The sequence below is a fragment of the Carcharodon carcharias genome (assembly GCF_017639515.1).
Source record: "Carcharodon carcharias isolate sCarCar2 chromosome 19 unlocalized genomic scaffold, sCarCar2.pri SUPER_19_unloc_7, whole genome shotgun sequence".
Classification (NCBI taxonomy): domain Eukaryota; kingdom Metazoa; phylum Chordata; class Chondrichthyes; order Lamniformes; family Lamnidae; genus Carcharodon; species Carcharodon carcharias.
The window spans coordinates 98319-163494 of record NW_024470571.1 but is presented as its reverse complement, the minus strand read 5'-3'; the positions used below and the strand labels follow the sequence as shown (position 1 = coordinate 163494).

The following is a 65176-nucleotide window of genomic DNA, read 5'->3' as shown; positions in this document are numbered from 1 at the left end:
CCACCCTTTCCCCTCCCCCTCCCCCTCCCCCTCCCCTCCCCTCCCCTCCCCTCCCCTCCCCTTCCCCTCTCCTCCCCCCCTCCCCGTCCGCCTCTCCTCCACCCTCCCCTTCCCCTTCCCCTCCCCCTCACCCTTCCCCCCCTTCCCGTTTCCCCGTTCCCCTCCCCCTCCCCCTCCCCCTCCCCCACCCCCTCCCCCTCCCCCACCCCCTTCCCCTCCCCTCCCCCTTCCCCTCCCCCTCCCCCTTCCCCTCCCCCTCCCCCTCCCCCACCCCCTTCCCCTCCCCTCCTCCTCCCCTCCCCCTTCGCCTCCCACTCCCCTTCCACTTCCCTTCCCCCTCCACCCTCCCACATCCCCCTCCCCTCTCCCCTCCCCCTCCTCCCCACTTCCCCCTCCCCACTCCACCTACCCTCCGCCTTCCCCTGTCCCCCTCCCCCTTCCCTTCCCCTTCCACTCTCCCTTCCCCCTCTGCCTTCCCCTCCCCTTACCCCTCCCCCCTCCTCTCTCCCTTCCCCCTTTCTTTCGCCTCCTTTCCCTCCCATCCCCCTTCCCGTCCCCGTCCCCCGTCCCCATCCCCCCTCCCTGTCCACCCTCCCTGTCCCCCCTCCCCCATCCCCTTCCCCCGTCCCCCCTCCCCCATCCGCCCTCCCCCGTCCCCGTTCCCCCCTCCCCCGCCCCCCGTCTCTGTCTCCGTCCCCCCTCCCCCGTCCGCCCTCCCCCGTCCCCGTTCCCCCCTCCCCCGCCCCCCCCCGTCTCTGTCTCCGTCCCCCCTCCCCCGTCCGCCCTCCCCCGTCCCCGTTCCCCCCTCCCCCGACCCCCATCCCCCTGTCCCCGTCCCCCTCGCGCTCCCGTCCCCCTCGCGCTCCCGTCCCCCTCGCGCTCCCGTCCCCCTCGCGCTCCCGTCCCCCTCGCGCTCCCGTCCCCCTCGCGCTCCCGTCCCCCTCGCGATCCCGTCCCCCTTGCCCTCGCGCTCCCGTCCCCCTCGCGCTCCCGTCCCCCTCGCGCTCCCGTCCCCCTCGCGCTCCCGTCCCCCTCGCGCTCCCGTCCCCCTCGCGCTCCCGTCCCCCTCGCCCTCGCGCTCCCGTCCCCCTTGCCCTCGCGCTCCCGTCCCCCTTGCCCTCGCGCTCCCGTCCCCCTTGCCGTCGCGCTCCCGTCCCCCTTGCCCTCGCGCTCCCGTCCCCCTTGCCCTCGCGCTCCCGTCCCCCTTGCCCTCGCGCTCCCGTCCCCCTTGCCCTCGCGCTCCCGTCCCCCTTGCCCTCGCGCTCCCGTCCCCCTCGCGCTCCCGTCCCCCTCGCGCTCCCGTCCCCCTCGCGCTCCCGTCCCCCTCGCGCTCCCGTCCCCCTCGCGCTCCCGTCCCCCTCGCGCTCCCGTCCCCCTCGCGCTCCCGTCCCATTCGCGCTCCCGTCCCCCTCGCGCTCCCGTCCCCCTCGCGCTCCCGTCCCCCTCGCGCTCCCGTCCCCCTCGCGCTCCCGTCCCCCTCGCGCTCCCGTCCCCCTCGCCCTCACACTCTTGTCCCCCTCGCGCTCCCATCCCCCTCGCCCTCGCGCTCCCGTCCCCCTCGCCCTCGCGCTCCCCTCCCCCTCCCCCTCGCCCTCGCGCTCCCGTCCCCCTCGCCCTCGCGCTCCCCTCCCCCTCGCCCTCGCGCTGCCCTCCGCCTTGCGCTCCCCTCCCCCTCGCGCTCCCGTCCCCGTCGCGCTCCCGTCCCCCTCGCCCTCGCACTCTTGTCCCCCTCGCACTCCCGTCCCCCTCGCGCTCCCGTCCCCCTCGCGCTCCCGTCCCCCTCGCGCTCTCGTCCCCCTCGCGCTCTCGTCCCCCTCGCGCTCCTGTCCCCCTCGCGCTCTCGTCCCCCTCGCGCTCTCGTCCCCCTCGCGCTCCCGTCGCCCTCGCGCTCCCGTCCCCCTCGCGCTCCCGTCGCCCTTGCGCTCCCGTCGCCCTTGCGCTCCCGTCGCCCTTGGGCTCCCGTCGCCCTTGCGCTCCCGTCGCCCTTGGGCTCCCGTCGCCCTTGGGCTCCCGTCGCCCTTGCGCTCCCGTCCCCCTTGCGCTCCCGTCCCCCTCGCGCTCCCGTCCCCCTCGCGCTCCCGTCGCCGTCGCCCTCGCGCTCCAGTCTCCCTCGCCCTCGCACTCCCGTCCCCCTCGCGCTCTCGTCCCCCTCGCCCTCGCACTCTTGTCCCCCTCGCGCTCCCATTGCCCTCGCGCTCGCACTCCCGTCCCCCTCGCGCTCCCGTCCCCCTCGCGCTCTCGTCCCCCTCGCACTCCCGTCCCCCTCGCGCTCCCGTCCCCCTCGCGCTCCCGTCCCCCTCGCACTCTTGTCCCCCTCGCGCTCCCGTCCCCCTTGCGTTCCCGTCGCCCTCGCACTCCCGTCGCCCTCGCACTCCCATCCCCCTCGCCCTCGCCCTTGCGCTCCCGTCCCCCTCGCCCTCGCGCTCCCGTCCCCCTCGCGCTCCCATCCCCCTCACCCTCGCCCTTGCGCTCCCGTCCCCCTCGCCCTTGCGCTCCCGTCCCCCTCGCCCTCGCGCTCCCGTCCCCCTCGCCCTCGCGCTCCCGTCCCCCTCGCCCTCGCGCTCCCGTCCCCCTCGCCCTCGCGCTCCCGTCCCCCTCGCCCTCGCGCTCCCGTCTCCCTCGCCCTCGCGCTCCCGTCCCCCTTGCGCTCCCGTCCCCCTTGCGCTCCCGTCCCCCTTGCGCTCCTGTCCCCCTCGCGCTCCCGTCGCCCTCGCGCTCCCGTCGCCCTCGCGCTCCCGTCGCCCTCGCGCTCCCGTCGCCCTCGCGCTCCCGTCGCCGTCGCCCTCGCGCTCCCGTCGCCGTCGCCCTCGCGCTCCCGTCGCCGTCGCCCTCGCGCTCCCGTCGCCGTCGCCCTCGCGCTCCCGTCCCCCTCGCGCTCCCGTCCCCCTCGCGCTCCCGTCCCCCTCGCGCTCCCGTCCCCCTCGCGCTCCCGTCCCCCTCGCGCTCCCGTCCCCCTCGCGCTACCGTCCCCTTCGCGCTCCCGTCCCCCTCGCCCTCGCGCTCCCGTCCCCCTCGCCCTCGCGCTCCCATCCCCCTCGCGCTCCCGTCCCCCTTGCGCTCCCGTCCCCCTTGCGCTCCCGTCCCCCTTGCGCTCCCGTCCCCCTTGCGCTCCCGTCGCCCTCGCGCTCCCGTCGCCCTCGCGCTCCCGTCGCCGTCGCCCTCGCGCTCCCGTCGCCCTCGCGCTCCCGTCGCCCTCGCGCTCCCGTCGCCCTCGCGCTCCCGTCGCCCTCGCGCTCCCGTCCCCCTCGCGCTACCGTCCCCCTCGCGCTACCTTCCCCTTCGCGCTCCCGTCCCCCTCGTGCTCCCGTCCACCTCGCGCTACCGTCCCCTTCGCGCTCCCGTCCCCCTCGCCCTCGCGCTCCCGTCCCCCTCGCCCTCGCGCTCCCATCCCCCTCGCCCTCGCACTCCCGTCCCCCTCGCCCTCGCGCTCCCGTCCCCCTCGCCCTCGCGCTCCCGTCCCCCTCCCCCTCTCGCTCCCGTCCCCCTCGCCCTCGCGCTCCCGTCCCCCTCGCGCTCCCGTCCCCCTCGCGCTCCCGTCCCCCTCGCGCTCTCGTCCCCATCGCGTTCCCGTTGCCCTCGCGCTCCCGTTGCCCTCGCGCTCCCGTTGCCCTCGCGCTCCTGTTGCCCTCGCGCTCCCGTTGCCCTCGCGCTCCCGTTGCCCTCGCGCTCCCGTTGCCCTCGCGCTCCTGTCGCCCTCGCGCTCCCATCGCCCTCGCGCTCACATCGCCGTCGCCCTCGTGCTCCCGTCGCCCTCACGCTCCCATCCCCCTCGCGGTCCCCCTCCTGCTCCTGCTCCCCCTGCCGCTCCTGCTCCCCCTCCCCTCCCCTTCGCCCCCCCCTCCTCCTCTCCGTCCCGCTTTCCCTTAGCACAGAGATCCCCTGTTCCTTCCCAATCCCTGAGATACCTGAGAAGGTTATTGAATCATGTGGGTCCATGGCTTTATTAATAGTGAAAGTGAGCAGACAAGGAAGTAATTTGTGCTCAATCCATATAAAACTCTGGTTAGGTTGGCCTCAGTTTTGGGATGTCAGGGTGCTGTAGTGGTTGCAGAAGTAGAATGGTATCAGGGTTGAGGGGCTTCAGTTCTGTGGGGGGACTGGAGAAGCTGGTGCTGTTCTACTTAGAGAAGTGAAGTTTTAGGGAAGATTTAATAGTGGTGATCAAAATCATGAAGGGGTTTGCCAGAGTAAATAGTTTCCAGTGGCAGAAGGGTCAGTAACCAGAGGAGACAGATTTAAGATGATCAAAAGCAGCACCAATGGAGGCATGGAGGAAACATTTTTACAAATTGAGTTGTTGTGATCAGGAATGCATTGCCTGAAAGGGAAGTAAATTCAATAGTAGCTTTTGAAAAAGAATTGTGCAACTACTTGGAAAATATTGTTAGGCTTATGGGGAACGAGCGGGGGAGTTGGGCACTTGGATAACTTTGCCAAAGAGCTGACACAAGGGGCTTTTTTTCCTTGTGATCTCAGGAAGTGGGCATTACCATGAAAGTCACATTTATTACCCATCTCTAATTGCCCTTGAGAAGGTGTTGGTGCATCCCTTTCTTCAACCATTGCAGGCCATGTGCTGCAGGTACACCCACAGTGTTGTTAGGGAGGGAGTTCCAGGATTTTGACCCAGCGACAGTGAAGGAACGGGGATATATTTCCAAGTCAGGTTGGTGTGTGGCTTGATCTTGCAGGTGGTGGCGTTCCCATGCATCTGCTACCTTCTAGATGTGGTCGTGGGGAGATGTTGTCGAAGCAGCCTTGGTGAGTTCCTGCTGTGCATCTTGTAGATGATACGCATTGTTCCTACTGTGCATCGGTGGTGGATGGGATGCCAGTCAAGCAGGCAGGTTTGTGCTGGATGGTGTCGAGCTTCTTGAGTGTTGTTAGAGCTGCACTCATTTGGGTAAATGGAGTGTATTCCATCACACTTCCTGACTTGCACCTTCGAGATGGTTGTTATGACACAGCAGTTGGTAAAGGCTGAGTTATTTAAAATCCCAGAGGGAAACTTTAAACAATTGTCATAACCTATATTTTCAGTGGGTATGTTTGAGATGCAGCTCTGAATTCAGGAATAAAACCAACAGGCCTCAAGAGGTTTTTATATAAATTAAATAAAACATGTATTAATTTCACAAGGTATTAAACACATATAGGTGCCTAAAAATTACTACCACAATAATAATTAAACAAATCCCCAAATTAATCACTCCCAGGTAATCTTCCCCAAGGTAACAGTAACCCATAGACTTAAACAGACACCAAGCAAAGCACATTTTCCCTTAAAAATTCAAAATGAGGTTCCTTTCAATTTGGCCCCTTTGCGGACAGTTGTAAGCTTACAGTCAACTTAGATCTCACATGCCTCTGACTTCCACACACAAAGCTCTTCTGTATATACCTAGCCTTCCCTTTGAATGTAAATTTTCATTGTGTCACCAGGCTCTTTGAACTCCACCTCTCCTAACAATAAAACCCCTTTCATAGTACCAATTTTATGAGTAATATAAACATATTGCTTGGTGAGCAATAGTGAGGTGCAAGATTTCTGCCGCCCCAACCCCCCCAGTCTTTGAGTGGTTTACTCAACAAAATGCAAACGCACCCTCTTTCTTACTATTTATATCTCAAAACCACTATATCAGAGCACCCAGACTAGCTGGCTTTAATCCAATTAACACACACACACTCACACCCACAGACACATACCCTTCTACAAGTCCAATTTGAAATAATTTCCAATAACATTATATAGATTAATATCCCTTCAAGACAATGGTGGACAGGCTTTGAGGAGTCAGGAGGTGAGTTACCCACCACAGGATTCCTAGCCTCTGGCCTGCTCTGTAGCCACGGTATTTATATGACTGGTCCAGCTCCGTTTCTGGTCAATGGTAACCCTCCAAGATGTTGGTAGTGGGGAATTCAGCAATGGTAATGCAATTGAATGTCAGGGGGGCAATGGTTAGATTCTCTCTTGTTGGGGATGGTCATTGCCTGGCACTTATGTGGTGTGAATATTACTTGTCTCTTGTCAGCCCAAGCCTGGATATTGTCCAGGTCGTGCTGCATTTGGACATGGACTGCTTCAGTATCTGAGGAGTCGTGAATGACCTTGAGCATTGTACAATCATCAGTGAACATCCCCACTTCTGACCTCATGATGGAAGGATGAAGCAGCTGAAAATGGTTGGGCCTAGGACACGACCCTGAGGAACTCCTGCAGTGATGTCCTGGAGCTGAGATGACTGACCTCCAACAACCACAACCATCTTCCTTTGTGTTAGATATGAATCCAACCAGTGGAGAGTTTTCCCCGATTCTCATGGACTCCAGTTTTACTAGGGTTCCTTGATGCCACACTCTGTTAAACGCGGCCTTGATGTCAAGGGCAGTCACTCTCACCTCACCTCGGGAGTTCAGGTCTTTTGTCCATGTTTGAACCAATGCTGTAATGAAGCCAGGAGCTGAGTGACCCTGGCAGAACCCAAACTGAGAGACAGTGGACAGGTTAAAGGCAAAATACTGCAAATGCTGAAAATCTGAAACAAAAGAAAATGCTGGAAAAACTCAGCAGGTCTGACAGCATCTATTGAGAAAGAGAGACAGAGTTATCATTTTGAGTCCATATGACTGAAGAAGAGTTCTACAGACTTGAAGCGTTAACTCTGTCTTTCCCTCCACAGATGCTGTCAGACCTGCTGAGTATTTGACAGTGAGCAGGTTCTTGCCAAGCAAGAGCCACTTGATAGCACTGTTGATGACCCCTTCCATCTCTTTACTGATGATCGAGAGTAAACTGATGGAGTGGTGGGATTGGTAGGGTGGGATTTGTCATGCTTTTTATGTACAGGACATCCCTGGGCAATTTTCCACATTGCCAGGTAGATGCCAGCATTGTAGCAGTACTGGAACAGCTTGGTGAGGGTGCAGCATGTACTGGAGCACAGGTTTTCAGCACTATTGCTGGAATATTGTCAGGGCTCAAAGTCTTTGGAGCATTCAGTGTCTTCAGCCGTTTCTTGGTATCACACAGAGTGAATTGAATTGGCTGAGACTGGCAAATATAATGTTGGGGACCTCTGAATGAGGCCGAGATGGATCATCCAGCTAATTCTTCTGGCTGAAGATTGTTGTCAATGCTTCAGCCTTATCTTTTGCAATGATGTGCTGGGCTCCTCCACCATTGAGAATGGGGATATTTGTGGAGCCTCCTACTCGAGTGAGTTGTTTAATTGTCCACCACCATTTGCAACTGGATGTGGCAGCACTGCAGAGCTTAGATCTGATCTGCTAGTTTGGGAATTGTTTAGCTCTGTCTATTACTTGCTGCTTATGCAAGTAGTCCTGTGTTATAACTTCACCAGGTTGACACCTCAATTTTTAGGTACGCCTGGTACTGCTCCTGGAATGCCCTCCTGCACTCTTCATTGAACCAGGGTTGATCCCCTGGCCTGGTGGTAATGGTAGAGTGGGGGATACGCCAGGCTGTGAGGTTACAGATTGTGTTCGAGTACAATTCTGCTGCTGCTGATGGCCCACAGCACCTCATCGATGCCCAATCTTGAGTCTCTAGATCTGTTCAAAATCTATCCCATTTAGCAGGGTGGGAGTGCCACACAACACAATGGATGGTATCCTCAATGTAACGATGGCACTTCATTTCCACAACGACTGTGCAGTGATCACTCCTACCGATACTGTCATGGACAGATGCATCTGCAGCAGGCAGGTTGGTGAGGATGAGGTCAAATATGTTTCTTCCTATGGTTCGTTCCCTCACCACCTGCTGCAGACCCAGCCTAGCAGCTGTGTCCATTAGGACTTGGCCAGCTCGGTCTGTACTGGTTCTACAGAGCCACTCATCACCTAGAGTACATTCTGCGCCCTTGCCACCCTCAGTGCTTCCTCCAAATCATGTTCAACATGGAGGAGCACTGATTCATCAGCTGAGGGCAGGGGTGGTGGGTGGATGGCTGTACGCGGTAATCGGCAGGAGGTTTCCTTGTCCATGTTTGATTTGATGCTGAGAGACTTCTTGGGGTCCAGAGTCAATGTTGAGAACTCCCAGGACAGCTCGCAGTATACCACTGTGCCACCACCTCTGCTAGGTGGGTGATGGTGGTGCTTGGGACGTCTGTAAGGTTGTGATTCCATGAGCATGACTGTGTCAGGCTGTTGCTTGACTAGTCTATAAGGCAGCTCTCCCAATTTTGGCATTAGCCCCCAGGTGTTAGTAAGGAGGACTTTGCAGGGTCGACAGGGCTGAGTTTACCATTGTCCTTTCCAGTGCCGAGGTCGATGTCGGGTGGTCTGTCCAGTTCCATTCCTTTTCAACTTTTTAGCGATTTGATACAACTGAGTCAAGCACATTGCTATGGACCTGGAGTCACACATAGGCCAGACCAGGTAAGGACGGCAGATTTCCTTCCCTAAAGGACATTAGTGAACCAGATGGGTTTTTACAACAATTGACAATGGCTTCATGGCCATCAGACTTTTAATTCCTGATTTTCATTGTATTCAAATTTCACTATCTGCTGTGGCAGAATTCAAACCCAGGTCCCCAGAGCATTCCCCTGGGTCTCTGGATTACCAGCCCAGTGATGATACCACCACGCCACCGCCTCCCGCTTAAATAACTCGTGACTCAGATTCGAACCGAGCTTGTTATGGCCACAACACAGATTACGAACCACTGTATGATCACAGCACCATACATGAGCTAGTGCAAACGTTACTTGCTACTCATCAGCCCAAGGCTGAATATTGTCCAGGCCTTGCTGCACATGGACATAGACTGCTTCAGTATGTGAGGAGTCAGAAATGGCACTGAACATTGTGTGATCGTCAGCGATCATCCCCACTTCTGACCTTATGAACCAGAACCCGAAGGGAATCAAATTGGTTTTTTGCAACAGTCCAGTCATTGCATCATCACATTACTGAGATGAGCTTTTGAAGTCTAGATTTTTTATTTCTAAATTAATTGAATTTAAATTTCCTCAGCTGCTGTAGTGGGTTTTGAACTCATGTTCCCAGGAGTATTAGTCTGGGTCTGTATTACTGGTCCAGAAACATAACCACGATGCTACCGTTCTTCCTCCTTCTCTCTCACTCTGTGATTCTATCCCTGTGTTCTCCTGGCTGGACTCCCACATTCCACCCTCTGTAAACTTCAGTTCTTCCAAAACTCTGATGCACACCTTCTCAACTTGCACCAGGTCTTGTTCCTCTATCTGTGCTCTCTGACCTACCTTGGTTTTTGGTTCAGTAACACTTTGATTAAACCCCTCCGTGGCCTCACCCCTCCCTACCCTTGTCATTCTTCCGGTCTGAGAACCCTACGATATCCGACCTTCTCCTATTGTGACTTTTTGTGCATCCCTGACTTGTAACCGATCCACTGGTCGTGCCTTCGGCTGCCAAGGCCCTACTTCTAGAATTACCTCCGTAAACCTCTCCCACTTCTCCTCCTTTAAGACGTGCCTTAGAACGTTTTTGTCTAAGCTTTTGAACACCTGTCCTAATATCTCCTTATGTGGCTTGGTGTTAAATTCTGTTTGATGCTCCTGTGGTGAATGACTGCATTAAAAGTGCTGTATAAATGCACTCTTTCTTTAAGTAACCCACATCAATATCTTTACAGTGCAAAGTGTCATTTGGCCCATCAAGTCTGCACTGAGTCTCTGAAATAGCATTTCACCTAGCTCCACTCCCCTGCCTTATCCCCGTAACCTTGCACATCCTCTCTTTTCAGGTAGTAATCCAATTTCCTTTTGAATATCTCAATCGAACCTGCCTCCACCATCCTTTCGGGAAGTTTGTTCCAGACTCCAGGTTTACCAGCTCGGGTATTATTTTTCCTTTAAATGACAGTTCCATTGTTATACCACATTTTTTATTTAGCAAGTTCATCTCAATATATATTAGGCCTCAAAATGGAGCAATGTGTGACACCATATTTAGGCAGTATCTCCAAACCTGGAACGGTTTCAGAGGAGGTTTGCAAGGACGATCTCAGGAATGAGGGACTTCAGTAATGTGGAGAGATTGGAGAAGCTGTGCCTGCTCTCACTAGAGCAGACAACGTTGAGGGGAGTTCCAAAGACGAGTCATATTGAACTCAAAACGTTAACTCTGTTTCTCTCTTTGCAGATGCTGCCAGGCCTGCTGAAGTTTTTTCAGAATTTCCTGGTTTTAATTGAGCTTAAGGGGACATTTGATAGAGGTGATCAAAGTTCTGAGAGGTTTTGACAGAGCAAGTTAAGAGAAACTGTTTCTTCTGGCAAGTGAATCAGCAACCAGGGGTTGCAGTTTGAAAATAATTGGCAAATGAACCCGAGAGTAAATAAGAAATGTTTTCACAGGGAAGGTGCAGGTGAGTCTAAAACTCAGAGCCATCAATGTAAGATAATCACCAATAAATCCAATATGCAATTTAGGAGAAGTTTTTTTGCCCAAAGAATTGTAAAAATGTGGAAATCTGTACCACGTGGAATAGTTGAGGTGACTAATATAGAGACATTTAATGGGAATCTGAATAAACACATGAAGAAGAAAGGAATGGAAGATTATGTTGATAGGGTGAGATGAAGAGGAGTAGAAGGTTATTTGTGTGGAGTAAAAGCACAGGCATAGACAAGTTGGGCCGAATGGCCTGTTTCTGTAGGCCCTATGTAATTCAGTGTAAACTTTGCCCAGCTGAATGTATGTAAACAAATCTTTGACGCTTCTCACCCTTTTTCACCAGAAATCTCACTCAACATTCCTCGGTGCTGATGAGCTGTGAGAAATCTGAATGAGGACACCGAGCACGTGACCAGACTGGCCCCTGTCTCAATCATCCGTATCCACTTGCAGCTACTCCTTTGATTAGGTAACTTTGATTTATGCCCCTCTCTCCTCAGCGCAACTATAGGGACACCTGGGCAGCCATCTTCAACAGCTAGATCCTGGAATTGTGAGTAAGTGCACTCTCGATGATCATCCCAAGCTATCTGGAGGGGGTGCAGAGGAGATTCACCAGGATGCCGCCTGGGATGAAACATTTAAGTTAGGAAGAGAGGTTGGATAGACTTGGGTTGTTTTCGTTGGAGCAGAGAAGACTAAGGGGCGACCTGATCGAGGTGTACAAGATTATGAGGGGCATGGACAGGGTGGATAGGGAGCAGCTGTTCCCCTTAGTTGAAGGGTCAGTCACGAGGAGACACAGGTTCAAGGTGAGGGGGCAGGAGGTTTAGGGGGGTGTGAGGAAAAACTTTTTTACCCAGAGAGTAGTGACAGTCTGGAATGCGCTGCCTGGGAGGGTAGTGGAGGCGGGTTGCCTTACATCCTTTAAAAAGCACCTGGATGAACACTTGGCACGTCATAACATTCAAGGCTATGCGCCAAGTGTGGATAAATGGGATTAGGTAGGTAGGTCCGATGTTTTTCGTGTCAGTGCAGACTTGATGGGCCGAAGGGCCTCTTCTGCACTGTGAGATTCTGTGATCCAGACCCTATTGGTACTATTGGTAGCAATGCCGAAATGACCCCGTGGGTACTCAAACCAGGAACATCCCGGGTCCTCTTTGCGCAGGGTTACCATGTCTTGTTGGATGCTTTCCTGGAGGTTTCCTTGCATGTCCGCCTATCTCTGATTGCCCCACCCTCCCCTCCTGCCAATGGTCAGCCCACATATCCATCCTCGCCAAGCACCATTTTCCCAACCAATTGGAAAGCGAACAAATTCTTCAGGACCTGATTTGGATGATTCTTGACTGATAGTTAGCTAGCCATCTTGGTTGTAAATAAATGATCAATTTTTATAAATAATGAGCAAAGGTTTAATGCCATTCTAACTTTGCTTCCGGCTTCCTCGCTGCCGTGTCCGGGAGATGAACCTTCATTTCCAGGAGACAGCAGGACAATCTGGGAGCATTGGTAACACTCAACTCTGTGCCATTTGAGTGCTGGCAGATGTCAGCATCTCAGCTGGGCAAGGAACTGATCAGATGGCAGCCTAGAGGGCATAGATTCAGACGAGCAACCGAGGGGTCTGGAATTCAAACCCCTCACCACCCACACTCCCACCCACCAGCCTGACACTGATCCTCCCACCTCCCCACTCTTTCTGGTGCTCTGGTCTCTGAATTCTTGTCTGACCTGGTTCTACTGTGGTTTCTTAAGAGTTCCTGCTCTGCGGTTTGACTGGTCCTCCTGAGGGGCCGTGCAGTCATGTCCCAAGCGGTGGGGTTTCGAGTGGGCGCTGAGTTCTCATCGTACAGTGAGCTGCATCGCGAGTTCCGGCGCTACCAGAGGGACTGCGCCGTGCAGCTGTGGACCAGGCACTCTCGGACCATTGAGGCCCAGAGGCGGAGGGCCCCTAAACGGCCCATGAACGACGCGCTCAAGTTCGCTGAGATTGACTACGCGTGCATTCACGGAGGCAAACTATTCAGGGCCAAAGGGACTGGGAAGCGAACAAACCAGAGGTAAGGAGCTGCCTGCATTGTGGAAATTGCCAGGCTCACTCTGTTGCTGAGTAACTCCATTTTACAGAGCATAGTCTTTTTGTCTTTTTACACAGTGATTTATTCCACTTTTGGATAGACTTCCTGAAGGGCTGGTGGAAGCAAACACTATAGTAACTTTCAAAAGAGATGTGCATAAACTTAAAGGGGGAAAAATTAATTTCAAGGCTATGGGTAAGAGCTATGGAGTGGGACTAATTGGATTGCTCTTTCAGAGAGTTGGCACAGGTATGATGGGCCGAATGGCCGCCACCTCCACTGTATTGTTCTGAGAGTGTGATTAGGGGGCAGCCTCCTCAGCCCCGCACCTGCCAACTGCCAGCCATGGAGGAGGAAACTGAACCAAAGAACCATTCATTCCGGGCAGTGCATAGCATGCCCACCTCTGAGGGCGAAGATCATGACCCACTCCAGAGACTTTGACAAAAATCTAGGCTGACATTTCAGCTCCAGTGTAGTACTTTCTTTTTAATCTTTCATGGGATGTGGGCATCACTGGCAAGGCCACCATTTGTTGCCCATCCCATTGCCCTTGTAGTGGCTTACTAGAGCATTGCAGAGGGCAGTTAAGAGTCAACCACATTGCCTAGGGTTTGCAGTCACATGTAAGGGTGGCAGATTTCCTTCCCTATAGATTTTTACAATTGATCATAGGTTCATGGTCACCATTACCGAGACTAGCTTTCAATAGCAGATTTATGCAGTGAATTTAAATTCTACCAGTTGCCCGTGGTAGGATTTGCCCATGTGCCCACAGCATTAGCCTGGGCCTCTGGATTACTAGTCCGGTGACATTACCCTAAACTACCTGAGTCTCCCCTGAGGAAGAGCTGTATTGTTGAAGGCACTGTCTCTTGGATAAAACGATTAACTGAGACTCCAATGCCCCCTTGAGAGGATGTGGAAGACCCTGTGGTATTTCAAAGAGTGAGCGAATTATGTCCGGTTCCCTAGCCAATACTTATCCTGTAAACAACCTCACTGAAACAGATAATCTGGCTGTTATTGCATTCCTAATTGTGGGAGCTTGCTGTACGTTAATTGGCTGCTGCAATTCTAACATTATGATGACCACACTTCAAAGGAGAAATTAGCTGTAAAGCACTCTGGGAAGCCCAGAGGCGGTGAAAGGTGCAATATAAATTGCTTCTTTCACTCCTAATTAGTGGGCATGTAAAAGTCTGCACAGATGCTGCATTTGTTTTATATGTGGTCTGTTGACAGATTTCAGAATCATAGAATAGCTACAGCATAGAAGGAGCCCATTTGGCCCATGCTGGTTCTGCAAGAGCAGCTGACCAAGTCCCACTCCCTGTCTCTCTCTGGAGCCCTGCAAATGTTTCTATTCGGATGATGATCCAATTCCCCACAATTGAACCTACCTCCATCTCACACACACACTCAGGCAGGACGTTCCAGATCCTAACCACTGACTGCAGGGAAAAAGTTTTTCCTCATGTCACCCTTTGATTCTTTTGCCAGTTACCTTAAATCAGTGCCCTCTGGTTCTCGGTCCTTCCATCAATAGAAACAGCATCTCCCTTTCTGCTCCAACCAGATCCCTCATGATTTTGAGCATGTCCATCAAATCTCCTTTCAACCTTCTCTTTAGGAGAACGACCCCAGCTTCTCCAATATATCCACGTCACTGAAACTTTTTGTCCTGGAATTTTTTCTTGGATCACGCTGTGAGGACACTTGTGAGTCCCATTCCCCACCCAGAGTCTGTGCATTCAAAATGAGTTGGCGGGGCGGGGGGGAATGGGGCTCAAAATAAACAAAAAAAAATCTTACATATTTGAACAAGTTTGATTCTCAAGCAGCCAGACCTGACCACCTGTGTTGTAACTCAGTTTTATATTCTTGCTAGCCACAAACAGGAACTTTCTTTGGGGCCATGCGTCGATTCTAAAGGAAGCTCTAAGCCAAGTTCCCCCCCTCAGTCTGCTTACACAATGCTGCTCATTGTCTGTTGCAGAACCAACAAGACCAAGTGTCCCTGCGTTATTAAAGTCCGCCTCTCTCCAGATGGGGACAAGTTTGTGGTGAAAGAGATGATTGAATCGCATAACCACACGGTACAGGAGGTAAGTAAAACCCAGTGTGGAAATCCTGACACCGTCACTGCTGTATAATAAATTGGTACCTGCTTTATGCCTCCCCTCCCTCCTGTGCAACTTCCACCTCCCTTCCCAAGTTAAGGCTGGTTTGAAAAAGTATACAGGATCCTGAACTTGAGACAAGGGAATACAAAAGCAAGGAGGTTCTGCTAAACCTTTATAAATCACTGGTTAGCTGGAATATTGTGTCTGATTCTGGGCACCACTCTTTAAGAAAGATATCATGACTTGTACTGGGTACAGAAGAGACTAACTGTGGAGTGGCACCAAGGATGAGGGACCTCCGTGACATGGATAGATGGAAAAGAATTGTAGAAGGAGACAATTCGGCCTATTCTTCCCATGCCTGCTCTCTGCAAGAACAACTCGCTTTGTCTCACTCCCCCAGCTTTTCTGTGCAGCTCTGCAGTTTTTTTCTGTTCCCCTAATGATCATTTTGAATGCCGCAATCGAACCGGCCTTCGCACACTCAGGCAGACTATGTCAGATCCTAACCACTCACTCCATTAAAAAAAATTCTTTTCTCGCATCGCCATTGCTTCTCTTGCGAATCACCTGAAATCAGTGTTCTTCGATTCTCCATCCTTCCGCCAACGGGAACAGTATCTCCCTATCTACTTTGTCTAGACCCCCTCGTGACCTTAAATAACCCTCTATCAAATGTCCTCTTAATCTTCTGGTGGTGGTTCTCATGAAAGTTGAGAGAGATTAAGAGGAGATTTGATTGAGGTATTCAAAACCAGGAGCGGTTTTGACAAAGTAAATAGGGAGGAATTGTTTCCTTTGGCAGATGAGTCAGTAACCTGAGGAGACAGATTTAACGTACAGTAATTGGCAAAGCAACCAGAAGAGGGAGATGGGAATTTTCTTTTACACAGTAAGTTGTTGTGATGTGGGAAAGCACTGCCTGAAAGGGTGGTGGAAGCAGATTCAATAGTAACATCCAAAAGAGAATTGGTTAAATATTCGAAGGGGAGAATTACGCAGGGCAGTGGAGAAAGAGCAGGGGAGTGGACTAATTGGACCCGAGAGCTGGCACAGGCACGATTGACTGAATGGCCTCCCCCTGTGCCGTATTGTTCTCCGAACATTCTGAACACTTTATAACATGTGGGTTTGAGTCGTGTTCCTTGTGGAGTCGGGTTAGAGCCGTGTGCCTTGTGGAGTCGGGTTAGAGCCGTGTTCCTTGTGGAGTCGGGTTAGAGCCGTGTTCCTTGTGGAGTCGGGTTAGAGCCGTGTTCCTTGTGGAGTCGCGTTAGAGCCGTGTTCCTTGTGGAGTCGGGTTAGAGCCGTGTTCCTTGTGGAGTCGGGTTAGAGTCGTGTTCCTTGTGGAGTCGGGTTAGAGTCGTGTTCCTTGTGGAGTCGGGTTAGAGTCGTGTTCCTTGTGGAGTCGGGTTAGAGTCGTGTTCCTTGTGGAGTCGGGTTAGAGTCGTGTTCCTTGTGGAGTCGGGTTAGAGTCGTGTTCCTTGTGGAGTCGGGTTAGAGTCGTGTTCCTTGTGGAGTCGGGTTAGAGTCGTGTTCCTTGTGGAGTCGGGTTAGAGTCGTGTTCCTTGTGGAGTCGGGTTAGAGTCGTGTTCCTTGTGGAGTCGGGTTAGAGTCGTGTTCCTTGTGGAGTCGGGTTAGAGTCGTGTTCCTTGTGGAGTCGGGTTAGAGTCGTGTTCCTTGTGGAGTCGGGTTAGAGTCGTGTTCCTTGTGGAGTCGGGTTAGAGTCGTGTTCCTTGTGGAGTCGGGTTAGAGTCGTGTTCCTTGTGGAGTCGGGTTAGAGTCGTGTTCCTTGTGGAGTCGGGTTAGAGTCGTGTTCCTTGTGGAGTCGGGTTAGAGTCGTGTTCCTTGTGGAGTCGGGTTAGAGTCGTGTTCCTTGTGGAGTCGGGTTAGAGTCGTGTTCCTTGTGGAGTCGGGTTAGAGTCGTGTTCCTTGTGGAGTCGGGTTAGAGTCGTGTTCCTTGTGGAGTCGGGTTAGAGTCGTGTTCCTTGTGGAGTCGGGTTAGAGTCGTGTTCCTTGTGGAGTCGGGTTAGAGTCGTGTTCCTTGTGGAGTCGGGTTAGAGCCGTGTTCCTTGTGGAGTCGGGTTAGAGCCGTGTTCCTTGTGGAGTCGGGTTAGAGCCGTGTTCCTTGTGGAGTCGGGTTAGAGCCGTGTTCCTTGTGGAGTCGGGTTAGAGCCGTGTTCCTTGTGGAGTCGGGTTAGAGCCGTGTTCCTTGTGGAGTCGGGTTAGAGCCGTGTTCCTTGTGGAGTCGGGTTAGAGCCGTGTTCCTTGTGGAGTCGGGTTAGAGCCGTGTTCCTTGTGGAGTCGGGTTAGAGCCGTGTTCCTTGTGGAGTCGGGTTAGAGCCGTGTTCCTTGTGGAGTCGGGTTAGAGTCGTGTTCCTTGTGGAGTCGGGTTAGAGTCGTGTTCCTTGTGGAGTCGGGTTAGAGTCGTGTTCCTTGTGGAGTCGGGTTAGAGTCGTGTTCCTTGTGGAGCCGGGTTAGAGTCGTGTTCCTTGTGGAGTCGGGTTAGAGTCGTGTTCCTTGTGGAGTCGGGTTAGAGTCGTGTTCCTTGTGGAGTCGGGTTAGAGTCGTGTTCCTTGTGGAGTCGGGTTAGAGTCGTGTTCCTTGTGGAGTCGGGTTAGAGTCGTGTTCCTTGTGGAGTCGGGTTAGAGTCGTGTTCCTTGTGGAGTCGGGTTAGAGTCGTGTTCCTTGTGGAGTCGGGTTAGAGTCGTGTTCCTTGTGGAGTCGGGTTAGAGTCGTGTTCCTTGTGGAGTCGGGTTAGAGTCGTGTTCCTTGTGGAGTCGGGTTAGAGTCGTGTTCCTTGTGGAGTCGGGTTAGAGTCGTGTTCCTTGTGGAGTCGGGGTTAGAGTCGTGTTCCTTGTGGAGTCGGGGTTAGAGTCGTGTTCCTTGTGGAGTCGGGTTAGAGTCGTGCCTCTTCGTTCCGATCAGGTTTTTGTATTGGAGTCACTGTTAAAATGGGCCCTGCACTGCTGACAGTTGAAGCTGGTGCTAGCCAGCAAAGTTACAGGTTAGGTCGGAGTTTGAGTTTTTGTTGGTATTGGTTGAGAAAGGAATGTTGGCCAGGACACTGGGAGAAGGTCCTGCTCTTCATACGCTGTTTTGGGATCATTAATGTTCTTTCTTCTGAGGCATCAGCACAGGTCGAAGGGGCGTGAGGTTCCATCTGAAAGCAGCACTGCTGACAGTGCAGCACTTACCCCAGAAATGCCCTGGATCCTCAGTCCAGCCCCTCGGCTCAAATCCCCTCACAGCCTGAACCCAAATCCATTGAGCCAAACTAAGAGCCTTCACTTTGAAGGCCATTTTTCATCCTCTATTTTCTGACCCTTTTTTCCTATACAGCCTATACTTCGCTGTCAAGCACTCCATCAGTAACATGTCCCAGTGGTCAGTCTTTAAGTGTAAGTACAGCAGACTGCTTGATGGTACTGGGAGTACTCCCTGGTATTTGAAACAATAAATTTGAAGTGTAATGCCAGGCACTGAACTTCACAGATGAAAGACTTGTACAGAGTGCACCCTTCCTGGAAACTTCACTGTTAATTTCTTGTCAAACTTCAGATCACGTCTTACTGTGCTTCAGACTCACTGTGGATCACACCAGTGGGGATCTGCTTTACACACTAACTGACACTCGGAGTCACGGGCAGGCAGTTACCAATGGAAGAGTCGCATGTACGCAGTTACTGACACGCGTAGCACAGCCCATGCAGTTACTGGTGCATAGTTAAGGGCACACAGTCACCAACGCACAGGGTCAACGCTGACCTGCACAGCCACACACACGCAAAGCTTCACACATTGTCACGAGTGTTCTCTCATAGAAGTAATATGTATAATGCAGCTCGATGCTTTATTAAATATAATACATTAAAAAAAGAAACAAAAACTGAGGCCATGAATGCATGATAATCACTGATCACTTCAGTAGGGAATTCAGTGGAAACACCTTCACTCTGTGAGGTTAGAATGTGGAACTCACTACCACAGAGAGGAACTGAGTAATTTAAGGTAAAGCAAGATAAGCGTAAAAAGGAGAGAGGATTGGAATGATATGTGGATGAGGTTAGATGAAGAAGGTTGGGAAGAGACTCGTTTGCAGCATAAACACTAGTATGGCCAAGTTGGACTGAATGCCCTGGTAATGTGCTGGACATTCTATGTAATGTGATGCAGTGCTGTACAGTTCCTCATTGAGATTGCAGTTAATGGAGCCTATTTCCCTCTCCCTAAGATCACCCAGCTCTGCTGTGCCTCAGCACATCTGCTACTGAAACCCTCTTCCTTGCCTTCATTATCTATAGACTCAACTATTTTAATGCTGTGTAGGTGCTCTCCCCCTTTCTACCCTCTGTTATCTTGAGGTCATCCAAAACTCTGCCGCCCATATCTTAACCCACGCCAACTCACTGTCCCCTATCTGCTCTGTGTTCGGTGACTAATCGGACTCCTGCTTAAGCAATATTTCTAGCTTAAAATTCTCACCCTTGTTTTCTAACCACCCCCCCCCCACCCCCCCACCGCCCCCGGTTGTGGCCTTGCCCCTCCTTATTTCTGTAATCTCCTCCAGCCTCACTACCCCCGAGATATCTGCACTCCTGTAAATCTGGCCTGTCACGCATCCCCGATCTTAATCGTGTCATCATTCCTGGCAGCACTTTCAGTTGCCTAGGCCTTAAGCTCTGGAATTCCCTCCCTACATCTCTCCGTCTCGTTCTGCCCCTCATTCCTCCTTTAAGACATTCATTAAAACCTCCCTCTTTGACCAGGCTTTTGATCGTCTCATTTAATACTGCTGTAAGTGGCTCAGTGTCAAATTCTGCTGTGCAATGCTCCTGTGAAACCTTGCAGTGTGTTAATACATGAGAGGCAGCAAATAATTATAGGTTATAGTTGTGGAAATATTAAAAGATGTTAACTCTGCCTAACTTACAGGCTGAACGGGAACGCTTCCCACATCAAAGACGTTTCGACAAAGCAGTGCAGAGTAACAGAGCAGATATTAAAGAGAACCTGGGGAGCGCAGTAGAGCAGGGGATCCATCAGGAAGATAATCCCAGAGACAAATGGACCACATGGAAGATGAACCAGACGAACCTGGAGAAAATGGTGCCTGCGCTGGCATCCGTCAAGGGTAGGTGTCACTATGCCATAAGGTGGCACACCACAGGGATAGCACATTGCTATCTCTCACTGCCTCACACCATCCCCCCAGGGGACAACACTGCTACCTCACTACCCCATATCCTCCCTCTGCCCAGGGAGAGCAGGCTGCTCCCTCGTTGTCCCCTATCCCAGGGAGAGCATGCTGCTACCTCACTGTCCCACACCTTCTCGTACCCAGGGAGAGCAGGCTGCTCCCTCACTATCCCACATGGTCCCTCTGCCCAGGGAGAGCACGCTGCTACCTCAGTGTCCCACACTATCCCCTACCCAGGGAGAGTAGGCTGCTCTTTCACTGTCCCACACTGTCCCCTACCCCAGGGAGAGCTCACTGCTCCCTCACTGCCCAGTACCCCAGGGAGAGCGTTCTGCTCCCTCACTGTCCCACACTGTTGCCGACCCCAGGGAGAGCCCACTACTCCCTCACTGTCCCCTACCCCAGGGAGACATCACTGCTCCCTCACTATCCCACACCGTCCCCTACCCAGGGAGACATCACTGCTCCCTCACTGTCCCACACTCCCCTACCCCAGGGGGGAGCGCTCTGCTCCCTCACTGTCCCACACTCCCCTACCCCAGGGGGAGCGCTCTGCTCCCTCACTGTCCCACACTCCCCTACCCCAGGATGAGCTCACTGCTCCCTCACTGTCCAGTACCTCAGGGAGAGCTCACTGCTCCCTCACTGTCCCACACTGTTACCGACCCCAGTGAGAGCACTCTGCTCCCTCAATGTCCCACACTGTTACCGAACCCAGGGAGAACACGCTGTTTCCTCACTGTCCCACACCGTCCCCTACCCCAGAGAGAGCTCACAGCTCCCTCACTGTCCCCTACCCCAGGGAGAGCTCACTGCTTCCTCACTGTCCCCTACTCCAGGGAGAGCTCACTGCTCCCTTACTGTCCCACACTGTTACCGACCCCAGGGAGAGCACGCTATTCCCTCATTGGTCCACGCTGTTACCGACACCAGGGAGATCAGGCTGCTTCCTCACTTTACCACACTGACCCTCAGCCCTGGGATAACTCGCTACTCCGTTACTGCCCCACTCTGTCCCCTACCCCAGGGAGAGCCCGATGCTCCCTCACTATCCCCTACCCCAGGGAGTGCACACTGTTTCCTCACTGTCCCACATGGACCCTGACCAGGGAGAACACGCTGCTTCCTCACTGTCTCACACTGTCCCCTTCTCCAGGAAGAGCTCACTGCTTTCTCACTGTCCCATACTCTCCCCTACCCGAAGGAGAACACATTGCTCTCCCACTGCACCACACCGACCCTGCCCAAGGAGAGCATGCTGTTCCCTCACTGCCTCACTCTGTCCCCTACCACAGGAAGAGCACCCTGCTCCCTCACTGTCCCCTACCCCAGGAAGAGCAGGTTGCTCCCTCACCGTTCCACACTGTCCCCTACCCCAGGGAGAACACGCTGCTCCCTCACTGTCCCACACCGACCCTCAGCCCTGGGATAGCCTGCCACTCCATTAATGCCCCATACTGTCCCCTACCCCAGGGGGAGCAAGCTGTTTCCTCACTGTCCCACACTGCCCCCTACCCCAGGGAGAACATGTTGCTCCCTCACTGTCCCACATTGACCCTACCCCAGGAAGAGTACGCTGCTCCCTCCCTGTCCCCTACCACAGGAAGAGCACTCTGCTCCCTCACTGTCCCACACCGACCCTCAGCTCTGGGTAGCCCGCTACTCCGTTACTGTCCCACACTGTCCCCTACCCCAGGGAGAACACACTGCTTCCTCACTGCCCCACACTGTCCCCTCCCCCAGGGGGAACAAGCCGTTATCTCACTGTCCCCTACCCCACGGAGAGCTCACTGCTCCCTCAGTGTCCAATATCCCAAGGAGAGCTCGCTGTTTCCTCACTGTTCCCTACCCCAGGGAGAGCAGGCTGCTCCCTCACTGTCCCACACCGACCCTCAGCCCTGGAATAGCCCGCTACTCTGTTACAGTCCTACACTTTCCCCTACCACAGGGAGAACATGCTGCTCCCTCACTGCCCCAAACTGTCCCCTACCCCGGGGGAACAAACCGTTATCTCATTGTCCACTACCCCAGGGAGAACATGCTGCTCCCTCACTGTCCCACACTGTTACCTACCCCAAGGAAAGCTCACTGTCCCAAACTGTTCCCTACCCCAGGGAGAGCAGGCTGCTCCCTCACTGTCCCCTACCTCAGGGAGAGTACGCTGCTTCCTCACTATCCCAAATCAAGCCTCAGCCCTGGGATAGCCCGCTACTCCGGTACTGTCCCACACCATCCCTTACCCCAGGGAGAGCTCACTGCTCCGTCACCGACCCACAGTGTCCCCTACTCCAGGGAGAACACACTGCTCCCTCACTGTCCCACACTGTCCCTCCACCTCCGTCCCTATTTAACATTGTTGATGGGCACATAGCCGTTGTGTCCGTATTGAGGGGCTGAATGCCCTCTTTAAGAGGATCAATGAGATTTACAGCCTATGTGACAGTATCGCTGGGCTGAATGGTCTGCGTGTCATTATCGCTGGGCTGAATGGCCTGCGTGTCAGCATCGCTGGGCTGAATGGCCTGCGTGTCAGTATCGCTGGGCTGAATGGTCTGTGTGTCAGTATCGTTGGGCTGAAAGGTCTGTGTGTCAGTATCGCTAAGCTGAATGGTCTGTGTGTCAGTATCGCTGGGCTGAATGATCTGCGTGTCAGTATCGCTGGGCTGAATGGTCTGTGTGTCAGTATCGCTGGGCTGAATGGCCTGCGTGTCAGTATTGCTGGGCTGAATGGTCTGCGTGGCAGCAACGCTGGGCTGAATGGCCACTATGACAGTATCAATGGGCTAATCGGCCCCTATGACAGTAGAGATGGGCCGAGCAGCCTCTATGACAGTATCAATGGGCTAAATGGCCTGTATGACAGTATCAGTGATCTGTGAGGCCCCTATAACAGTATCAATGGGCTGAACGGCCTCTATAACAGTATCGATGGGCTAACCGGCCTAAATAACAGTATTGATGGGCTGAGCTACCCCTATCACAGTATCAATAGGCTGAACGGCCTCTATAACAGTATCGATGGGCTGAGCTGCCCCTATGACAGTATCGATGGGCTGAATGGTCCGTCTGACAATATTGATGGGCTGAGCGGCTCCTATGACAGTATTGACGGGCCGAGCGGTCCCTATGACACTGTCGACAGGCCGAGCGGACCCTATGACACTGTCGACAGGCCGAGCGGCCCCTATGACACTGTCGACAGGCCAAGCGGCCCCTATGACACTGTCGACAGGCCGAGCGGCCCCTATGAAACTGTTGATGGGCCGAGTGGCCCCATGAGAGTTTCGACGGGCCGAGCAGCCTCTATAATGGTATCAATGGGCTGAGTGGCCCATATGACAGTATTGACGGCCAAGCGGCCCCTATGACAGTATCGACGGGCCGAGTGGCCTCTATAACGATATCAATGGGCTGAGTGGCCCGTATGACAGTATCGAAGGGCTGAGCGGCCCCATGAGAGTATTGACGGCCAAGCGGCCCCTATGACAGTTTCGACGGGCCGAGCGGCCTCTATAAAGGTATCAATGGGCTGAGTGGCCCGTATGATAGTATCGAAGGGCTGAGCGGCCCCTGACAGTAACGAGGGCTGGATGGCCTTTATAAGAGTATCAATGGGCTGAGCGGCCCCTATGACAGTATTGATGGGCTGAGCGGTCCCATGAGAGAAACGGTGGCTGAATGGCCCCTATAAGAGTATCAATGGGCTGAGCGGCCCATATAACAGTATTGATGGGCCAAGCAGCCTCTAAGACCGTATCGAAGGGCCGAGCGCCCCATGACAGTATCGATGGGCCGAACGGCTTCTGTAACAGTATCGATGGGCCCAGCGGCTTCTATGACATATTCGAAGGGCCGAGCGGCCCATATAACAGTATTCATGGGCTGAGTGGCCCCGTGACAGTAAGGATGGCTGAACGGCCTCTATAAAGAGTGTCAGTGGGCTGAGCGGCCTCTATAACATTATCTACGGCCTGAGCAGGCCCATATGACAGTATCGACGGGCTGAGAGGTACCATTACAGTAATGATGGCTGAATGGCCTCTATAAGAGTATTGATGGGCTGAGCGGCCCCTATGACAGTATCGACGGGCTGAGCGGCCCCTATGACACTGTCGACGGGCTGAGTGGCCCGTATGACAGTATCGACAGGCCGAGCGGCCTCTATGACAATATCGATGGGCTGAGCGGCCCATATGACAATATCGACGGGCCGAGCGGCCCCATGACAGTATCGATGGGCCGAGTGGCCTCTATGACAGTATCGATGGGTCGATCGGCTCCTATGACAGTATCGATGGGCCGAGTGGCCTGTATGACAGTGTCGATGGGCTGAACGGCCTCTATAATGGTATCAATGGGCTGAGTGGCCCCATGACAGTAAGCATGGCTGAATGGTCTCTATAAAGAGTGTCGATGGGCTGAGCGGCCTCTATAACATTATTTACGGCCTGAGCGGGCACGTATGACAGTATCGACAGGCCGAGCAGCCCTTATGACAGTATCGATGGTCGAGTGGCCTGTATGACAGTATCGATGGGCTGAGCGGACCCATTACAGTAACGATGGCTGAATGGCCTCTATAAGAGTATTGGTGGGCTAAGGGGCTCCTATGACAGTATCGACGGGCCAAGCGGCCTCTAAGACAGTATCGACGTGCTGAGCGGCCCCATAACAGTAACGATGGCCAGAGCGGCCCCTATGACATTATTGATGGCCAGAGCGGCCCCATGACAGTATCGATGGGCTGAGCAGCCCGATGACAGTAACGATGGCTGAATGGCCTCTATAAGAGTATTGATGGGCTGAGCGTCCCGTATGACAGTAACGATGGCCAGAGCGGCCCCATGACAGTATCAATGGGCCGTTTGGCCTCTAAGACAGTATCGATGGGCCGAGCGGCCCATAGAACAATATCAATGGGCCGAACAGCCTCTATAACAGTATCGATGGGCTGAACGACCCCATGACATTAGCGATGGATCGAGTGGCCTGTATGACAGTGTAGATGGGCTGAACGGCCCCATGACAGTAACGAGGGCTGAATGGCCTTTATAAGAGTATCGATGGGCCGAGCGGCCTCTATGACATTATCGATGGGCTGAGCAGCCGCTAAGACAGTATCGAAGGGCCGAGCGACCCCTATGACAGTATCGATGGGCCGAGCGGCCCCATGACAGTAACGGTGGCTGAATGACCTCTAGAATAGTATCGATGGGCTGAGCGACCCCATGGCAGTAACGGTGGCTGAATGGCCTCTATAAGAGTAATGATGGGCCGAGCGGCCTCTAAGACAGTATCGAAGGGCCGAGCGGTCCGTATGACAGTATCCATGGGCTGAGTGGCCCCGTGACAGTAAGCGTGGCTGAATGGCCTCTATAAGAGTATCGATGGGCTGAGCGGCCCGTATGACAGTATCCATGGGCTGAGCGGCCCCATGACAGTAACGAGGGCTGAAAGGCCTTTATAAGAGTATTGATAGGCCGAGCGGCCTCTATGACATTATCGATGGGCTGAGCGGCCCTGTATGACAGTATCGATGGGCTGAGCAGCCTCTAAGACAGTATCGAAGGGCCAAGTGACCCCTTTGACAGTATCGACGTACCGAGCGGCCCCTATGACGCTGTCGAGGTGCCGAGCGGCCCCTATCACAGTATTAATGGGCGGAGCGGCCCCTATGACAGTATCGACAGTTCGAGCGGCCCCATGACAGTAACGATGGCCAGAGTGGCCCGTATGAGAGTATCGACGGGCTGAGCGGCCCGTATGACAGTATCGATGGGCTGGGCGGCCCCATGACAATAACGAGGGCTGAATGGCCTTTATAAGAGTATTGATAGGCCGAGCGGCCTCTATGACATTATCGATGGGCTGAGCGGCCCTGTTTGACAGTATCGAAGGGCCAAGCGACCCCTTTGACAGTATCGACGTACCGAGCGGCCCCTATGACGCTGTCGAGGTGCCGAGCGGCCCCTATCACAGTATTAATGGGCGGAGCGGCCCCTATGACAGTATCGACAGTTCGAGCGGCCCCATGACAGTAACGATGGCCAGAGCGGCCCGTATGAGAGTATTGACAGGCTGAGCGGCCCATATGACAGTAACGATGCCCAGAGCGGCCCCATGACAGTATCGGTGGGCCGAGTGGCCCCTATGACACTATCGATGGGCTGAGCGGCCCCGTATGACAGTATCGATGGGCTGAGCAGCCTCTAAGACAGTATCAAAGGGCAGAGCGACCCCTATGACAGTATCGACGGGCCGAGCGTTCTCTATGACACTATCGATGGGCCGAGCGGCCCCATGACAGTAACGGTGGCTGAATGGCCTCTAGAATAGTATCGATGGGCTGAGCGGCCCCTATGACAGTACCAATGGGCTGAGCGGCCCCATGACAGTAACGGTGGCTGAATGGCCTCTATAAGTGTATTGATGGGCCAAGCGGCCTCTAAGACAGTATCGAAGGGCCGAGCGGTCCGTATGACAGTATCCATGGGCTGAGTGGCCCCGTGACAGTAAGGATGGCTGAACGGCCTCTATAAAGAGTGTCGATGGGCTGAGCGGCCTCTATAACATTATTTACGGCCTGAGCGGGCCCCTATGACAATATCGATGGTCTTAGCGGCCCCATTACAGTAACGATGGCTGAATGGCCTCTATTAGAGTATCTACGGCCTGAACGACCCCTATGACAGTATCAATGGGCTGTGCGGCCCCTATAACATTATCTGCGGGCTGAGCAGGCCCATATGACAGTATCAACAGGCTGAGTGTCCCTTAGGACTGTATGACCGTATTAATGGGCCGAGCGGCCCCTATGACAGTATTAATGGGCCGAGCGGCCCCTATGATAGTATCAACGTACTGAGTGGCCCCATGACAGTAACAATGGCCGAGCGGCCCCTATGACAGTATCGATGGGCTGAGCGGCCCGTATGACAGTATCGACAGTCCGAGCGGCCCCATGACAGTAACGATGGCCAGAGTGGCCCGTATGAGAGTATATACGGGCCGAGCGGCCCCTATGATAGTTTCGATGGGCCGAGCGGCCCCTGTGACAGTTTCGATGGGCCGAGTGGCCCCTATGACACTATCGATGGGCCGAGCGGCCCATAGGACAATATTGATGGGCCGAACAGCCTCTATAAGAGTATCGATGGGCCGAACGGCCCCATGACATTAGCGATGGCCCGAGTGGCCTGTATGACAGTGTCGATGGGCTGAACGGCCTCTATAACGGTATCAATGGGCTGAGTGGACTGTATGACAGTATCAATGGGCTGAGTGGCCCCAAGACAGTAACGGTGGCTGAATGGCCTCTAGAATAGTATCGATGGGCTGAGCGACCCCATGACAGTAACGGTGGCTGAATGGCCTCTAGAATAGTATCGATGGGCTGAGCGACCCCATGACAGTAACGGTGGCTGAATGGCCTCTGTAAGAGTAATGATGGGCCGAGCAGCCTCTAAGACAGTATCGAAGGGCCGAGCATCCCTATGACAGTATCGAAGGGCTGAGTGGCCCCTATGACAGTATCGATGGGCTGAGTGGCCCCGTGACAGTAAGGATGGCTGAATGGCCTCTATAAGAGTATCGATGGGCTGAACGTCCCGTATGACAGTATTGATGGGCCGAGTGGCCCTTAAAATAGTATCGAAGGGCCGAGCGGCCCCATGACAGTATCAACGGGCTGAGCAGCCCCTATGATAGTATCGATGGGCTGAGCGGCCTGTATGACAGTGTCGATGGGCTGAATGGCCTCTATAATGGTATCAATGGGCTGAGCGGCCTCTATAACATTATTTACGGCCTGCGCGGGCCGCTATGACAGTATCGACGGGCCGAGCGGCCCCTATGACAGTATCTATGACAGTATCGACGGGCTGAGCGGCCCCTATGACAGTATTGACAGGCCGAGCCGCCTCTAAGACAGTATCGACGGGCCGAGCTGCCCCTATGACAGTATCGACAGGCTGAGCGGCCCCTATGACAGTATCGATGGCCGAGCGGCCCCTATGACAGTATCGATGACCGAGCGGCCCCTATGACAGTATTGATGGCCGAGCAGCCCCTATGACAGTATCGACGGCCTGAGCAGCTTGTATGACAGTATCGACGGGCTGAGCGGCCCCTATGACAGTATCAATGGGCCGAGCTGCTCCTATGACACTGTCAACGGGCTGAGCGGCCCCTTGGACAATATCGATGGGCCGAACAGCCCCATGACAGTATCGACGGGCCGAGTGGCCCCCATGACAATTTTGACAGGCCGAGTATCCCCAATGACACTGTCGACGTGCCGAGCGGCCCCTATGACACTATCGATGGGCTGAGCGGCCCCTATGACAGTATCGATGGCTGAATGGCCCCATGACAGTAACGATGGCCAGAGTGGCCCGTATGACAGTATCGATGGGCTGAGCGGCCCCATGACAGTATCGATGGCTGAATGGCCTCCAGAAGAGTATCGATGGGCTGAGCGGCCCCTATGACAGTATCAACGTCGAGCATCCCCATGACAGTATCGATGGGCTGAGCGGCCCCTATGACAGTATCGACGGCCTGAGCAACCCCATGACAGTATCGACGGACTGAGCAGCCCATATGACACTGTTGAAGGGCCGAGCATCCCCATGACACTACCGATGGGCCGAGCGGCCCCATGACAGTAACGATGGCTGAATAGCCTCTATAAGAGTATCGAAGGGCCGTACAGCCCCCATGACAGTATTGACGGGCCGAGCGGCCCCTATGACACTGTCGACGGGCCGAGCGTCCCCTATGACAGTAACGATGGCTGAGTGGCCCCATGACAGTAACGGTGGTTGAATGTCCTCTTTCAGAGTATCGATCGGCTGAGTGACCCGTATGACAGTATCGACGGTCCAAGTGTCACCATGACAGTATCGACGGACTGAGCGGCCCCTTTGACACTCTCGACAGGCCGAGTGGGCCCTATGACACTGTCGGTGGCCTGAGTGGCCCGCGTGACAGTATCGACGGGCCGAGTTGTCCGTATGACAGTATCGACGGGCCGAGTGCCCCCTATGACAGTATCGACGCTGAGCGGCCCCAGGACAGTACCGATGGCCGAGCGGCCCCTATGACAGTATCGACGGCCTGAGCGGCCCATATGACAGTATCGATGGGCTGAGCGGCCCCATGACAGTAACGATTGCTGAATGGCCTCTATCAGAGTATCGATGGGCTGCGCGGCCACATTGACAGTATCGCCTAGACGATCGGCCCCATGACAGTAACGATGGCTGAATGGCCTCTATAACACTATCGAAGGGCTGAGCGGGCCCGTTTGACAGTATCGACGGTCTGAGTGACCCCATGACAGTAAGTATGGCTGAATGGCCTCTATAAGAGTGTCGATGGTCTGAGCGGCCTCTATAACATTATCCACGGGCGGAGCAGCCCTTATGACAGTATCAATGGGCTGAGCAGGCCCGTATGACAGTATCGACGGACTGAGCAGGTCCGTATGACAGTATCGATGGGCTGAGCAGCCGTATTGACAGTATCGATGAGCTGAGCGACCCCTATGACAATATCGTTGGGCTGAGTGGCCCCATGGCGGTATCGATGGGCTGAGCGGCCCCATTGGCAGTATCGATGGGCTGAGTGGCCCATCTGACAGTATCGACGGGCCGAGCGTCCCATATGACAGTATCGATGGGCTGAGCGGCTCCATGACAGTAACGATGGCTGAATGGCCTCTAGAAGAGGATCGATGGGCTGAGCGGCCCCTATGACAGTATCAATGGGCTGAGCGGCCCCATGACAGTAACGATGGCTGAATGGCCTCTATAAGAGTATTGATGGGCTGAGAGGCCCATAAGACAGTGTCGATGCGCCGAGCGGCCCCTATGACACTATCGATGGGCCAAGCGACCCATAGGACAATATTGATGGGCTGAATAGCGTTTATAACAGTATTGATAGGCCGAATGGCCCCATGACAGTATCAATGGACCGAGTGGCCTGTATGACAGTGTCGATGGGCAGAATGGCCTCTATGACGGTATCAATGGGCTGAGTGGCCCGTATGACAGTATCGATAGGCCGAACAGCCACATGACAGTATCGATGGACCGAGTGGCCTGTATGACAGTGTCGATGGGCTGAACGGCCCCATGACAGTATTGATGGACCGAGTGGCCTGTATAACAGTATCAAAGGGCTGAGCTGCCCCATGACAGTACGAGGGCTGAATGGCCTTTAGAAGCATATCGATGGGCCGAGCGGCCTCTATAACAGTATCGAAGGGCTGAGCCGTCCGTATGACAGTATCGATGGGCTGAGCAGGCTCATATGACAGTATCGACTGTCTGAGTGACCCCATGACAGTAAGGATGGCTGAATGTCCTCTATAAGAGTGTCGATGGGCTGAGCGGCCTCTATAACATTATCTACAGGCTGAGCGGGCCCCTATGACAGTATCGATGGCCGAGTGGCCCCATGACACTATCAAGGGCCGAGCAGCCCATAGGACAATATAAGAGATTTGATGGGCTGAGCAGCCCCATGACAGTATCGATGGGCCGAGCGGCCTCTAAGACAGTATCGAAGGGCCGAGAGGTCCCTATGACACTTTCGACGGGCCGAGCGGCCCCATGACAGTAATGATGGCTGAATGGCCTCTATAACAGTATCGACGGGCAGAGCGGCCCATATGACAATATCGATGGGCCGAGCGGCCTCTAAGACAGAATCGAAGGGCCGAACATCCCCTATGACAGTATCGACAGGCTGAGTGGCCCCTATGACAGTATTAACGGGCCGAGTGGCCCATAGGACAATATCGATGGGCCGAACAGCCACTGTAACTGTATCGATAGGCCGAACAGCCCCATGACAGTATCGATGGACCAAGTGGCCTGTATGACAGTGTCGATGGGCTGAGCGGCCCCAAGACAGTAAGGTTGGCTGAATGGCCTCTATAAGAGTATCGACGGGCCGAGCGGCCTGTATGACAGTATCGATGGGCTGAGCAGGCTCCTATGACATTGTCGACGGTCTGAGTGACCCCATGACAGTAAGGATGGCTGAATGGCCTCTTTAAGAGTGTTGATGGGCTGAGCAGTCTCTATAACATTATCTATTGGCTGAGTGGGCGCCTATGACAGTATCGATGGCCGGGTGGCCCCTATGAGAGTATTGACGGCCTCAGCGGCCCGTATGACAGTTTTGATGGGCTGAGCGGCCTTTATAATATTATCCACAGGCTGAGCGGGCCTGTATGACAGTATCGATGGCTGAGTGGCCCCTATGACAGTATCAACAGCCTGAGCATCCCATATGACAGTATTGATGGGCTGAGCGTCCCCATGACATTAACGATGGCTGAATAGCCTCTGTAAGAGTATCGATGGGCTGAGCGGCCTGTATGACAGTATTGATGGGCCGAGGGGCCTCTAGGATAGAATCGAAGGGTGGAATGGCCCCATGACAGTATCAATGGACCGAGTGGCCTGTATGACAGTGTCGATGGGGTGAATGGCCTCTATAACGGTATCAATGGGCTGAGTGGCCCGTATGATAGCATCAATGGGCCGAGCGGCCTCTAGGACAGAATCGAAGGGCCGAATGGCTCCTATGACACTATTGATGGGCCAAGCGGCCCATAGGACAATATCGATGGGCCGAACAGCCTCTATAACAGTATCGATAGGCCGAACGGACCCATGACATAATCGGTGGTCCGAGTGGCCTGTATGACAGTGTCGATGGACCGTGTGGACTGTATGATAGTATCGATGGGCTGAGCAGGCTCCTATGACATTATCGACGGTCTGAGTGACCCCATGACAGTAAGGATGGCTGAATGGCCTCTTTAAGAGTTTCGATGGGCTTAGCGGTCTCTATAACATTATCTACGGGCTGAGCGGGCCTGTATGACAGTATCGACAGGCTGAGTGGCCCGTATGACAGCATGGATGGGCTGAGCGGCCCCATGACTGTATCGACGGCCTAAGCGGCTCGCATGACAGTATCGATGAGCTGAGCGTGCCCGTATGACAATATCGACATGCTGAACGGCCCCATTACAGTAACGATGGCTGAATGGCTTCCATTAGAGTATCGACGGGCTGAGCGGGCCCGTATGACAGTATTGATGAGCCTCTAAGACAGTTTCGACAGGCCGAGTGGCCCCATGACAGTATCGACATGCTGAACGGCCCCTTAACAGTAACGTTGGCTGAATGGCTTCTATTAGAGTACTGATAGGCTGAGCAGCCCCTATGACAGTATCGACGGCTGAGCGGCCCCTATGACAGTATCGATGGCCGAGCCGCCCCATGACAGTATCGGTGGGCTGAGTGTCCCCATGACATTTACGATGGCTGAATGGCCTTTGTAAGAGAATCGATGGGCTGAGTGGCCCATATGTCAGTATCGATGGGCCGAGCGGCCTCTAGGACAGAATCGAAGGGCCGAATGGCCCCTATGGCAGTATCGACGGGCCAAGCGGCCCCTATGACAGTTTCGACGGGCCGAGCGTCCCCTGTGACAGTATTGATGGGCCAACTAGCCCTTAGGACAATATCGATGGGCTGAACAGCCTCTATAACAGTATCGATAGGCCGAACGGCCCCATGACATTATCGATGGACCGAATGGCCTCTATAACAGTATCGATGGGCTGAGTGGCCCCATGACAGTAACAATGGCTGAATGGCCTCTCTAAGAGTATCGATGGGCTGAGCGGCCCCTATGTCAGTATCAACGGGCTGAGTGGCCCGTATGACAGTATCAACCGGCTGAGCGGCCCCATGACTGTCGACGGGCTGAGCTGCCCCTCTGACAGTAACGATGGCTGAATGGCCTCTATAAGAGTTTCGATGGGCAGAGCGACCCCTATGACAGTATCGACGGCCTGAGCGGCCCGTATGACAGTATTGATGGGCTGAACGGCCCCATGACAGTGACGAGGATTGAATGGCCTTCATAAGAGTATTGATGGGCCGAGTGGCCTCTATAACAGTATCAAAGGGCTGAGCAGCTTGTATGATATTATCGATGGGCTGAATGGCCCATATAACAGTATCAATGGACCGAGCGGCCTCTATGACACTGTCGAAGGGCCGAGCGTGCCCTTTGACAGTATCAATGGGCCGAGCGGCCCCTATGACAGTATCGACATGCTGAACGGCCCCATTACAGTAACGATGGCTGAATGGCTTCTATTAGAGTATTGATGGGCTGAGCCGCCCGTATGACAGTATCGACGGGCCGAGTGGCCCCTATGACACTCTCGACGGGCTGAGTAGCCCGTATGACAGTATCGACAGGCCGAGTGGCCCGTATGACAGTATCGACGGGCCGAGTGCCCCCTATGACAGTATCAACGGCTGAGCAGCCCCTATGACAGTATCGATGGCCGAGCTGCCCCATGACAGTATCGACGGCCTGAGCGTCCTGTATGACAGTATCGATAGGCTGAGCGTCCCCATGACATTTACGATGGCTGAATGGCCTCCATAAGAGTATCGATGGGCTGAGCAGCCCATATGACAGTATCGATGGGCCGAGCGGCCTCTAGGACAGAATCGAAGGGCCGAACGGCCCCTATGACAGTTTCGACGGGCTGAGCGTCCCCTGTGACACTATTGATGGGCCAAGTGGCCCTTAGGACAATATCGATGGGCCGAATAGCCTTTATAACAGTATCGATAGGCCGAACGGCCCCATGACAGTATCGATGGACCGAGTGGCCTGTATGACAGTGTCGATGGGCTGAATGGCCTCTATAACAGTATCGATGGGGCGAGCGGCCCGTATGACAGTATCAATGGGCTGAATGGCCCCATGACAGTGACGACGATTGAACGGCCTCTATAAGAGTATCGATGAGCTGAGCGGCCCCTATGTCAGTGTCAACGGGCTGGGCGGCCCCTATGACAGTATCGACGGGCCGAGCGTCCCGTATGACAGTATCGATGGACCGAGCAGCCCCTATGACAGTAACAATGGCTTAATGGCCTCTATAAGAGTATCGAAGGGCTGAGTGGCCCCATGACAGTGACAATGATAGAATGGTCTTCATAAGAGTATTGATGGGCCGAGTGGCCTCTATAACAGTATTGATGGGCTGAGCGGCCCCTATGACGGTAATGATGGCTGAATGACCTATATAAGAGTATCAATGGGCCGAGCGTCCCGTATGACAGTATCGATGGGCTGAGCGGCCCCTATGACAGTATCGACATGCCGAGCGGCTCCTATGACAGTTTCGATGGGCCAAGCGGCCGCCAGGACACTGTCGACGGGCTGAGCGGCTCCTATGACGGTATCGACGGGCCGAGCGGCCCATAGGACAATATCGATGGGCCGAACAGCCTCTATAACAGTATCGACAGGCCGAGCGGCTTGTATGACAGTATCGATGGCCTGAGCGGCCCATATGACAGTATTGATGGGCTGAGTGGCCTCTATAAGCGTATCGAATGGCCGAGCGGCCCATAGGACAATATCGATGGGTCGAACAGCCTCTATAACAGTATCGACAGGCCGAGTGGCCCGTATGACACTATCGATGGCCGAGCGGCCCCTCTGACAGTATTGATTGGCTGAGCGGCCCATGACATTAACGATGGCTGAATGGCCTCTATAAGAGTTTCGATGGGCAGAGTGGCCCCTATGACAGTATCGATGGGCCGAGCGTACCGTATGACAGTATCGATGGACCGAGCGGCCCCTATGACGGTATCGATGGGCTGAACGTCCCCATGACAGTGACGAGGATTGAATGGCCTTCATAAGAGTATTGATGGGCCGAGTGGCCTCTATAATAGTATCGAAGGGCTGAGCGGCCCATATGGCAGTATTGACATGCTGAACGGCCCCATTACGGTAACGATGGCTGAATGGCTTCTATTAGAGTATTGATGGGCTGAGCCGCCTGTATGACAGTATTGACGGGCCAGGCGGCCCCTATGACACTGTCGACGGGCCGAGCGGCCCCTATGACACTGTCGACAGGCTAAGTAGCCCGTATGACAGTGTCGACGGGCCAAGCGGCCCCTATGACAGTTTCGACTGGCCGAGCGTCCCCTGTGACACTGTTGATGGGCCAAGTGGCCCTTAGGACAATATCGATGGGCCAAACAGCCTCTATAACAGTATCGATAGGCCGAGCAGCCCCATGACACTAATGATGGGCCGAACGGCCTCTATAACAGCATCGATGGGCTGAGTGGCCCGCTTGACATTATCGAAGGGCTGAGTGGCCCCATGACAGTAACGATGGCTGAATAGCCTCTATAAGAGTATCGATGGGCTGAGCGGCACGCATAATAGTATCGATGGGCTGAGCGGCCCCTATGTCAGTATCAACGGGCTGAGCGGCCCCATGACACTGTCGATGCGCCGAACGGCCCCTAAGAAGTATCGATGTGCTCAGCTGCCCCATGACAGTATCGACGGGGCGAGCGGCCCATAGGACAATATCGATGGGCTGAGCGGTCCCATGACAGTAACGATGGCTGAATGGCCTCTATAAGAGTATCGATGGGCTGAGCGGCCCGTATGACAGTATAGATGGGCTGAGCGACCCCATGACAGTATGACGGGCCGAGCGGCCCGTATGACAATATCGATGAGCTGAGCGACACCTGTGACAGTATCGATGGGCCAAACAGCCTCTATAACAGTCGATGGGCCGAGCAGCCCCTATGACAGTATCGATGGGCCGAGCAGCCCATAGGACAACATCGATGGGCCGAACGGCCTTTATAACAGTATCGATGTGCTGAGCGGCCCCATGACAGTATCGATGGGCTGAGCGGTCCCATGACAGTAACGATGGCTGAATGGCCTCTATAAGAGTATCGATGGGCTGAGCGGCCCCATGACAGAGTATCGATGACATTATAGATGGGCCAAGCAGCCTCTAAGACAGTATCGAAGGGCGAGCGGCCCCTATGACAGTATCGATGGGCCGAGCAGCCCCTATGACACTATCGACGGGCCGAGTGGCCCCGATGACAGTATCGAAGGCTGAGCGTCCCCATGACAGTATCAACGGGCCGAGCGTCCCCATGACAGTATCGACGGGCCGAGCGCCCCCATGACAGTATCGATGGGCCGAGCGGCCCATATGACACTGTCGAGGGGCCTAACCCTAACTCTAACCCTAACTCTAATATCGATGGGCCAAACGGCCTATATAACATTGACGATGGGCTGAGTGGCTCGTTTGACAGTATCAATGGGCTGAGCGGCCCCATGACACTGTCGATGCGCCGAACGGCCCCTAAGAAGTATCGATGGGCTGAGCGGTCCCATGACAGTAACGATGGCTGAATGGCCTCTATAAGAGTATCGATGGGCTGAGCTGCCCATATGACAGTATAGATGGGCTGAGCGACCCCACGACAGTATGACGGGCCGAGCAGCCCGTATGACAATATCGATGAGCTGAGCGACCCTATGACAGTATCGATGGGCCAAACAGCCTCTATAACAGTCGATGGGCCGAGCAGCCCCTATGACAGTATCGACGGGCCGAGCGGCCCATAGGACAACATCGATGGGCCGAACGGCCTTTATAACAGTATCGATGTGCTGAGCGGCCCCTATGACAGTATCGATGGGCTGAGCGGTCTCATGACAGTAACGATGGCTGAATGGCCTCTATAAGAGTATTGATGGGCTGAGCGGCCCGTATGACATTATAGATGGAACAAGCAGCATCTAAGACAGTATCGATGGGCCAAACAGCCTCTATAACAGTCGATGGGCCGAGCAGCCCCTATGACAGTATCGACAGGCCGAGCGGCCCATAGGACAGCATCGATGGGCCGAACGGCCTTTATAACAGTATCGACGGGCCGAGTGGCCCCGATGAACAGTATCGAAGGCCGAGCGGCCCCATGACAGTATCAACGGGCCGAGCAACCCCATGAGAGTTTCGACGGGCCGAGCGGCCCATATGACACTGTCGAGGGGCCTAACCCTAACTCTAACCCTAACCCTAATATCGATGGGCCGAACAGCCTATATAACATTATCGATGGACTGAGTGGCTCGTTTGACAGTATCGAAGGGCTGAGCGGCCCCATGAAAATATCAATGGGCTGAGCGGCCCCATGACAGTATCAATGGGCTGAGCGGCCCCATGACAGTAACAATGGCTAAATGGCACATAGGATAATATCGATGGGCTGAACGGCCTCTATAACAGTATCGATGAACCGAGCGGCCCCTATGACAGGATCGAGGGGCTGAGCGGCCGCTATGGCAGTATCGATGGGCTGATTGGCCTCTTTGGCAGTATCGATGGTCTGAGCGGCCCCATGACAGTAACGATGGCTGAATGGCCTCTATAAGAGTATCGATGGTCTGAGCGGCCCCATGACAGTAACGATGGCTGAATGGCCTCTATAAGAGTATCGATGGGCTGAGTGGCCCGTATGACAGTATCGATTGGCCGAGCAGCCCCTATGACAGTATCGACGGGCCAAGTGGCCCCTATGACACTATTGATGGGCCGAGTGGCCCATAGGACAATATCAATGGGCCGACGGCCTCTATGACAGTATTGACGGGCTGAGTGGCCCCATGACAGTAACGATGGCTGAATGGCCTGTGTAAGAGTATTGAAGGGCCGAGCGGCCCATAGGACAATATTGATGGGCCGAACGGCCTTTATAACAGTATCGATGGGCCGAGTGGCTCCTATGACAGTATCGACAGGCCGAGTGGCCCCTAAGACAGTTTCAACGGGCCGAGCAGCCTATATGACACTATCGATGAGCCGAGCGGCCCCTAGGACAATATCGACGTGCCGAATGTCCTTTATGAGAGTATCGATGGGCCGAGCGGCCTCTATGACAGTATCGAAGGGCCGAGCGGCCCCTATGACACTATCGATGGGCCGAGCAGCCCCATGACAGTAACGATGGCTGAATGGCCTCCAGAAGAGTATCGATGGGCTGAGCAGCCCCTATAACTGTATCGATGGGATGAGCAGCCCCATGACAGTAACGATGGCTGAATGGCCTCTATAAGATTATCGATGGGCTGAGTGGCCCATATAACAGTATCGATGGGCCGAGCGGCCCGTATGACACTATCGATGGGCTGAGCGGCCCCATGACAGTAACGATGGCTGAATGGCCTCTGTAAGAGTATCGAAGGGCCGAGCGGCCCATAGGACAATATTGATGGGCCGAACGGCCTTTATAACAGTATCGATGGGCCGAGCGGCCCGTATGACACTATCGACGGGCCGAGCGGCCGCCATGACACTATCAACGGGCCGAGCGGCTCAAAGGACAATATCAATGGGCCGCACGGCCTCTATGATAGTATCAATGGGCTGAGCGGCCCCATGACAGTAAGGATGGCTGAATGGCCTCTTTAAGAGTATCAATGGGCTGAGCGGCCCGTATGACAGTATCGTTGGGATGAGCGGCCACTATGGCAGTATCGATGAGCTGAGCGGCCCCTATGCAGTATCAATGGTCTGAGCGGCACCTGTGACAGTATCGATGGGCTGAGGGGCCCATATCACAGTATCAAAGGGCTCGATGGCCTGAATAACAGTATCAACTGCCTGAAACATCTAACTATGCTTGTTTCCTGCTGACTAACCGTGTGGCCTCTTGTTTACAGATGGCAACGTGGTGGTGGTAGTCAGTAAGGCCAATGTGCTACAGGCCATCTATTTCCAGGATAGCAGCATGAAGCAGACATTTGAGAAGTTCCCCGAGGTGCTGCTGTTGGACTTTATGCACAGATGGGAGGGCTTGTGGCTGCCCACCTTCCTGCTGCTGGTGATCGACGGCAATGGGGAGAGCGACCTGGTGTGCCTTTGGTTCGCACAGAACGAGGAGCGTGAGACCATCAAACAGCTGCTGCGCATCTTCAAACAGAAGAACCCGGCGGCCGAGAGGATCCAGACGGTGATGTGCAGCGGCAGGCCCTACCGCGGGGAGGTGGTCTCTGAGGTCCTTCCCCACTCCAAGCTGGTCACCTGCCTTTTCCACACCCTGCGCACATTCCGAGCGGACGTCACAACCGACAAGCTGCATGTGACAGTTGGACAGCGGTGAGTACTGATGCTCTGCTACTGTTCCCGGACTGAGGACAGGGGAAGGGTGTGTCTCCAGCGTTGCAGCGAGGACCTTTATCCTTTGCAGTCCTGTCAGGGGGTGTGAATCAGGCCAAATTGTAACCAGCCCTCTCTGCCCGCCTCTCTCCCCCGCCTCCGTCTCCCACCCCCACTGTCCTCATTCTCACTGGTTCCTTGGCAAGATGTTGGGGGGTAACTGGAACCCAGTGTGGGGCCTTTGAAGAGAGAGCTGGGAACATCTGAGAGAGGAAATGTCTGTCTGACTCTCTTTCTGTCTCCATGTATCTCTATCTGTACCTCTGAGCTACATATCTGCCTATATTTATTCATTGTCTATCTCAATATATCTCCATCTGTCATTTTGAGCGATAGGTAGCAAGCTCATTAATGTCAATGCTGCTGCACTTCAAGCAGTGCTCCAGAGACATTTTCTCTCTCCCCCTCTGCAACACTGGCCATGTGAGAGTTGAGAAAATAAGATCTGGCGGGCAAGATGGTTTTCAGCCATCTGAGCATAGTATCCAGTCCATCGAAGCTGATTTTGCAGCTTTGCTTGAATGCCAGTGAAGGACACTGGTGTTTGTTTGATGGTGCTCCCATTGAATCCAGAGGATGCCCAGAGACATCGCTGATGGAATTTCTCGAGCACGAATACAATGTCCAGGTTTCACTGGAGTACAGGAGTGTGGTGTTGACAGCTGCTCTGTGCACTAGGACTTCTGTTGACTTGTGGAGGCCTTTGTTGTCAAACATTCGCTGCTGTTGTTTGTAGAAAAGTGAGCTGGCACAGCTGATCCATTGTTGGACCCCCTTGTCAATGGTGGTCTTTTGAGAAAGGTGGCAGCCAAGGTAAGAGAAGTGCTCAACATATTCCAGAGTGTCTCCTCCAAAATATATGGGAGTGGAATATTTGGCTGGCCAGGTGAGGGTAGATGTGAGTTTTGTTTTGACAACATTCAAGGACAGGCTGAGTTTCTTGTATTCAGAATTGAAGGGATTTGAGAGTGGCTTGCAAATCTGGTGTAGAGTGTGCAACGACACCTGCAGTCATCCGCAAACTGGTGGTCAGTTTAGCTTTGGCACAGACTTATTTAATACTCTCACCAGAGGGCAGTTGACCTTTGATGAGGTGAATAGCTACTGCCAGGTAGATTGTAAATAGAATGGGAGCCTGTCACACAGCCTTGCTTGACCCCAGTCCAGATTTTGAAGGGATTTGTTTCAGATCTCCCAGTCAAGACAGTTGCAGTCATATCATTTTTTTAAATTCATTCGCAAGGTGTAGGCTTCGCTGGCTAGGCCAGCATTTATTGCCCATTCCTAGTTGTCCTTGAGAAGTTGTTGGTGAGCTGCCTTCTTGAATTGCTACAGTCCATGTGGCTTAGGTACATCCACAGTGCTGTTAGGAAGGGAGTTCCAGGAGTTTGACCCAGTAAAGGAGTGTCGAAATATTTCCAAGTCAGGATGGTGAGTGACTTGGAGGGGAACTTCCAGGTGGTGGTGTTCCCATCTATCTGCTGCCCTTGTCCTTCTAGGTGGTAGTGGTCGTGGGTTTGGAAGGTGCTGTCAAAGGAACCTTGGTGAATTTCTGCAGTGCATCTTGTGAATGGTACACACTGCTGCTACTGTGCGTCAGTGGTGGAGGGAGTGAATGTTTGTGGATGTGGTGCCAATCAAACGGGTTGCTTTGTCCTGGTGTCAAGCTTCTTGAGTGCTGTGGGAGCTGCACTCATCCAGGCAAGTGGGGAGTATTCCATCACACTCCTGGACTTGTACCTTGTAGATGGTAGACAGGCTTTGTGGAGTCAGGGGATGAGTTACTTGTAGGATTCCTAGCCTCTGACCTGCTCTTGTAGCCACAGTATTTATGTGGCTAGTCCAGTTCAGTTTCCGGTCAATGGTAACCCCCCCAGGATGTTGATAGTAGGGGATTCAGTGATGGAATGCCATTGAACATCAAGGGACAATAGTGAGATTCTCTCTTGTTGGAGATGGTCATTGCCTGACACATGTGTGGCACCCATGTTACTTGCTACTTGTCAGCCCAAGCCTGTCCAGGTTTTGCTGCATTTGGACATGGACTGCTTCAGTATCTGAGGAGTCGCGAATGGCGTTGAACATTGTGCAATCATCAGCGAACACCCCCACTAAGCAAGTGCCACTCGATAGCACTATTGATGATCCCTTCCATTACTTTACTGATTATCCAGAGTAGACTGATGGGGCAGTAATGGCTGCGTTAGACTTGTCCTGCTTTTTTTGTCCAGGACATACCTGGACAATTTTCCATATAGCCGGGTAGTTGCCGGCCAGTGTTGTAGCTGTACTGAAACAGCTTGGCTAGGGGCCCGGCAAGTTCTGGAGCACAAGTTTTCAGTACAGTTGCTGGAATATTGCCAGGGCCCATAGCCTTTGCAGTATCCACTGCCTTCTTGTTATCACATGGAGTGAATCGAATTGGCTGAAGACTGGCATCTGTGATGATGGGGACCTCCGGAAGGGGCCGAGATGGATAATCAACTTTGCACTTCTGGCTGAAGATGGTAGCAAATGCTTCAGCCTAATCTTTTACATTGATGTGCTGGGCTGCCCCATCATTGAGGATGGGGATATTTGTGGAGCCTCGTCCTCCAGTGAATTGATTAATTGTCCACCACTTTTCACGCCTGGATGTGGCAAGACTGCAGAGCTTCGATCTGATCTGTTGTTGTGGAATCGCTTAGCTCTGTCTATTACTTGCTGCTAATGCTGTTTGGCACGCAAGTAGTCCTGTGTTATACCTTCACCAGGTTGACACCTCATTTTTAGGTATGCCTGGTGCTCTTCCTGGCATGCTCTCCTGCACTCTTCTTCGGACCAGGGTTGAACCCCTAGCTTGACGCTAACGGTAAAGTGGGGGATATGCCGGGCCATGAGGTTACAGATTGTGTTCGAGTACAACTCTGCTGCTGCTGATGGCCCATAGTGCCTCATGAATGTCCAGTCTTGAGTTGCTTAATGTTCAAAATCTGTTCCATTTAGCACGGTGGTAGTGCACGTAACACAGTGAAGGGGATCCTCAGTGTGAAGGCGGGACTTTGTCTCCATAACGACTGTGCGGTGGTCACTCCTACCGATATTGTCATGGACAGATGCATCTGCGGCAGGAAGGTTACTGAAGATGAGGTCAAGTATGTTCCCTCACCACCTACCGCAGATCCAGTCTGGCAGCTATATCCTTTAGGACTCAGCCAGCTTGGTCAGTAGCGATGCTACCGAGCCACTCTTGGTGATGGACATTGAAGGCTCCACCCAGAGTACATTCCTTGTCACCCTCAGTGCTTCCTCCAAGTGGTGTTCAACATGGAGGAGCACTGGTTCATCAGCTGAGGGAGGGCGGTACGTGGTAATCAGCAGGAGGTTTCCTTGCCCACATTTGACCTGATGCCATGAGACTTCATGGGGTCCAGAGTTGATGTTGAGGACTCCAAGGGCAACTCCCCCCCAACTGTATACCACTGTGCCACCACCTCTGCTGGGCCAGTTCTGCCGGTGGGACAGGACATACCCAGGGACGGTGATGGTGGTGTCTGGGACATTATCTGTAAGGTATGAATTCGTGAGGATGACTACGTCAGGCTGTTGCATGACTAGTTTGTGAGACAGCTCTCCCAACTTTGGCACTAGCCCCCAGGTGTTAGTAAGGAGGACTTTGCAGGGTTGACAAGGCTGAATTTGCCATTGTTGTTTCCGGTGCCTAGGTCTTGGCCAGGCTCATTTCATTCCTTTCTTTAATGCTTTGTAGTGGTTTGATACAGTTGAGCGGCTTGCTGCGCCATTTCAGAGGGCACTTATGAGTCAACCACATTGCTGTATGTCTGGAGTCACATGTAGGCCAGACCAGGTAAGGGCAGCAGATTTCCTTCCCTCAAGCACATTAGTGAACCAGATGGGTTTTTACAACAGTCGACAATGATTTCATGGTCATCATTAGATTTTCAATTCTAGATTTGTATTGAAATTAAACTCCACCCTCTGCCGTGGTGGGATTCGAACCCGGGTCCCCCTGGGTGTCTGGGTTACTAGTCCTGTGACAAAACCATCGCCTCCCCCTGCAAGATTGTGATGACGTTTCTTATATGACCAAATCTTTGGAGCACAATCCACAGAGCCTCATTATTTGCCGACACATTTACTTTGGTCAGTAAATGCAATGAAGGGTTCCTGGTGGTGTTCTGAGCAATTTTCTTGGATTTTTCTGGCAACAAAGACCATGTCAGGGGTTCGTCTGGAAGTTCTAAGCCACGCTGTGTCTCTGGGAGGATTTCCCCAGCTACAGGAAGTAGGTGATTCAGGAGAATGTGTGCCAGGAATCTCCCTGCTATGGACATGAGGTGAATACTTCGAGAGTTCCAAATCATAATTCATCACTTTTCTCAAAGATAGTTACAATTGTCACATTCCTGAAGCCTTGCGGTGCACAGAGTTCTTTTTCCTCCCAAATCTGTAGGATGAGCTCATGGAGTTTTAATGGGAGCAGAAGTCCACCAGCTTTGAAGACCTCAGCTGAAATACCATCGGGCTGCAAGCTTTGTTGTCTTTCATCTGTTTGATTGCTTGTTGCAGCTCTCCCAACGGTGGTGGTTCACCCATGGAGGGTAGCCTGAAGAGTATTAGCTACCACTGTAGATTCATGGTTGAGGAGTTGTTCAGAATGTTCTTTCCAGCATTGATGGATGGCACTGTCATCCATAAGAAGAGAAACTGTCCTGTAAACAAATAGGAGTTTCCTATTTGACCTTGGTCTGTAGCTGGTCCTGGTGACTTAAAAAAAAGCTTTGCGTGTCATGAAGGTCAGCGTGTTGTTAGATCGCTCAGGCTTTCCATTCCCACCACTTGTTCTTTATACTGTGGATTTACCTTTGGGTGTCAGCTTTGGGTTGCTAAAATACTGCCTTCTTGAGTTGTAAACTTAGATTGCTGTGCCCGGCAGCGAAGGCCACTGGTGTTTGCTCCTGGAAGTCTCATATTTCAACATTCTTTTATGAGCCAATCCTGGTGATGACGATGCTCAAACACAATGGCCTGGGCACAGGAGTCTAGTACAGCTGACTTTATTTGGTTCCTGTTCTGGAATTGAATTGCATGTTTGAAGATTTTCCAGATTCCAGTGAGCTGCACCTGGTATGCCTCTCTTCGTCCAGCCCTGCTTTAGGGCTGAGACATTGATCGCCTTTCTCTTGGACTTCAGAGCCTTGCAGTGTTTTGATGCTAAGTGGATGTTCATCACCTATCGAACAAGTTGATGATCTGTCCAGCAGGCATCAGTCCCCAACATGGTTGGTGTAATAGAGTTATCATTTGGATCTTTGATGAAAATGATGATATAATCCAGGAGGTACCAATGCTTTGATCTAGGTTTCCTCCATTTGGTTTGTATTTTGCCTTTCTGGCAGGAGCGGGTGTTCGTTATCTTGAAAACATGTTGATCATACTTTATAAACTAGGAGGACGCCATTTGCTTTGCCTTTTCCCACCCTGCTTTTCCCAGTGGTTCCCCTCCAGACATCGGAGTCAAAGCCAACTCTGGCATTAAATTCCCCCAGAAAAATGGTCTTTTCTTCTTTAGGGATGGCACTAAAGATTTAATCAAAGTCAGAATTGATCTTTTCCTTAACATCATTGGAGTCAAGGATCGGGGCATAAGCACCGATGACGCTGGCATATTTGGTTGCTGCGGAGCTGTAGGTGAAGTGTCATGAGCCTTTCATGTATGCAACTGGGGAGTTCAGGCGCTGTATCCAAGACCCTATTCCAGATGGCAAAATTCAACTCCTTGGACATGAGATTAAAAACAGGAAGTTTGGGAAAAACTCAGCAGTTCCGGCAGCATCTGTGGAGAGAGAATCAGAGTTAACATTTCAAGTCCAATGTGACTTCTTCAGAACTAAAGAGAGGTAGCAATATGATGGGTTTTATTTTTTTGGTAAAGGGGGGTAGTGGTAGGTGGAGAAAAAGAGGTCAGGGTTGGTTAGAGGGTGGGAAAGGTTAAATAACAAAGATGTCATGGAACACAAGGCAAAAGGGAGTAGTAATGATAGTATTAACGACAGGAAACATTGGTCCGGAGTAGGTGTTAATAGCAGAATAAGGGTCAGCGCTGCCTGAAAGCAAGAACAAGAGACAACATGAGAACATCATGAGAGGAGCGACCCTCATGCATCTGTCGCCTGTGTGCAGATTCTTGACTAGGGACAACCAGGTTCATAGATCTGTCACTGTTACCAATTCCCCATCGTTACAAGATGTAGCACATGGACCCCAGGAAAAGCCTGCGTGCAACCTTTTTAACATGGGCATTTTGGGGCATCATCATCGTCCACACCATCTTGTCAGGTTGGCGATTGGGTTTCGGTGCCACGTCGAACCACGATGACCAGGACCACCTTGCCGCTTCACCTTGAAGCCTTCTTCCACCTTCTCAGCCGGTGAGATGCACAGTCCTCTTTCTCCAGTTCTTTTTTTTAAATATTCATTCATGGGATGTGGTCGTTGCTGGCAAGGCCAGCATTTATTGCCCATCCCCAATTGCCCTTGAGAACGTGGTGGTGAGCTGTCTTCTTGAACCGCTGCAGTCCATACTTTGTGCAGGACCTCCTCCCACCCCTCCCCAACATAGAGAAGAGCATTGAATGCTGTATATTAAGTGTTTTCCTGAATTTTCTTAGTTTATTTCAAATTTCCAGCTTCCTTGGTATTTTAGTTTTCCTTCACTGTAATTTCTATGTCCACTTTTTTTTTGTCTGTTTACACCCGGGCTTCTGTTGCTTTTCGGAAATCTCAATTCAGGCAACAAATTGCCTAAGAAAGATATAGAGAGATGGAGTGAGAGCGAGTGTGGAGAAAGGCATTACTTTGCTGCTAGTTTCTGGGGAACAACTCAGGAATTTATTTGCAAGCAGCTAGCTGCCAATATTTCAGAAAATAGTTACCATGTAAATGTGCCAACTAGATAGGGAACCTCAAATTAAGCTCGCCCTCCTGAGCTCTGGAGTTCTCTCTCTCTTTAAACCTCCTTGCGCCTCCCTACCCCTCTCTCCTTTTAAGATTTAAGATGATTTGGTCAGCTGTCCTGAAACCAGTTTACATGGCTCTGTGTCAAATTTGTGTCTGATTACTTTGCTGTGAAGCACATTGGGGTATTTTTCTCTTTTTGAGACGCTGTATCAGAGTGAGTTGCTATCTGTTAATATAGCGTCCTGAAAGAGAGGCACAGGGCAACGGCTGAGCAGAACAATAATACTGTATCCTGGGTGGCACCGATCCTTATGGAAGGCAGGCAAGGGGCATTGCTAAGGGCAAGTGCAGCAATGTTTTCTAACCTTGTTTCCTTCTTCCCCCCCATCCTCTCCCTGCTCCCGTTCAGAAACCTGCTGTTGGAGATCCTCCACAACATGTGCTATGCAGCCTCAGCTGAGGAATACGACCTCCTGTACCACCAGCTCCTCGACACCAACACTCAGCGAGCCATCGACTACTTCCACAAGAACTGGCACGAGAGCCGCAGCCAGTGGGTGGAGGGCTTCAAGCACGAGAGCGAGACCTACCTGACCAGCACCATCAACCGAGTGGAGCAGCTGAGCCAGAAGCTGCAGGCCCTGGTGGGCAAGTTCACCGACTCGGCCACTTTTGTGCAGGACCTCCTGAAGGCCATTGACTCACTGCGGACGGAGTGTGACTACCGAGCCGTGCGCATGTTCCAGAAGCCGCCCCTTGTGGCCCTGGAGGCCAGCTCGACCGCCTCGGCTTATTTCAGCCTCCTCACCGGCTTTGCCTTCTCGCGGGTGCAGAGGGAGCTGGAGGAGGCCCAGTGGGTGACCTTCCTCAGCGTGGAGGGCGAGCAGGCGCAGCCTGTCTCCCGCCGGCGGGCTATTGTGACGGGCCCGAGCAGCTGCCAGTGTGCCTTCCACACCTCCATGAAGCTGCCCTGCCGCCACATCCTGGCCTTCCGGCAGCTGCGGGGAGCTGACCTCTTTGAGCCGGCACTCTGCTCCCTCCGCTGGACCCGCGAGCACTACTTGAGGAACCACCCGGTCTTCCGCACCAGCACCGAAGCCCCAGCCGCCAGCGCACCGCTCCCGCCCCAGCAGCCCGAGTCACCGAGGGAGCAGATGACGGTGCAGCAGGAGCGATACCGCCAGGCCTTCAAGGTAGCTCAGAAACTCTCCGTGCTCGCTGCCGAGTGTCCCGCCGAGGATTTTGACAGCTGCTTAGCGGTCATGACTGCTGTCACCAACATCTGGGCCAGAGGTGGCCAGGTGCAAGTCACCGAGATTAATGGTTGGTAGAGCTGCAACTTCAGAGACTCAGCCGTAAATTAACGGGGTCGGGCAGGGCGGGTGGGTAGCTGTGGATGGTAGGAATTTGAAACAGGAAGGGAAGAAAAGGGAGAATTTCCCCCTCCCCCACAAATACGCGCCTAGACAAATACGTGAACACACACTAGTGAGCTGACAAACACACACAAGTAGAAACGCACACAAGCAGACGTACATACATGAACAGACACACCCTTGTGAGTAGATAGACAAACGACCAGATAAGCATATGTTAGCAGATACACATACATGTGGACACATGCAAACAGATATACATACAAGCAGATAGACAAACGACCGGATACACACTCGCAAGTGGATATATACACGCAAGTAGACAGACACATGTGAGCAAATGCCCGCTCACAAGTGGATAGACAAACGGCTGGATACACGCGCGACCGGATATGCACGCATGAGTGGATACACATGATTGCGCACACACACACACACACACATGCGAGAGGACACACATACAAGCAAATAGACAAACAATCGGATGCGCACACGAGTGCACAGACATGAGCGGATATGCAAGTGAACATGGACACACCGACATGCAAAAGCGGATGCACACACAGACTCACATGAACACGGACTCACAGACACAGACTCACATGAACACGGACTCTCAGACACAGTGTCACATGAACATGCGGATGCGCATACAAACACCAACAGCTCCAACTAGACACCTTATCTGCACAGATTTTGCCCACATGATGCTGAGGCCCCTGCTGTGTTACCCCACTTGTCCTACCCCCAACAGGAACACTGGACTTGCTAAGCTGTGAGGAGACGGAGACCAAGGTAGTGTGCAGCTGGAGGCAATGTAAAGAGGAGCAGAGTAGACACCTGGCTGTTATTGGCGGATAGATAGCTGTCACGACCCAGAGGGTGTGCTGCCAGCCTGCTGCCAGGGTAAAGGTTATTTCAATGCAGCTGGGAAAGAAATTTGACAAGGGAGGGGAAAGATCCAGTTGCCATGTCGGAAACCGTGACACAGTAAGGGAAAAGGAGAAGTTCTGCTGAGGGGGTATCACTAGCTAGGAGCTAAGTTACAAAACAGGACATTCAGGTGATATCTCAGGGTTATTACCTGAACCACAGCTAATTAACAAAGGGGCAGGTAGGTGGATACTTAGCCAAAAGCGTAGTGTGGGAAGGAAGGGTTGCATAGGACACTGTGACAACAGTACTGTAACAAGGAGGGAGCTGTAACACTGGGATGAGCTGCACCTGAACCTAGCTGGGTCCAGGGTCCTACAGGAAAGGATAAATTGAGCAGTAGAAAATATTTTAAACCAATGTAATGGGGGTGATGGGAGGAAGGAAAATAAAAATAGCCTCGAGACGAAAAGAAAGGTTGAGAGAAAAGCCCAGCTTCTCAATAAGTGGCATTCAAGCTACCATAAGTACCTTGGGTTCAGAAACAAATATTAAAAATCAATCACAAAATAATTGATCAAAAAACACAAGTGATATAATACATGATGTGTGATAAGGCTCAAATGTGTTAAAACCAAAATCAGGGCATAAAGGCAAGGACAGGGTCTCCTGTCCAATTAAATGTTTTACACACTAATGCAAGCAGTTTAATTAAGGTAAATTCAGCTAAATGGGTTTAACATTGCTGAGACCGGGTTACAAGCCGGACAGGACTAGGAGATAAATATGTCCTGATGTCAAGTCTTTAAAAAGGACAGAGCAATCAGAAAGGGTAAAGGAGAAGTATTATTGATAAGGGACTGTATTAAATAAAACTGAGGAATAGAAAAGAATGGAAGAATTTGGGAGTTTCTTATAGCCCTCCACACAGCAGTGATAAAGCTGTGGGATACATAAACACAGAGATTATGGATGCGTAATTATATTGGGAGACTTATTTTCTCACAAACCGAGAGAAGCAAAACAGCTCAGGTCCCAAAGACTGAATTTCTTGAGTGGACTCAGGACAGTTTTCTGGGGCATTATGTTCTTAAACCAACAGAAGAGCAGGCCATCTTGGGTTTAATGATGATTGCTGAGCCTGACTCAGTCAGCAATGTGACCATAATAGGATCAAAGTCAACATTAGATTCAAGAGGGAAAAGGGTAAATCATGAAGTAAGGTTTTAAATTTAAGTAAGGCAGATCTTGTAGCGTGAGGCAGGAAGTGACCACAATAGACTGGACAGGGTGGTTAACATAACAATGCACAGTGTTCCAAAAATATATGGTAGAATAGAGGCATGTATATAGTCCTAAGAAGCAAGGACAGTTCTGGTATAATTAAACAACCTCAGTTAATGAGGGAAGTGAACGATAGTATAATACTAAAAGAGAAGAGGGCTTATACAAATGTGCAGAGCAGTAGAGATTCGACGGACTGGGAGAGATGGAGAAAACAGCAAAGGGGTGCACAGAAATTAAAGCTGGATAAAAGGGAATAAGGGACAAAAACTTGCGAGGACAACACAAAAGGACTTCACCAATATATTAGGAGAAAGAGGGTGACTCAGAATCAGGCTGGTCCCTCAATGAAAGATCTGAGTGATATTGTAATTGAAAAATTAGAAAATGTCACACGTATTCTGGGCAGAGTTAGACAGCTTTTTGATAGACAAGGGAGTCAAGGGTTACGGGGGGGCAGACCGTAGTGATGAGACCCCAACCAGATCAGTCATGTTCTCATTGAATGGAGGAGCAAGCTCAAAGTGCTGACTGGCCTACTCTTCCTAAGTCGTATTCCTATCTTTATTGCAGCCTCAGAATTTTGTTGTATCTATGAATGACTTAGATGGAGGAATAGAGAGCCACAGATCCAAGCTTGCTGACAACACTGCGTTTGATGGCATACGTAGTGTGTATATGAGCAGAAAAGTTGCAAAAGGGCCATTGATAGATTACATCAATGGCAAAGTATGGCAATTGGATAACTGGGGGAGTGTGCAGTCATCCACTTGGGATCTTAGCCAAATCAGGGTATTTATGAAAAATGTCAGAAGCTGGAATGACAGGGGAGCAGAATGGTTTACTTTACAAGTAAAGAAATCACTAAAAGCTAGAGGACAGGTCGAAAAAATAACTGAAAGAGTTAGTGGAATGTTGGCCTTTATCACAGGAGAGATAGAAATTACATTCTCTGTTGAGATCTAGCCTGGAGAACTACTTTCAGTTGTGGGCACAGACAGTGATAAAACATGTTAGAGGGCACAGACAGTAATAAAAAGGTGTTAGAGGGCGCAGACAGTAATAAGAGCTGTTTGAGGGCACAGATAGTAATGAAACATGTTAGGGGGGCACACTTAGTAATAAAAGGTGTTCGAGGGCACAGACAGTAATAAAACATGTTAGAGGGCACAGACCGTGTTAGAGGGCAGAGACAGTAATAAAAGGTGTTAGAGGGCATAGACAATAAAAGTTGGTAGATGGCACAGACAATAACAGGTGTTAGAGGGCACAGACAGTAATAACAGGTGTTAGAGGGCACACTTAGGGCTGAACCTTTCCCCCATTGGGGGGGAAGTTGAAAGGCAGGCACATACATGTGCACCTCCGATTGGCATCCCCAATGGGGGGGGCGTGGTGCCATTTTACGTGGGTAGACTAATTAAGGCCCGCCAGCGTGACATCCGCACAGAAGCGCTATGCGGTTTCTGTGCGGGTGAGGGGGAATCCCAAATTTGAGAGTGCGCTGTTTTGCGCATGCGCACGAAAGAGGGCACTCATCTCCCTGAGGCTAAGTACAGCCTCAGGGAGATCAGCTCTAAATGTTAAAAACCTAAAAATAGAAAAATAAAATTTCCCTAACATGTCACGTGAGTTGGGACATGCCCATAATTTTGGCAAAAACTTTTTAAGACCTACATGAAACCTCATCCCGCCCGTGGATGAGTTTTCATGCTTTTTCTAATTCGCACCTGGGCTCCTAGCCTGCCCACCAACCTTAAGGTTGAACGGGCAGGCCCTTTAATCACTTAATTGACCCTGTCAATGGCCTGAATTGACCACTGACAGGACAGCGGGTGCACAGCTGATTTCGCTGTGCCCCTGCCTACCTGAAAATTTAAATGGGTTGCAGTGAAATTGGGAATTCCGCCCGACATCACTGTGCGTCGTTTTACGCATCGGCGAGCAGGCCCCGACCCCCCTCGCCAACGCGTAAGATCCTGCCCTTAGTAATAAAATCTGTTACAGGCAAAGCCATTAATGCAAGCTGTTAGAGGGCACAGACAGCAATAAAAGGTTGTAGAGGGCACATACAGTAATAAAAGCAGTTATAGCACCCAGACAGTAATAAAAGCTGTGAGAGGGCACAGACAGTAATAAAGGGTGTTAGAGAGCACAGACAGTAATAAAACATGTTCGAGGGTACAGACAGTAACAAAACATATTAGAGGGCATACTTAGTAATAAAAGATGTTGGGGCAGAGACAGTACTAAAGGGTGGTAGAGGGCGCAGACAGTAATAAAAGGTGGTAGAGGGTGCAGACAGTAATAAAAGGTGGTAGAGGGCACAGACAGTAATAAAAGGTGTTAGAGGGCACACAATAATAAAAGGCTATAGAGGGCACAGACAGTAGTAAAACATATTAGAGGTCACACTTAGTAATAAAAGGTGGTAGAGGGCACAGACAGTAATAAATGGTGTTAGAAGACAAAGTGATAAAAGCTGTTAAAGGACAGAGACAGTGATAAAAGGTGGTAAAGGGCACTGACAGTAATTAAGGCTGTAAGAGGGTACTGACAGTAATAAGAGGTGTTAAAGATCATAGATGGTAATAAAAGGCGGTAGAGGGCACAAACAGTACTAAAAGGTGTTAGAGGACACAGGCAGTAATAAAAGGTGCCCGAGGGCACAGGCAGTAATAAAAGGTGTCCGAGGGCACAGACAACAATAAATGGCGGTAGAGGGCACAGGCAGCAATAAAAGCTGTTAGAGGGCACCGACAAATAAAGAGTACACAGACAACAATAAAAGTTGTTAGAGGCCATGGACAGCAATAAAAGTTGTTAGAGGGCAGAGACAGCAATAATAGGTGTTACAGGGCACAGACAGCAATAAAAGCTGTTAAGAGGGCATAGACAGTAATAATAAATGTTAGAGGGCACACTTAGTAATAAAAGGTGGTAGAGGGTACAGACAGTAATAAATGGTGTTAGAAGATACAGTGATAAAAGCTGTTAGAGGGCACAGACAGTAATAAAAGCTGTTAGTAGGCACCGACTAATAAATGGTGTTAGAGAACACAGACAGTAATAAAAACAGTTAGAGGTCACAGACAATAATTAAAGGCATTAGAGGTCATGGACAGCAATAAAAGTTGTTAGAGGGCAGAGACAGCAATAATAGGTGTCACAGGGCACAGACAGCAATAACAGTTGTTAGAGGACATAGACAGTAATAAAAGGTGGTAGAGGACCCAGGCAGTAATAAAAGCTGTTAGAGGGCACAGACAGTAATGATACATGTTAGAGGGCACACTTAGTAATAAAAGGTGTGAGAGGGCTAAGACAGTAATCAATGGTGTTAGAAGACACAGTAATAAAAGCTGTTGGAGGGCACAGACAGCAATAAGAGGTATTAAAGGTCACAGTACTAAAAGGTGCCCGAGGGCACAGGCAGTAATAAAAGGTGTCCGAGAGCACAGGCGGTCATAAGAGCTATTAACGGGCACAGACAGTTATAAAAGGTGGTAGAGGGTACAGGCAGTAATAAATTATGGTGGAGGGCACAGACAGCAATAAAAGCTGTTAGTGGGCACAGACTAATATATGGTGTAGAGGGCACAGACAGTAATAAAAGGTGTTAGAGAACACAGACAATAATAAAAGGTGTAGAGAGCACAGACAGAAATAAAGCTGTTTAAGGGCACAGACAGAAATAAAGCTGTTCAAGGGCACAGATAGTAATAAAACATGTTAGGGGGACAGGCAATAATAAAAGGTGTTAGAGGGCACAGACAGCAATAAAGGTGTTACAGGGTACAGACAGTAATAACCCGTATTAGAGGGCACAGACAGCAATAAAAGCTGTTAGATGGCGCTGATAGTAATATGAGGTGTTCGAGGGCACAGACTTTAATAAAAGGTGTTAGAGGGCTCAGGCATTAATAACAGGCGTTAGAGGGCACAGACAGTAATAAAAGGTCTTAGAGGGCACAGACAGTAATAAATAGTGGTAAAGAGCACAAGTAGTAATAAAAGGTGGTAGAGGGCACAGACAGTAATAAAACGTTAGAGGGCATGGACAGTAAAAAAGGCTTTAGAGGGCACAGACAGTAATAAAAGGTGTTAGAGGACACAATAATAAATGGTGTTAGAGGGCATAGACAGTAATCAAAGCTGTAAGCAGCCACAGACAGTAGTAAAAGCTGTTAGAGTAGGTAGACAGTAATATAAGGCGTTAGAGGGCATAGACAATAATAAAAGGCATTAGAGGGTACAGGCAGCAATGAAAACTGTTGGAGGACACAGTTATAAAAGGTATTCGAGGGCATAGACAGTAATATAACATGTTTGAGGGCATAGACTGATAAAACGTGTTTGAGGGCGCAGACAGTAATAAAACATGTTTGAGGGCACAGACAGTAACAAAACATATTGGAGGGCACACTGATTAATAAAAGCTGTTAGGGGGCATAGAATAATAAAAGCTGTTAGAGGGCACAGGCAGTAATAAAAGCTGTTCGAGGGCACAGACGGTAATAAAAGGTGGTAGAGGGCACACTTAGTAATAAAAGGAGGTAGAGGGCACAGACATTAATAAAAGGTGTTAGAGGGTGCAGTTATAAAAGGTATTAGAGAGCATAGGCAGTAATGAAAGCTTTTAGAGGACACAGGCAGCAATAAAATGTGTTAGAGGGCACAGAGTAATAAAAGTTGTTAGAGGGCACAGACTAATAAAAGCTGTCAGAGGACAGAGACAGTAATAAGAGGTGGTAGAGGGCACAGACAGTAATAAAAGGTGATAGTGGGCACAGGCAGTAATAAAACATGTTAGAGGGCACACCAGTAATAAAAGCTTTTGGAGGGCTCAGGCAGTAATGAAAGCTGTTCGAGGGCACAGACAATAATATAAGTTGTTAGAGGGCAAAGATGGTAATAAAAGGCATTCCACTGGCAGCAAAGCAAACTGTTGGAGGACACAGTTATAAAAGGCACAGACAGTGCCTTTTCGAAGGCAGAGATAGTGATAAAAGGTGGTTGAGGGCACAGACAGTGATAAAAGGTGGTTGAGGGCACACTTTGTAATAAAAGCTGTTCGAGGACACTAATAAGAGCTGTTAGAGGGCACAGACAGTCATAAAAGGTGTTAGAGGGCAAAGACAGTAATAAAAGGCATTAGAGGGCACAGGCAGTAATAAAAGGTTGTAGAGGGCACAAACAGTAATAAAAGGCGTTCGAGGGCACTGACAATGATAAAACGTGTTAGAGGGCAAGACAGTAATAAAAGCTGTTCGAAGGCACCGACTGTAATTGAGGGCACAGACAGTAATAAAAGTTGTAAGAGGGCATAGGGAGTAGTAAAACATGTTCGAGGGCATAGACAGTGATGAAAGCTATTAGAGGGCGTAATTAGTAATAAAAGCTATTTGAGGGCACAGACAGTAATAAAAGGTGGTAGAGGGCACAGGCAGTAATGAAAGCTGTTGAAGGACACAGACAGTTATCACAGAATCACACAGTGCAGAAGAGGCCCTTCGGCCCATCGAGTCTGCACCGAAACATGAGAAACACCTGACCGACCTACCTAATCCCAGTTACCAGCACTTCACCCATAGCCTTGAATCTTATGACATGCCAAGTGCTCATCCAGATACTTTTTAAAGGATGTGAGGCAATCTGCCTCCACTACCCTCCCAGGCAGTGCATTCCAGACCATCACCACCCTCTGGGCAAAAAAGTTTTTCCTCACATCCCCCCAAACCTCCTGCACCTCACCTGAACTTCTGTCCCTGGTGACTGACTCTTCAACTAAGGGGAACAGCTGCTCCCTATCCACCCTGTCCATGCCCCTCATAATCTTGTACACCTCGATCAGGTCACTCCTCAGTCTTCTTTGCTCCAACGAAGACAACCCAAGTCTATCCAACCTCTCTTCATAACTTAAATGTTTCATCGCAGGCAACATCCTGGTGAATCTCCTCTGCACCCCCTCTAGTGCAATCACATCCTTTCTATAATGTGGCAACCAGAACTGCACACAGTACTCCAGCTGTGGCCTCACCAAGGTTCTATGCAACTCCAGCATGATCTCCCTACTTTTGTAATCTATGCCTCGATTGATAAAGGCAAGTGTCCCATATGCCTTTTTCACCACCCCACTAACATGCCCCTCTGCCTTCAGAGATATATGGACACATGTCAAGGTCCCTTTGTTCCTCAGAACTCCCTAGTGCCATGCCGTTCATTGAATACTCCCTTGTCAAACTATTCCTTCCAAAGTGTATCACCTCACACTTTTCAGGGTTAAATTCCATCTGCCATTTATCTGCCCATTTGACCATCCTGCCTATATCTTCCTGTAGCCTAAGACACTCAACCTCACTGTTAACCACCCAGCCAATCTTTGTGTCATCCGCAAACTTACTAATCTTACCCCCCACATAGTCATCTATGTCGTTTATATCAATGACGAATAATAGGGGACCCAGCACAGATCCCTGTGGTACGCCACTGGACACTGGCTTCCATTCACTAAAGCATCCTTCTGACATCACCCTCTGTCTCCTACAACTAAGCCAATTTTGAATCCACCTCGTCAAATTACCCTGTATCCCATGTGCATTTGCCTTCTTTATAAGTCTCCCATTTGGGACGTTGTCAAAGGCTTTGCTGAAATCCATATAAACTACATCAGCTGCACTACCCTCATCTACACACCTGGTCACCTCCCAAAAAATTCAATCAAATTTGTTAGGCATGACCTCCCTCTGACAAAGCCATTCTGACTATCCCTGATCAAACCTTGCCTCTCCAAGTGGAGATACATTCTCTCCTTCAGAATTTTCTCCAATACTTTCCTTACCACTGACATGCAACTCACTGGCCTGTAGTTCCCTGGCTTATCTCTACAACGCTTCTTAAATAGCAGAACCACATTAGCTGTTCTCCAGTCCTCTGGCACCTCCCACGTGGCCAGAGAGGAATTAAAAATTTGAGTCAGAGCCCCTGCGATCTCCTCCCTTGACTCCCTCAGCAGTCTGGGACGCAAATCATCCGGACCTGGAGATTTGTCCACTTTTAAGCCTGCCAACACCTCCAATGCCTTGTCACTCCCTATATCAATTTGCTTAAGAACCTCGCAGTCTCTCACCCCAAGTTCAATACCTTCATCCTCATTCTCTTGGGTGAAGACGGATGTTAAGTATTCGTTCAACACTACCGATATCCTCTGGCTCCACCCATAGATTGCCCCCTTGGTCCCTAATGGGCCCTACTCTTTCCCTGGTTATCTTCTTCCCATTGATATACTTATGGAATATCTTGGGATTTTCCTTACTTTTACCAGCCAGAGCGTTCTCATATCCCCTCTTTGCTCTCCTAATTGCTTGCTTAAGCTCCATCCTGCACTTTCTGTACTCCACTAATGCCTCCGCTGATTTGCTTCCCTTGTACCTGCTAAAAGCCTCTCTTTTCCTTCTCATCGTATCCTGAAGATCTCTGGTAATCCATGGTTCTCTGGGCTTGTTACTCCTTCCTATCACCCGAGAGGGAACATGTTGAGCCTGTACCCTCCCCATTTCCTTTTTGAACGCCCCCCCCACTGCTCCTCTGTAGATTTCCCCACAAGTAGCTGCTCCCAGCCTACCTTGGCCAGATCCTGCCTTATTTTACTAAAATCTGCTCTCCCCCAATCCACAACATTTTTTTGCAACTTGTCTATTTCTTTGTCCACAACAAGCTAAACTTGTGCCATAACAAAAACAGAATTACCTGGAAAAACTCAGCAGGTCTGGCAGCATCGGCGGAGAAGAAAAGAGTTGACGTTTCGAGTCCTCATGACCCTTCAACAGAATTGTTGAAGGGTCATGAGGACTCGAAAAGTCAACTCTTTTCTTCTCTGCCGATGCTGCCAGACCTGCTGAGTTTTTCCAGGTAATTCTGTTTTTGTTTTGGATTCCCAGCATCCGCAGTTTTTTGTTTTTAATATACTTACCCTATTGTTATTGTTTTTATACGCCTCCATAAATTGTGCACTTTTTTGCTCCTCAGTTTCCCAATGACTATCGGTGGGTCTATAATAAACACCTAACAATGTGGCTGCCCCTTTTTCATTCCTAAGCTCTACCCACAAAGCTTCATTCAATGCCCCGTCCAAGGTATCATCTCTCCTTATTGCAGTAACTGACTCCTTAACTAACAATGCAATGCCTCCTCCTCTTTTACCCCCTCCCCTGTCTCACCTGAAGATTCTATACCCTTGAATGTTGAGCTGCCAATCCTGCCCCTCCCTCAACCACATCTCAGTGTTGACAATGATATCACAATTCCACGTGTCAATCCTCGCCTTTCGCTCATCTGTTTTACCTGTAATACTCCTGGCATTAAAGTAGAGACCATCCAGCCTTGCCTTAGCCCTTTGAAACTTAATGTAGCTGTACTCCCTCTGACTTGATTGTTTTACTGTATTATGATGTGTCCCTGTTCTGCTAACATTCTGTGTCCCGTCCCTTGGTTTAAACTCCTTTCAACAGCACTAGCAAACCCACCCACAAGGATGTTAGTCCCGCTCTGGTTCAGATGTAGACCATCCTACTTGTACAGGCCCCACCTTCCCCAGTGATCCAGGAATATAAAACCCTCCCTCCTGCACCAACTCTTAAGCCACGTATTCGTCTGCGCTATTCTCCTATTAATTCTCCTGTTAGAGGGCACAGACAGTAATAAAGGTGTTAGAAGACACAGACAGTATTAAAAGCTGTTGGAGGACACAGTAATAAAGGTGTTAGAGGGCACAGACAGTAATAAAACGTGGTTGAGGGCACAGACAGTAATAAAAGCTGTTACAGAGCACAGACAGTAAGAAAAGCTGTTAGACGGTATAGACAGTAATAAAAGCTGTTGGAGGGCACAGACAGTAATGAAAGGTGGTAGAGTGCACAGACAGTAATAAAAGGTGTTGGAGGGCACAAATAGTAATGAAAGGTGGTAGAGGGCATAGACGGTAATAAAAGGTGGTAGAGGGCACACCCAGTAATATAAGGTGGTAGAGAGCACACCCAGTAATATAGGTGGTAGAGGGCACACCCAGTAATATAAGGTGGTGGAGGGCACAGACAGTAATGAAAGGTGGCAGAGGGCAGAGACAGTATTAAAAGCTGATAGAGGGCAGAGACAGTAATAAAAAATGATAGAGGGCACAGACAGTAATAAATGGTAGTCGAGGGCACACGTGATAAAAGGTGGTAGAGGGCACAGACAATAATGAAAGGTGGTAGAGGGCACAGACTAATAAAAGCTGTTAGAGGACACAGACATCAAAGTAATAGATTGGAAAGAAGTTATAATTAAGGAGGTGAGAATGGAATTTGGGGAAACTAGGCTGGCAAAGAATTGACATAAGGCACTGGATATATTTAAAACAATGATCAATAGTCTCCAAGAGAGAGACATTCAGCCTAAAAAAGAACAAACTAAACAATCATTAAATATCTTGCTGGGCAGATATATTGGCAAAATTCAAATTAAAAATGTCACTCTAAGTATATGGATGATAAAGGAGAAGCTGACAAAAGCAGTTAGGAGCCATTATATTCCAAAGGCACAACAAAATTAAATTATCAAGGAATGTAAAAAGTGACAGTATCCTGCAGACACGCCAGTAATGCAATGATATTCAGGATCAGAACAGGGTCTCTAAATGATACGTTCTGTGATCTCATGGCTAATAATATAGCCAAATGATAGGAATATTAAAAAATCACTTTGCCTTGGTATTTACCAAGAAAGCTAGCCATAGTTGACAATGACATTAGAAAAGGTTGAATAAGATATAGACATTTAAGATAGAAAGGAGGGGGATAATTAAAAAACTAATCAGACTTGCGGAGGACAAAACTCCTGGTCCAGATAAATTGAATCCGTTTGTATCAAAAGAAGTTCGGGAAGAGATAGCAGAGACAATATTATATAGAAATAAAAGTTCATTGTCACCAGTTATTGCCGCACTCTGTCACTGGTCACCATCATGTCCTCTATCGCCATTGGTTGCCGCGCACACCCTTTTGTGCCCTCTGTTACTGGTTACTACCATTTGTTATCACGGCCACCCATCGCTGGTTGCTACCGTGTCCTGTATTTCCATTTGTTACCATATCTTCTCACCATTTGTTGTCGCCCCAACCCTCTCTCGCCAGTTATTATCATGTAATGTATCACCATTTATTACCGCATCCTCCATCACCATTTACTGATGCCTTGTATCATTTGTTGCGTCCACTGTACCCTCTTACCCTCAGCCATTATTAACGTTCATAATTCTGTGTGTCCTCTAGTACTTCTTCTGACCATACTTGTCCTCTAACATCTCTCACTGGTGTTTGCTCCATTATTTTCAGTGACTCACACAAAAGAGGAGAGATCATCGGCCTCAGACAACATGCCAAGTGATGTTGACAGTGTACATCAGAACTGATTTTAGACCCAGCGTACATAAAATGAGAACGGCTCCAAGTTCACCATGCTGGATTACCCACGTCGGATGGTCCCAGGAGTCGGACTAAGGTTGTTTTCTTTTCCCCTTCTCTGATCTAGCCTCTGTTTGTATACAGATGTATTAGACACACACACACACACACCCACCAACCCACACACACCCCCAATAACCACTGCAAAGTGAGCTTTGACAGACCTTGGATTCAGCTTTGAGGTAAATTCATTTGTAGGCATAAGGGGAAATGACATTTGGCTTGTTGTAATGGAGAGAGAAATTTTGTGATGACCTTGGTGAAGTTTCTGAAATTTGTGAAGGGAATTGGCAAATTGTTCCCAACAGCAAAGTGTTCAATTCCGGAGGGATGTGAATCTAAACATGACATGTGGGAGGCAGCAGGAGACTTTTAATCCCTAAGGGTAACAGTTGCGGGGTGAGTGGGCAGAGAATTGCGTTGAAGTGGACAATATTCCCCAGCTGCAACAGGCAGTTGGTGTGTTTCTGATGAGGGGAAGTACTGAGGGGCATGATGGGGTTTGTCCATACTGTTCCACAGGTACTGACACTCCTCTGGCTTTCAGTCACCAAGTGATGTGGACAGCCTGATGGGGAGTAGAGGGTGTTACCATCCAGCCTGATGGTGCCGTGACTGATGTAGGAACAGTAGGAAGCCATTCAGCTCCTTGTGAGATCAGCAGGAACTGCTGGACAACGAGTGAACTGAATTCTCTTAACCCCCCCCTTCACTAACCAGCAGCTACTCACAAACTATTGTTCCCCACCCTGCATTCCCCCCAACCACCCCCATCCTCCCTCCCCACCCCACCCCCCCCACCTGCCCAACCCCAGCTGGTTGACTGGCTGAAGGCAGCTTGTATATTGCAGGCCAAAAATAGAGCCGGTGACTTTCCTGGTCAGGAGAGCTTGTACTGCATCCTATGAAATATGCTTCCCTTATCAGGCCACTGGTGAGAAAGGGAGAGAGCCTAAAAAATCGTTTAGCTAAAAACAGAAAATGTTGAAGACATGCACCAATTAAGCAGGTATTTGCAGAGAGGTTATGATGTTTAACCCGTGTTCAGCCCTTCATCAAATTCTGGCAGGTTCTTGCTCACCTGGGATAAATAAGATCTGTTTTCTAAAATTATCAAACTCCAACTCGGTTTCAGCTTGGCTCAGTTGGCAGCATTGTTCACTTTCATTGTAAGGAGCCTGTAGATTCAAACTCCACCGCCGTTTTTGACTCCATGGGCAGAATTTTTCGCTCAGAATGTGGACACGCGCCCAACACGCTCAAGCATAAGAAAGCGCACGATGACATTGGGCGAGCATCCCGCTGTATCCGCGCACTCGCACAATATCTCAGTCTGCAGCTGCTCGCGAGTGCCAGACCTGCACCCGCCATTAATTAAGAGGCCACTTACGACCCTTACAAAATCAACTGATGTTGATTTTTGTTGGCCGTGCAATTTCGCACTCGTCGCCCAGGTAAAGCAGACAGGTGGCAGCCAACAATTTCAAAAATCTCATCCACTGGCAGGATAAAAAGGGTCAGCAGCATTGCCAGTGTGAGTAGTGAGGAGTTTGGTAGATAGTTTGCTGCTGGTGACTTATTGATATATGGCAGCTTCATTCTTAGTATTTCTAGGCTTCATTTCATGTAAAGGCAAAATACTGCAGATGCTGGTAAACTGAAACAAAAACAAAAAATGCTGGGAAAAACTCAGCAGGTCTGACAGCATCTGAGCTCTGAAGAAGAGCCACATGGGCTTGAAATGTTAACTCTGTCTTTCTCTCCACAGATGCTGTCAGACCTGCTGAGTTTTTCCATCATTTTTTGTTCTGGTTCATTTCAGGTCTCCTTGGTGTCTCCAAGGCCCCTGGAGGATTCAGACTGCGTGGACCCTTCCAGGTATAAAGCAACCTTCCTTTACCTTGGTAATGGGAATCGTGGTCTCCATTGGAGGCACCTCCTCTGAGGAGGAAAAGAGGGGCAGAAGGGAGAGCAGGCCAGGTGTCCCAATGCAGCTTCCAGGGGAGAAACCTGTGGGAGGAGAGGTGCAGCACCAGCAGGAAATCCAAGGGGGAAAGGGCTGCAGAAGACGTCACTATCTTGCTACCAGGGTTTACAGGTGGCGATGCAGCTACCTCAATATGTCTTGAGGTGCAACGCTGAAGGAGGCTCCACCTTTCAAGGGAGACAGTGACCTCCATTTGCCAGATGATTGGGCCTAAGATCACCATGGCAGTGGCTCTAAAGGTGACAGTGACCCTCAAAATCTATGCATCCGGCTCTTTCCAGGGGTCAGTGGCGAATCTGTGTGGAGTCTCCCTTTCAGTTGTCCACAGTTGCGTTCAAGCTGGGGACAGATGCTTTGTTCAAATGGGCACCGACAATTATTCTTTACCATACAGACGAGGCCAGCCAGGCTGAGCGAGCCAGATGCTTTGCAGCGGTTGCTGGGTTCCCCATGTCCATGGTGCAATTGACTGCACACAAGGCCATCAAGGCACCCGGGGGTCAGCCATGTGCGTTCGTCAACAGAAAGGGATTCCACTCCATGAACGTGCAGATGGTGTGTGACCACAGGGTGCAGATTCTGCAAGTACGCATGACACTTATATCCTGAGACACTCCCAGGTGCCGAGGCTCTTCAGCCTGTCTGGATAGATGGCTGCTGGGCGGCAAGGGCTATCCCTTGAAAAGGTAGCTCATGACTCCTCTTCGCCATCCAAGAACAGAGGCAGAGCAGTGTTCCAGTAGGAGCCATGCTTCCACAAGGGCGGTGGTAAAGAAGACCATAGGTCTTCTCAAGATGCGCTTCTAATGCCCGGACCGTTCAGGGGGAGCATTACTATATCCCCCAGAGCGGGTGTCACTGATTGTGGTTGCATGCTGTGCTTTCCACAATCTGGCACTGACAAGGGGGGATGCACTGGAGGATAAAGATCTTGATGCAGTTGCACAGGCTACAGATGGTGAATCCGGTCATGAATCCAAAAAGGAGAACCGTGAGGAGAACGTTGAGGGCGTAGACGCAGACCTTGGTAACCTCTAGGGAGGCAGGGATGCCTTGATCCAATGCTCCTTCAACTAGGCTACCATAGATCTGCTTCCACCTCCCGCCAGGGCTGCTGCCTCCATCTAGGATGTCTGAAATGACCCTTTTATTTGAACCCACAGTCCATTCAAAGCCTGTGCAATAAAGTATCGAGTCACTCATGTCCAGCATTACATACTGGCGTACCCTGCACCAGAAAGAAAAAAGGTGAAGCATACTCAGGCAGTCAGAACCAAAGCAAATTTAATGTTATTGTCACATTGAATGTATAATGACATTACTATTACTGGTGTTGATGTCCACACCAGCAGACTTTATAAAGCAAACATAAACTAACAGAAATTCACCCGTGAACTGTACCTCTTCTGCTCGTGGTGCCTTTAACTTGCATTTGCGAATGCTACATCCTGGTGCGCCCCCCCGCCCCAGCCTAGCTGTCACCAGCATTGGAGGCAGCCTGCTGACTTTGCTGTCTTGTTGGCCTTGAAGACCTTGGCGGTCATCCTCTGGCCAGTGGAGCCTGTGCTGGCCCCGCCTGGGAGGAAGTAGCTTTTGCCATGGCTGGCATTTCCCCAGTCAATGCAGCCTCATTAGAGGCGATGGTCACTGGCGGAGGGGCGGAGGAGCTGTTACCATCATCCAGAATGCCCTGAAAGGAGCCCGCAGAGACGACAAGCAGCTCGTGCGCCAACGTGAGGTCACTCTGGACTACCCTGCTCACCATTGATGGATGGGCACCTAGCTTGGATACTATGTGCCTCATCCATCTCCCAAATTGGCACTGACCACCTGAGGTCATTGCTGGGTGAGGGCTTGCGGGCCTGAGCGCAACCCCAGGAACCCCTGATTCTGTCCTTTGAGCTGCTTCTCCATTACAGTCACCATCCTCTCAATGGAGGAGGCAGTGCGCTCGGCTATGGGGGTCAGCGCAGTGCTCATGCTCCGCATGGACTCCTCCACAACGGCGACAATGGCACACAGACGCTCATGGATCTCCGCCAGATCGTTCCGCACATCCCGCTGGACATCCAGCATCTGCCACTGAATGGACGACTCCAGAAGCTCATCATCTGCCTTCGACTGAGGGCATTGTCCTGGTCCCCAGCAGTCCTCTCTGCCTCCACCTGCACCTCAAGCGAGTGTGAAGTGTGTGCTGACATTCTAGCTGCCGATCTAATGCCCACCAAGGTGCTGGCATCTGCCCTGGCCCCTGGTTCAGAGAGTGGTTGTGATACAGGTGTGAATGAAGCCCAGTGGTCCTCCGGCATCAGGGGTAGCCCTTTGGTGTCCAGGGCGCAAGTGCATGCTGGCGCATGTCATTAATTAAAGTCATCACACTAACTTATGCCAGGTACCCTGATAAGTCAATGGAGATCTGCATTGTGGTGCCATCGTCTTTCATTGATCAAGGGGACTCCAGCTTTGAGGCTCCCATCAATGAGGAGACTACACTAAAATGGTTGCACAATCCAAAACTTTCACCTCTCTGCACTGTGCTCTTACCTTGGTCTGGCACCCCTGCCTCTCCACATCCGGTTGCATGTGGAGCATGTAGACTCTCCAGCTCAAGGTCAGCCAGCTTGAACCTGGTGAGCAGCAGCAGGTTGGGTGAGGCCTCTGCCTGTACCTGCCCTCTCTGCATGGTTACGGCTTGTCTTCTGAAAGAACAGAGAAGCTTTGATCAGTCCACTCTCTACTCGCAGCGCCATTGCAGCCAGGCCATCCCCAGCTGAGGAACACCTCACAGGGTACATCTGATCTTGCAGGGCACACCTGAGTCATGGCCCTCGAGCCGCAAGGCATTCAGTCCAAGCAGCCAGGGCTCACCCCCTTCACCAGCTCCGACGTCATTGACAGTTGGCACTCAGACTGTAACACCCCTGAGGCCCATGGGGGTACGGCCACACTTTAACATCTGCACACTGACCCGTGCCAACACGGTACTCACCCTTCCTGAGCACAGCAGGTCATTGAACCTCTTCTGGCCCTGCACGTCATGGCTGCTTACCCGGGCTGCCACCTCCTCCCATGCCCTCTTTGTGAGGTGTGGTGGCCTCCTCCTCCCATCCCTGGGTACAAGAACATCCCCCCTGGCAACCACCTCCTCCAGGAGGACGGTGAGGCACTCATCCAAAAAGCAGGGGGCCGGCTGCCTACCCAATCTGCCCTCCCACCTGCCATGTCCAACCACACTCAACTCCATAACTTAAATGTTG

The 65176-nt window shown here is 51.5% G+C and overlaps 1 protein-coding gene across 3 annotated transcripts; it reads left to right on the top strand.

Moving 5' to 3' along the window:
- Positions 1–4741: 4741 nt before the first annotated feature.
- Positions 4742–60723, top strand: LOC121273430 (zinc finger SWIM domain-containing protein 1-like). 3 transcript variants are annotated; one of them, XM_041180611.1, is made up of 8 exons: positions 4742–4761; positions 10754–10879; positions 12172–12476; positions 14494–14602; positions 19553–19751; positions 38442–38877; positions 46307–47220; positions 59804–60723. In XM_041180611.1, exons 3-8 carry the CDS (start codon positions 12220–12222, stop codon positions 59878–59880), a joined length of 1992 nt encoding a protein of 663 aa, XP_041036545.1. In that variant the 5' UTR covers positions 4742–4761; positions 10754–10879; positions 12172–12219; the 3' UTR covers positions 59881–60723. The 3 variants fall into 3 exon arrangements, with proteins under 3 accessions (XP_041036545.1, XP_041036546.1, XP_041036544.1); XM_041180612.1 differs by lacking the exon at positions 4742–4761 and adding an exon at positions 10242–10381 and having other exon boundaries at positions 46307–47090; XM_041180610.1 differs by lacking the exon at positions 4742–4761 and adding an exon at positions 10242–10381.
- Positions 60724–65176: the final 4453 nt, after the last annotated feature.

What these genes read in the sequence shown, in the direction of transcription:
- LOC121273430 (XM_041180611.1), top strand. Translation starts at nt 12,220, where the DNA reads ATGTCCCAAGCGGTGGGGTTTCGAGTGGGCGCTGAGTTCTCATCGTAC. An exon ending in GGGAAGCGAACAAACCAGAG is followed by an intron (nt 12,477 to 14,493) that starts GTAAGGAGCTGC and finishes TGTCTGTTGCAG; the next exon opens with AACCAACAAGACCAAGTGTC. An exon ending in TGCGCTGGCATCCGTCAAGG is followed by an intron (nt 19,752 to 38,441) that starts GTAGGTGTCACT and finishes TCTTGTTTACAG; the next exon opens with ATGGCAACGTGGTGGTGGTA.